At 46.1% G+C, this 72,089-nt stretch overlaps 1 protein-coding gene across 1 annotated transcript; it reads right to left on the minus strand.

The window, feature by feature from the left end:
• Nucleotides 1–7,574: 7,574 nt before the first annotated feature.
• On the minus strand, nt 7,575–33,584 carry TRIB2 (tribbles pseudokinase 2). Its single transcript, XM_001503489.5, has 3 exons — nt 31,892–33,584; nt 26,840–27,132; nt 7,575–9,978 (listed from the first exon to the last, which is right to left on the minus strand). Exons 1-3 carry the CDS (start codon nt 32,159–32,161, stop codon nt 9,510–9,512), a joined length of 1,032 nt encoding a protein of 343 aa, XP_001503539.1. The 5' UTR covers nt 32,162–33,584; the 3' UTR covers nt 7,575–9,509.
• Nucleotides 33,585–72,089: the final 38,505 nt, after the last annotated feature.

A 72,089-nucleotide genomic window follows, 5' to 3' on the forward strand; every position in this document is an offset into this window, starting at 1 on the left:
ATGGATCTCCACTTCCTTCCCAGAAGAGGAAAAGCTGGCCTAAGGATGTAACCCCATTGTTTCTCCTTCCTATGGGCTGGGTTGTTCCTGGGAGGATGTGTACTTCCCTTTGAAGTCTGAATTTATTTCTTTTTAACGAGGAATGATCATAGAACTGGGAATCCCATTGGCTCTGCAAATGTAACGCCTTAAACTTGTGTCTCTCCATCCAGCTAATAAGCTCCTTCAGACCATGAGCCATACCCACACCAGTCTCACACAGAAGAAGTGATCAGGACATTAAATTGAGAAACCAAGTATCCAGAGTGTAATTTACATTTCGTAAGAGTTATCTGCTTGCTCTACCCTACAAATGGCATGGGTCAAGGTGAGGACCCAGGGAGGTACTCAGATCCCCCTTCAGGAAAGGATTCCGAGAGTGTGATTAGTTGGCAGCTGACAGCTGTCAACTCTTTCAGATCCATCTCAGCTTTGGAGCTGAAGTTATGCTCTTCTCAGAGTGGCCCCGACAATGACTAAGTGAGATGATGGCACAAAGGCCTAGCCTCAAAGGGCAATAATTGGTGGCTGGTTGATGAACCTTGCTTCCTCCAATTTCCTTTCACAGGGATTTCTCCCCAATAGACCACCTGCACTTGTGATTCCAACTTAGCTTCTGTCTGCTTCGAGAAGACCCAACTCACACTGACACACTGATACCAGAAGTGGGGGGGGGGTCCAAGAAAGCAGGTGGTAAGACGGGGTTTGGGGCCTGGATCACTCACCCCAGCTGCAATGAGAACTCCATACCAGGGGGTATATGGAGCACACATCGTCTCTAGTACAAATTGGTGGCCCAATTACTAAAACCTTTACTAGTGGTAACTTCAGGAGACTGTTCCAGTGAAGAGATAAGCTCTGGCCAGTGTTCTGATACAAGCATTTGAAAAGTATGAGAGAACAATGCATAGAAGGACAATGGGATTGCATTGCAGTTCAGAGGGATGATGAGAAGTTGAGGACAGTTAACGAATAATTCTAAACTGAATGTGAAGACCAGAGGGCCTCTTTCGTAGTTTACAAACAAGCTCTTACCTGGTTTAGTGGGAGAACACAGAATGCTGAAGTTCAGACTCAAGATTTAATACTTGGTGTAAGCTTCAAAGACAGTTGAACGTGCACGTAAGGCAGGTCTGTTGTATAAAGATCAATGTCCTGGTTAGGAAAACCTGGATCCCTGATACATCTCGGTGGATTCCCCCAAAGATATTGGCTGCCCAGACCCTGAGGACTCCAAGTCTGAGGAAGTGCTCCTCCTCTCCTATTAAGAGCTAACTCCCCCTGTGTGGGAACACACTGCAAGACACAGAGTCCCCTTTTGGCTGCCAAGTCAATAACTTGTATTAAGTGGCTGCATAACCCAGCCACATAACCCATATAATACGTACTGTAATGACTTCCCAGATATTTCAAGGACTTTTGGTCACATGGTAGGATTGACAGAGAAACCCAAAGAGTCATCATGGCTCCACATAGCACCTGACAGGGGAAAAAAGGGACCACACTCCAAAATAGCTACAATAATTAACTAGCACATACTGGAAGGAACCAGAGGGTATTTGTGGTTCTGGATTTTAAAGAATCTTGACAAAGAGGACTAGAACATAACACTAGATAAGGGAGAGTTTGTTGACTTGGGGACAGTCTCCTGAGTATAGGACTCACAACCTATGACAGGCAGAATAGTGACCCCCCCCAAAGATGTTCAAGTACTAATCCCCAGAACTTGTGAGTATGTGAATATGTTAGTTTCCATGGCAAAGGGGAATTCAGGTGGCAGAAGGAATTAGCGTTGCTAATCAGCTGACCTTAAAACATGGAGATTATTCTGGATTATCCAAGTGGGCCGTACGTAACTATGGAAGCCCTTAACAGTAGAAGACGGAGGCAAAAGAAGGGTCAGGGCAAGAGGTGCGATGATGGAAGCAGAGTCAGAGAGCTGACGGGTTGCTGCAGGAGGGGAGCTACAGCTGAGGAAAGCAGTTGGCCTCTAAAAACTGAAATAGGCAAGAAAATGGATTCTCCCCCAGAGCCTCCAGAAAAGAAGGCAGCCCCGCTGACACCTTGATTTTAACTCAGTGAGGCTGGTGTTTGATTTCCAAGCTACAGTACTGTAAGAGAATAGACTGTATTATTTCAGACCACTAAGTTTATGACAATTTGTTACAGCAGTAATAGAAAATGATTACTCTACCCCAGCAAGGATCCTAGGAGATGGTGCAAACACGTGGTTTGGGTGGTTCCTAGAAATCTAGGCCAACACTGAGCCCAGTTAACATGGCTGAATTACCAGGGAAAACAGTAGAGGAAGGGATTAAAGCTGCAGGAAAGAGAAGATACTAGATGTATTATGTGAGGTCAGGAGGTCCACCAGAGGATTATGTCCCATGGTGGCTCAAAGGCCACGAAGGCCATTAGGAATGTACTGGTGATAGACATCACTAAGAATTTCAATGGTGGCTCTCTTCTAGAGGTCACAGCTAAAGAAGAGAGGCTGCATGGAGATGTTTACAGATAGCAATGGGGATGATGGCACCTTGAAGCAATAGAGGTAATGTGTTGACAACTAATTGCCAAAAATCAAAAAGTCACAAATACCATGATATCTGCAAGGTATTAAAAAGAAAGGAAGAATGATGATCAGGAGACGAGGACAACAAAATAACTCTAACAAAATGTCATATACTTTGTCCAGTTTCCAGACAAAGCAAAGAAACTGTAAGTAAGTTTTCAGACCCAGACCCAATGACATTAAAGGTAGCTGGATTCTCAAGAGGAAGGACCCTGTAACACCACAGGTTTGTACTATAATCATCCCTCGGTCCTTTCCCAAAGAGAACTACAGCCATTTATGGGAGGAGTGTTGCTGAGAATAAGGGAGTATCTAGACATTTCAAGGACCTTTGGACATGGGGTAGGATTGACACTGGTACCCAGAAACCAAACTTGTCATTATGGCTCCATGTTAGACTGGAGACATATGGGGGTGAAACAATAAATAGAGCTCTTGCCCACTTCGTATTGGGTCCGCTAGGTCTGCAGACATACCCGATCATCATTTTCCCCATTCTTCCATTATATATTTGGGTTTGACATACTTAGCATACAAACTCCCACACTGGGTCCTCTACCTATGGAATAACCAGTAGCATAGGGAAGAGGGCCAAATGAGTTCTCCGAAACTGGTTACCCGCTGCACCACTCCCAGTCAAGAAAGCAAATCAAAAATAACATTGCATCTTTGGGCGGATGGTGGTAATTAGTGCCATCCAAAAGCATCTAAAGAATGAAGGAGTGATGGTCCCTCTCACATTTCCATTTAATACAGAAATTTGCTTCCTACAGAAACCAGATGGATCCCGGAGAATGCCTCCAACTACCACAAGCTCAACCAACCGTTAGCCTCAATCAGATGTGCTATCATTGTAGAGCAGATGAAAATGGACTCAGATACATGCTATGTGGCCACTGATTTGATAAATGTATTCTTTTTTATCCAAATCATGAAAGAAGATGAAAAATCAACTTGCACTGACACGGAATGGACAACAATATGTATTCACCAGTTTTCCCAGAGCTGTGTTAATGCTACTGCTTTCTTTCACAGTGTGGTGTGAGGAGAGCTGGGCCATCTGGACATCCCACAGAGCATTGCATTAACCCATTACATTGACAACATTATGTTGATCAGGAAGGATGAGCAAGCGTTGGCTAGCCTCATTAAGATGCCTATAATTCAAGGGTGGGAGATAAACCTTATAAAGATTCAGAGCCCTGCTACTTCACCAAAGTTTTTGAAGATCCAAGGGTCAGGGACATCATCTTCAAAGTAAAATATAAACAGCTGCATCTGTCATCCCTTACTTCCAAGAAGAAACTACAATGTCTACCAGGCCTCCAGGTAGAGGTAAGGCGTTGACAGCTCATCACAGGATGAACGAAGAAGGCTGGGACGGTATCTTGAGGTTCTTGCAGGCACAGTCTGGGCTAAGGGTCTAGTGAGGTTAAGGTCAGAAACAATATCGCTGGGGAGCTCAGCCTGATGGCCCAGGTTCCCTTCTCTGGGGGCTCCCCCTCCATCTCTACCTGCTTCTCAGCCTCAGCTGAGGTCTCAGAGCCTGGGCTCTCGGATAAGGAGCTATGTGGGGTCCTTGGAGGAGTAGCCTCGCTGGTGTAGCCGGCGGCACCTTGGGGTGGGGATCCCAGAGGCCTTCCCCCACTGCTGCTGACTCACCTAGTCAAGTCCTATGCTACCTTCACCCTCGAATCCAATTTAAGATTTTAATTTTAGTACCTAAAAGATGTAATATTGCTCGAGCCATCTGTCCCTGTAAAAACAGTTGTAGACCACTTTACAGGCTGCCCAGCATGGAGACTTCCCGGAATCTAGTTATTCTCACAGTCACACTTTGTTTCCATTTCACAGATGAGAAAACTAAGACTCAACAGATCCCATAGTAAACAAGCTGCAGTATGGGCATATGAACCAGATCTTCTAGTTCTAAACCCTGTTGTCTTTTCATTACAACTAGATGCCTGTACTTTAAAAGCTTCAACAGTCTGGGTGAAGACAAGTTGTTTTCTTGGGAAGGAAGGAGACTCAGGTGTGCAAAGGCTTCTGTTCAAATTCAGTTCAGGGAAAAACGAAAACTTCATTTAGCCTCAATGATACTCTTGACTCCTCCCTAGCCCCTTGCCTCTGGGAGCTGCAGAAAACATTCCCAGTGGGTGGGAGAAGGGGGAGGGGGCCCTGGTCACGCTCCCAAGTATTTAGGTCTCTGTGCTGAGAGGCATCAGTATTTCCCTCTGGCAGCAATGAATGGCTTTGGGGATTGTGAAACCAGGTTCAAAGAGAGAGTTCAACGATAACTAGCCTTATGGCATCCTTCAATTAATTTAATCTCTCGGAGGCTCATTTTACTCCTTTGTAAAACTTGCTACCTAGGTTGAAAGGCTTATGAATGGATTAAATTGGAGATGTTGCTTCCTATTTCCTCCTTCCCTTCATCTCGTAGGCCAGGTGTTTATTTCAAAGTTTGGTTTCCTGCAGTAACAGCATGTATATACCCAGGGACTCAAGTGCACAGAAATGACACAGACCCAGCAGGGGTCATCTATGGGCTCAGCCAGGGACTCTGCCTCCAAAGTTGAGTTACCCGGCCCTTGTCTGCGGTTGTGACACTGGACGATTGTCCAACTTGTATAAATGGGAGCATCGCGATGGCACAGATGATGAATAACTTTGGTTTAGACATTTGATATGAATATATAATTTATAATTATTGCAGATTATCATCTGACACCCATCAAAGATTGGCCACTGAGCTAGTCACAAAAGAGAATGGACTGGGTCGGGGAAGACGGCCACCGTGGAAAACACCTAAGATCATAGTGAGAGGAGTTGGGCTAAAATGCGTACAGGGTCACCCATGTACACAGGTGTTGCACACCTTGGTCCTCCAGTTCAGAGTCCATTACCTACTCTCTGGGTGACTCAGGTAATACTTTGATTTCTTCAGACCTTGGTTGCCTTATCAAAGTTACTTTGTCACCTCTTTATCAAGAGTTGGACTTGATTGATAGTTTTCATACACATTTAGCCACAGAACCTTTGTTTTCCTCCCTATGCCTAAATTAGAACTACGCATACGAAACTGTCAAGTGGAGCTGCTTTGGTTGTGGCAGGGGAGGGCTCTCAGTGCATCCCTGTCACCTCTCCTTGATGGCACTTGATAAATTCTCAATTCCAGTACCATTCCCCAGTCAAAAGAACTCCACCCTATTATGCTCTTGGCTGATAATAGTGACAGTCACTACTCCAGCCTGGCACAGGGCTAAGTCCTTGACACGCCCTACTCCAGTTAATCCTCACAACACCCTTGATCCTTATAAAACTTAAGTGATTTGCCCAGTCACAGTTATTATGAGGGGAAGGATTCAGAGCCCAGGCCTCCTACCTCCTCCACCCCTGCCCTCTCTCCCAGTGGCCCAGGTCCCTTGCCCTGCCTGAGGTCTGGATTAAGTAGCAATGGGGTGAAGTACCTATCCCCAAAGGGATTACAGAATAAACGATTTCTGCTGGCTAAGCCTTGAGACATTAGAGGGAGGGAGCTTGCTGATTCTGGGTTCCCACCAAGGTGGAAGCTCATTATATAGAGGCTCGGAGTGTGTGTGCCAACAACTTCCTCCCCCCAGCAACCACACATGCGAAGGTTTGACAGAATGCAATTCAAACAGGCATTCATTAGGCAGCAGGCCCATTTCGGCTTAATCACAGGCAGTGAAAGAGCAAAGAAATTGGATCAGCATATCTGTGCCCCAGCAAAAGCCACTGGTGGGCTTCGATACTTCCAAAGGCTGTTTTCTAATGATGTGCCTCTTAGGAACCTGGGGTTGGAAGGAAATTTAGCAGCATATAGAGTTCCCTGGCACAAATTACACATCAATTAACAGTTGTTTACCGAACACCTCTCACGTGCGGTGACATCACTGGATGATAAGCACTTTGTGAATTTAGAAGACTGGTCCAATCGGCTAGTAAGCCGCCCCTTCAGCCAGTCTTCCCATATACCACAAACCTGTCTTTGCAAGGACTTTGATGAGCTCTACCCATAGCTAGGCACTAATAGCGTTCACTTGGGCAAGGCTCTAGATACTTCTCACACACGGTTCCCTCTGCTTAGAGTGCTACTGATGTTTCTCTTCCTTCATTACCCAAAGCCATTTCTTTCTAGACTCTGATTCAGCTTCCACCCTTCCAGGACACCTTCTGACAGACTTACGTGGGGTGCTCATTCTATGGGCTTCCATGAATCTGTGTGTTTACCCCACCAGCCCACTGCCTTAGTCTGTTTCCCCAGCCTGCACTGAAATGACAGAGGAGGAACTTACTAAACACTTCAGGATGAAATTGACCCTCTCCGGGCTGTAGTTATTTCTGTTAAATGAGGTGCATGGTGGATCGAATTGCCCATAGAGCGCTCTTAGCTCTGATACTCTGTGGATCTCGATTGAGAGAAAGGCTGCTGGGCGGACATCAGCGGCTGGGTTTCCAATCACATTTGTAGCAGGTGCTGCTTTTCCTGGAGAATCGTGCAGACGCCTGGATTAGCTGAGTCTCAGATAAGCCTGGCTCTTCCAGAGCTATTATCACATTCATCCTGAGAATCCCTGGGCTCTAACATCATAGGAAAAGTAAAAGCTTCCAGAGTCAACACACTTGGAGTCCATTCCTGACCCTATCACTTACAGGTGGTCTAACTTGGGACAAGTTATGCATCTTTCTTATCTCCTCATCTGTAACAAGGACAGAATTCACACATCTGAAGGTGGTGGTGACAATCCAGTGAGATATTCCATCTATACTGGCCAGCCTACGCCCAAACACAACGCAAGGTAGCTTTCGCTCTGCATGAAAAGTAGTAGCAGCTCACCCTACAAGAGCGAAGATCTGAGAGAACATGTGAGGTCCTGGCTGGTGTGCGGTGGCCTCAAACCACAGATGGCGGAAAATCATCATTTGCCAGACCCCAGAATTTTAGTTAAATACGCACAATTTTATTGATTGAAGAGATTAGGACAAAAACATTAAACCAAATACAGGACAAAGCACCAGAGGCCACAGATTCCCACCATGCATGTCATCCATCTTTCCTCCTACAGGGTACTTAAAAAATAGGGGAGAGGGAAGAAAAACGGGTCCTTCTTGACGCAGCACCGTCTTCAGAATGTAAAAAAACCTCTCTCCTTTCTATCTTCCGTTATCAAAATAGAATCAAGGGCACATCCGTGGCCGCCTTGTCTCCTGACTATGAACGGTCAGGCCGCCCTCCTGGGAAGGTGAAGGCCGTGCTCCTGCCGAGCAGGTGTAGAGCGTCCAAGGTCTGCACATACATGCCACAGACTAATGAAGCACAGATTCAAGTAACATTTACACACTAGCATCCACGCGTGACCTACCCAGAAACAGGACCATTTCACAAAACGTATACAGGCAGTAAATCCAAACAACTGAGGTACTGGAAACACAAATATTTATGCCAAAAGAGTTCTGTATCATACAGCAATAGAAAAGCCATAATAAAAAACACTTGCCACTCGAAATCAAATAAAGCTATCTAGAAAAGCCAAAGAAAAGGTTATTTCAGGGACAGAGATACTCAAACAAGAAAAAAATATATAAATGTTAACTACAGCATGTAACATGTCATCCCAAGTCAACCCGTAATTGAAGTACTGGCTTAATACATCACAATGTGACATTTTCCTTAATAAATAGAAGATTCTTGAAAATACAAAGGTGCGTATTGGGATAGAGAGCTGTTTTTATTTATATCATCCTAGCTTTCAGCTTATTTTCCTTCCCACTTGTCTCTACTGAGGGTTTTGTCCAAACCAGAGGGCCTTCCAAGTCAAAAGGACCATTCTTCGTAAAGAAAACGAAATAGCTGCCCTGTATGTTACACACGTGGGACAACCTGCTTTGTTTCACTAGTTTCCGATAAAACAAAGACAAAATGTTGAGTTGAGATCAGAGTGTTGCAAAGCTTCAGACTCCCAGAGCTTCCTGCTATCTCACACCATTGCTATCAGCTCTCTAAGAGCAACGTCAGGAACGTACCTTCACCATTCAAAAGAAAAAATCAAGGAGTTGAATTTCTCCTTTCCTTTCTTCTTCCTCTTTCTTTTTTCTTTAAACTACGATAGCAGTAACGCATCTGGAAGTCTGACTTCTAATAGCTTCCTGCCACAAACCAATTGACACAAAACAGAATAGCTTGTTAAAGGACAGATTTTTTTCCCCTTCAGGGAGCAAAGCATTAACATGTCATTTCCTGACCAGGAGATTAAAGAGTTTATTCAGAAGAAATGAGTTGAAGAGTGTGATTAAGAGACACAAACTGGACTTTTGTTTGCTTTTAGTTTAGCACCCAGGTTTCAGGTCAGTCTGTGTGCACCGAATTTTTTTAAGTGAATCCCATTAATTATCAGCTAGGTGGTTGGCTTGTTTAAAAAGAAGAAAAAAAAAAATCCTTGGCCAATTGTACCTTCCCTGAATCATGACAAGAAGTTAAATGCTAACAGTGCGATGCCAAGATGTGTGTTTGAGGCAGAGAGTTTTGATTCTGTCAGGATCTACGACTATTTTTTGAACAAAATGAAAAGTGGGGTAGGTGGAAGTGGCCCGACTGACAGGGGTGGTCCCCGGGGCCTTCGTCAGGGAAGAGAAGCTCCAGGGGGCTCCTGGTCATCTGACCTGACCCCAGAGCCCGACCCCCATCCCACATCTCTTGCCCCCATGCTACATGTTCAGTCAGCTCCTTGAAGGTTTTCCTTCTGTGAACCAAGAAACTTGTGAGTGTCAGTGTCTTTCTTGCTACCAAGTCAGGCGATACGTGTTCCCTGGAAGAAGTCCCTTGCGCTGCCCTCTCTCGCTCCTGGTACCTGCTAAGTCTCTGTGGGGCGTGAGCTCAGTTAAAGAAAGGGTCCAAGTTCTCTTCCATGTTGACATCCGGCACCAGCTGATCAGACACTTCCTTAGCACCATATCCTGAATTCGAGACGCTAAAATCTGTAGAAAACCAAGGATGGTCCAGAATTTCCTGCGAGGTCAGCCGCTCTGAGGGCTCCCGCCGCAGGATGCTTCGGATGAGGCACTTGGCCTTGGGTGACAGAGTCTCTGGAATGTTGAACTGGCCACGCCGGATCTTGCTGAAGAGGGAACTGGGCTCAATGTCATGGAAAGGGTACCGCCCTACCAACATGGTGTACAGCATCACTCCCAGGCTCCACACGTCGGCTGCTTTGCCTGAGTAGCTGCCACTGGTGTTCAAGATCTCCGGGCTCACGTACGCCGGGCAGCCGTGCTTGTCGGAGAGGGAGTCATCGTCTCCCCGCAGAATGTAGGCATCTTCCAGGCTTTCCAGCTTGACCCGAGTCCTGCAAGAAAGGGAGGAAGACATGAGCTCCCAAGGGTGCTCTGAGACATAGGAATCCCATCATTATATCACAGCGCCCGCTGTAACGTTTCCAATGACCCTTCATTCATTCATTCATTCATTCATCCTACCTACCCAACATTACTTACTGAGCACCGTCTAGGTTCCAAACACTGTTCCAGGGCTGGGGCCACAGGAGTAAACAAGACTGACGAGGACTTTGCATCAAGCTAACAATCCCCTGGGGGACTCAAACAAATCTACTGGGGGACTCAGCAACCAAACAAACCGTAAGTAACATAATTATTCATCCTGTCTTAGTGATAAGGGAACAAGAGATTAAGTAATTTTCTCAAAGTCACTTCTGAGTAATGATGGAGATTCACAGAATTTGAATTCACGTCCAACCAACTGGGAGGCTCACAGAAGCTCCGGCCACGACTTCCGGCTAACACGACAGAACACAGTGTGCAAAGACCTTTCACGTGACTCAACTGTATTCTGGCCACATGACAGTGTTTTTGTTAGACACGAAGGATTTTACTATCCCATTTTACAGATAAGAACATTGAGGCTGAGAGAGTCTGAGTAACTTGCCCAAAGCCTTTCAGCTGGGAAATAGAGAAGACTGACCCCCACATCTTCCTAAGTCAACCCTGTTGTTCCTTCCACTGTACCAAGCGGCCTCACCTTAGGACACGGGCAGAGCTGGGGAATGTTCGAGTGGAAGTGAACTTCCATCACCTAGTCCTTGCAAGGTCAACATCCTCATAGCAAGCCCACCTGCTTTCCAAGATCTCCTGTTGAAGCTGCCTCCTGTCCTGCCCATCACGCTCCCAGGGCCTGGCCCTTGACTTGCTCCTTATCTGACTTAGGTCACCTGTATCCTCTACCTGTGCCACCACCTCTGTGATTCTGATCTCTCACGTGTGTGTGTGTGTGTGTGTGTGTGTGTGTGCATGACTGTGTGTGTGAATAGCAGCACGAGCCCAAGATCCTTCTCCAACTCACTACCTTGTCCCCAGTCTTCCCTCTGCCATTTAAGGCCCATGGAGCTGTCTGACAGGAGTGTAGGACTCTCCTGGGTGTGCTGGGAAGAAGAGGCAGAGAAATTCCATGGTGAACTCTGAGTCCCTAGGACCCAGCACTTGCCTTTACAGGGCAGGGTGGATATCATCACTGGGTATAAAACAAAGTAAGTGCTCAGTAAATACTTTCGGAAATGAGTTGAATTCTTCTCATTAACTAATTTCCAATAAACAGAGCAGAGGACCAGGACATGAACTGACTTGTTCAAGATGTGCGGCTGTCCCCAACCCAGTGCCCCAGGCTCCCAGCTCAGCTTTCTCCCCTTAGCCCAGGGGCCTCCTGAGAATTCCTGTTTCCCTGCTCTGCCATTTCTTGAGCGGAAAGTTAGCAACGACTACCTTTCAGTGCTTAACACTGAAATCTTCCTCTTCCCCCAGCCAGAACACTCCCCCTGCAGACTTCCAGCAGTCCCCAGGCCCGTAACCTCAGTTAATCCCATTCCATCACATTGATTAAGGCTTGCCACGAAGGTGACACGAGGCAGGGAGCACGGGCTGGAGAGAGGGGTTAGGACCTCGCAGACGGCACCAACGAGGTCCGAATCACGCACATCAGTTGGTTCCTTCATCTCAAAAGTGCACATCAAAGCATCTAGCCCCCAGGTGTCAATGCTGGCCCCCGGGTGTCAATGAGCGGGGAAGAGGACAGGGCTGGGACAATCAGAGGAAGGCTTTAGTCCTAAGTCAGAGCTTGTGACTCAGGTCCTTCAGCGCTGTTTCTCGTCCTCCCTCGACCGCAGGTCCTACCCCTTTGGGGTGATCACCACAGCTACTCAGAGAGCTACAGAAGCGAGGCGAGGCTCCAGTTAATCAAAGGAGAATTGCTAGGGGCTCCTACAGCAAAGTCTGCTGAAACCCTCCGTGGATTCTACGATCTCCTATCTGGATGACAGGAGTTCCGAAGACCAAGAAGTGACTACTTCCTTGTACTCATTTCCCTCAATGAGCAACAAATGACTGTGGCCACTGGAAAAGGTGCTGGGCTGGGGGCTAGGAGAGCTGTTTCCAGGCCATACGACATCTCTCATCTGCTGTGTCGCTGTGGGGGAGTCACTCAACCTCTCTGTTTCTCAGACTTATAGAGGAGTGTTGAACAAGGCAGTCTTTCTTTTCTTTTTAATTTTTTGTGTGTGGTAAAATAGACCTAAGATCAAATTTACCATTTTAACCATTTTTAAGTGTACATTTGAGCAGCATTAAGTACATTCACACTGTTGTGCATCCATCTGGATAAGACAGTTTTAAAGTCTCTGCCAGTTTTAACATTTTGGCATTCTGTAACATATAGCAACACATCTTTTTTATTTATTCACCCATATTCTATTATAATCTATAGTATACATGCTCTTATCCTCCCCCTAGAGCGAACCAGCTATAAAAATAGCAAGGGTCTAGAAGTGCTAATCTGGAATTGAGCTGGTTAAAAACAAATCTCTTTCTTCCTTTTGCTTTCTCGAATCTAAGGTGGCAGGTGGGGCTGACCCCTGCCAGCCTCACTAGATGTTCCGAGACTGGAGGTGAGTCAGTGAAACCCCGGGGTGGAGGGGAGGGGAGTGCCAACCGCAGGCACAAGTGGGTTCTCTCAGCCGCTTCCTGTGCCACCTCCAGCAGCAGCAGCTCCAGCCTGGCCTCCGGAGCCAGCCAGACTCCTCACCTCCAAGTTCACCATCTTGGCAGCAGAGCAGCTATGGGAATAATTACAGCAGTGGAAATAGTAAAAATAAGGAGCCCTCCCACCTGGGTGACAGGGACAGTCCAGGGGAATGAGCACTATACTTGGAATCAGAGGATTCAGGTTTGGGGTTGGGTTCGTCTGCCAAACCCCCCAGTGGTGTCTTTGCTTATCGAAAAGGGGGTCAACGTCTTCACCATGGCTACAGCGGACCCCCATGGCCTCCCAGCCACATCTGCAGCCACACTCTGTGTCTCTATTCCAATCTCTTCACTGTTCCTCAAATGCACTGACTGGTCCTTCCTGGGGCCTTTGCACATGGTCCCCCCAGATCCGTGCAGAGCTCACTGTTCTCGGGTCTCTGCTCAAATGAACTACAGTAGACAGGCCTGGCCTGAGCATCCCGTATAAAGCAGCACCTCCCCCCGCAGGACTCCCAAGCCCCCTTGTCACCTCCTGGAACACCAGCATGTATACTTCTGCAGTTCTGCATTTTTACTCTACGTATGACTCCAGCGGTCATTTCAGGGTGATCACCTCATTCTCACCTCCGGGAGCTCATGGGCAGGTGGCGGAGCTCACTTCATAGGTAGAGAACCCCACCTGCATTTCCTGCCATACTTCCAGCTCCTAGACCACTACCTGGCACGGAGCAGACACTCAACCCAAGAGCAAAAGGGCAGCCACACTTTTAATCCCTCAGAGCTTCAGAATGCTCACCTCCAAAGGAACAAGGGCCCTGCTCTGCCTTCCTGGCCAGGAGTAAGTGGGGGTGAGCGAAGGATCTACGGAGGACAGGCTGGTAAATGGCAGTGCCTCAGGCACCTGTCTGTCGGGCGGGTGAGGGCGGGAGGTGGACGGGATTCAGCCTTTTCAGGGGGCAGACTTCACCACCTCCAGCTCTTTACGCTAGGCCAAATCTAAAGCCATTTTTCCTTCTTACCCGCTTCCAGGTCACAACCCTAGATTCTGACTCTCTCCTTCTCCTAGTACCTCCCACGCCTTCAACTCTAGGTGGTACTGACCCCACTTGCAACCTAACGCCTCTTCCTGGAAGCCTTCTCCAGACCATGAAAAGGGCCTTAGGGAATGGTTAAGGGCTCTGTCTTGTCATTTAGCCCCCCACTGGAGTTCGCCTCTCCCCTCCCCCACCTCAGGATGAGGACTCAGCAGCTGTGCAAATACCTCATGAATCGGACACTGAAATAAAAAAGACCACTCCACGTGCTGCAGTTCGGCTACCCGAGAGCTCACCATCTGCCACTTCATCCTCCTTTTAGAGGCTGGGATTCCAGTGGAGGGGTCTGAACCTGCTGGTCACTTAAGGTTCAGTGTGTGCCGTGACAGGGCAGAGACACAGAAACCGGGCCAGTTCAGAGCCTTGAAATCAGAGACCTGGGTTCAAATTCTGGCTCCGAAAATTGCTAAGCACCAAATATCAACATCATCTGTGGACCTAAACGTGTGCTGGCTGTTTACACATATTTTCTCTTTAAAGTTCACAGAATCAACTTCCAAGGCAAGAAGGACCATTCCTTTGTGCAGACCCTGGGCCTAAAGCTCTGCGAGGGTAAGTAAGCTCAGCAGTTAGTAAGGCCAGCTGGGGGCTGAATGCCCACCTTTGTCTGGCCTTTCCCTCAGGCCTGCCCCCACCCACCTGAGCACCTGACAGAGGAAACCACACCCAGGATGGTTCAGGGAACAAGGCTCTGTCAAAGCGGGCAGCACCCGTGCACCTGGGGTCCAGGAGAGCCAGCCCTCAGGGCAGGAGCCTGCTGCTTCTACACGGGAGCACAAGCATCTCGGGCAAGGAGGGGCGAAGGGACAGAGAAGCCCAGAAAGAGATGGGGAGGAAACACAGTGTGCGCAGGCACGCTTCTGACCTCGCCTGCTTCTTGGAACATCCTGAACTTGTTTACATCACTCGTAGGCAAGGGTCGAGGCAAGTGGTCTGGATTACGTCTTTAAACGAGGACCTTGCAGGGCGCACACATGTCGGGGACCCGAGGCCGGGCTGGAGTCCCAGCTCCAGTCCCCATGGACTTGCTATGCAACTGCAGGGACCCTCAGCAGGTCTCCGGGCCTGGCTTCCCCCCTGGGAATGGGGGCCACTGGCCTGTCCTCTCGAGAGTTGCATGTGGGAATGCCTGGGACAGCACCCCGACGTGTCAGAACAGGAGGGCAGAAAGGAACAGTCTTCCAACTTCTGACGTCCCCTCAACAGTCCAGGGATTATGAAGTTCTAGGCAAAGGAATCGAATTTTCATAAAAATCAACAGGAGCATCGGTGGTCCTAGTTATTCAAATGTCCTGCTAATCATTTGAGCACTTAAACCTGGCACTGGAGACGCAGACATGACAAGTAACACCCACCTTCCCAGTTTTGTGAGGATTAAATGAAAGAACGCAAGTACAGTATGCATGGAAGAATCTAGCATAGTAAACGTGCAAAAAATGACGGCAACTCTAATTGATCTTACGATTAAGATCAGGCCCCACCCTCAACCCTGGAGCCTAGGGGAGAAGACAGGTGAAGGAGCAAAGGTAGCATCCAGACCAAAGCAGATGTGAATTCTGTGCCCACATTCCTTCCTGGGCCCTTTGTCTTTGTCTTCTACTCCCCCCACCACCCCCAGCCTGGAATGTTCTTCCCCCCCAAATATGTGCCCACCTTACTCCTGCTCACTTTATTCAATCCTGACTAAGGTAATCAGGATGGGCTTCGTGGAGGTGGTGGGTCTAGAGGTGGTCCATGAAGAACAGAGATTCCCAAAAGTGACAGGGCAGTGGTGGAGATCTTGTGACCGAAAAGCTATAAAGGACCATGATTATCACCCACAGCTTCTCAGGGGAAAGAGCCACGAGCCCAGGCAGGATTAATTTGGCGGAGAAGCTGCATCCCTGCATGCATTTTGCAACCTGTGCCTGGCAGAGGCAGGGAACAGCCTGCTTTGCTTTCGCCCTGTGAATGAACAAGGCTACACGGGGGCAGCCTGTGTCTTCGGTGCTGGCCCAGCCCCGTGCCAGGCCTGTGTCATCAGATCGCGAGCCAGGTGAGGAAGCCAAAGCCAGCAGGATGCGGTTCCACTCCCTGCCTCCGCTGAGCAGTGCGTTGGCCTTGAAAACCCCGATGCCCCACCCACTCTCGGCTCGAGTGGCTCCCTAGGAGCTACTCAGTTGAACAGGCAGTGTGACCACAGGCTTTTTCAGCCTCGGTTTTCCTTCTGTAAAATGAGAACAAATGGCTACCTGGCCTGAAAAGGGCTCTTCTAGCTTCAAACTTCCTGATTTTAAGTTTTCTTTAATTCTTAAGCTATAGGGATTGCAACAGTTCCGAGATGACATCCTCATAACCATGATAATAATAATTATAGTAACAACAACAATACCAACCATGAATCGGCTAGATGCTGGGATTTTCACAGTCCGCATCTCTATTTCTCATAACAAAACAGAAAGCCAAGTATTATGAGACATGCATACTTCCTCACAAATAAAGAAACTGAGACACAGAGGATTAAATGTCCTAGGTCATATACAGGGTAACTACAAAAATTGAGCTGGAATCCACATCAGGAGGATTCTGACACTAGCACCCCCTTGAAAAACATCCTGGCACCAACATCACAGACTTACTGAAAGAGAAACTTTTAAAGGGAGACCGTGGGTTTATGTACACAAACATGGCCCCAGGTTTATTCAGCACCAGATCACATACCAAACCATCACATACGAGATCTAATTGCTGTGGCTCATGAGGTGGAGAGAGATGGCTGGACCTGCCCATTTACTAGATGAAGAAACTGAGGTACATGAGTGGATGTGACCTGTCCAAAGCCACCTAGCAAGCGAATGGCAGAGCTGGGATTCGAACCCAGATTTCCAAACTCCAAATTTAATGCTTTATCCAAAATCTCAAAAATGGCCTACTCAAGCAAATCAAGCTTTGCTTTTAAACCTTTAAACACCGCCCTGGGCTTTCGGCAGGAAGAGATCAGGACAGGGTGGGCCAGGGTGAGGCCAGGCTGGGAGTTCAGCCAGACGGAGTGGGCCTGGCCAGGACGGGAAGTCCGGTGGCCTGAGGTCAGTGGAACCCAGAAAAGTCACTGAAGGCCATTTTGTGGGGTGGGTCCAAGCAGGCAAAGGGTCAAGTGAGAAAGGACAGATGCAGCCAGGTCTGGCCTTCCTCTGCTCTACTGCAAAGCTACCCTTGGCTGCCAGTCCGGCTGTGCAAGCAAGGGTCCCACCTGGGACCCCTGACCTGGCAGCCACCTCTGGGATGCCACAGACCACTGAACTCTACCAAATAAATCATCACTCCCTTAATTCTCTGTTTCCTATGTGCATAGATTTTTCCAGCAGTCACCTCTGAGAGCCACCGTTGCACCAGGTCCTGTAGATTCAGTGAACAGACACGACACCTAAGTCAAGCTGCTCACAGATGAGCAGTGAGTAAACCAGTAAGGGAAAGGTTTCCAGGCAGGGTAAGTAGTGTCTATAGGGAGGGGGCCACAGGGGAGGGGCTGGTTAGTTCAACGAGGTGGTACATCTTCTCACTACCTTACATACTACCTGGTCTGGGAGGCAGGGGTTCCCACACCGTTTTGATGTACAAGAAAATTGCAGCTTAGAAAGATGAAGTAACTTGCTAGGAAAAGCTACTGTGGAAAAGCACAATGGAAAAGCCTGCACTGCCTGCATACATTCGTGCCCTGACTCATCGTGGCCACCGGGAGGACGGGGGAAGCCATTCCACCCCCAACTCGCCTTCCCACTGCAGGAAGACACCACGCAGTACCGCCTGCCGTCTCCATAGGAACAGACAGGGAAACCCCAGAAAGACGATGCAGCTCAGACTCCTCGTCAATAACTCCATTCACCTCTTGCTCCCCAGCATTTAGACCTGTCTCCCGAAGGATCCCCCGACCCCGTATCAATCATCCATCGATTCGGCCTCTCAGAAAGGCTTCTGCAGGCAATCTACTGCTCAATGCTGGATCCAGCCCTGATTCTCCCAGCACCCCAAGGTGCTGCTCCTGCCTCGCTGCTTAGGCTGATTCAGGGTCCAGAACATTCTTATAGATGCCCCATTGGAGGGGTGGGAGCAGGGCTCAGGTCAGTCTCTCTGACCTCACCAACCCAGGCAGCACTGGGAGCAGTCAGTCCACACATTGGGCCAGACAGGGATGCTCCACTTGGCAGAATCAAAACTGGGGATCCTCTAAGATGGCCCAGACACCTACTGAACAACGATCGGGAGTCAGAAAACCTGGCTCTGCTCTCAACAGTGCCATTAACACAGTGCAGGATGATGGGGAAAGATCTCCCCTTCTGATTTCCTTATCTGTAAAGATAAAAGGGATTGGTTTAGGTCCCCCTCTGACCCACCCCCCCAAATCCCACTGCCTCATTCCTGGTTCAGCCTCAGCATCCTGAAGTCGATGCCCATCCTCAGTCCCTCCTTCACACACACTTCCAGAGTGATATCTGGCCCAGCCCCTGCCCTGCCTACAGGAACCCTTCAATGCCTCCTCCTGGACTTCAGGTCAAGTTCAAGGTCACGGTCACGGGCATGTACCCAAGACCCTAGACCCCTGCTTTCCTCTTTAGCCTTGTCTCTGTCCCCCGAGAGTGCCCTCCTGCAGCACATCCCTCCCTACGCACAGCTCATTCAGGCCTCCTGGCCTTTGCTCACACTTTCTGGACCCCCTCCCCATCCCTCTACATCACTCAGACCAAGCCCCAAAGGAGCCCATCTCTGCCCTCACATAATCCCTCTCTATACCTCACCCACTCTTCCCACCCCCAGATAGCTCTCTAAGGCACACCTTTCCTCTGTCACATGGTGTTAAAAACAATCATTACACTGTGTCTTCCATTAGGCAGACTCTCCGGTACTAATTCTTGCACCCCTGGTAGCTAGCACTGTGCACAGTGCATAATAGGTGCTTAATAAATGTTTGCAAGAGAATGTGACTCCCATGTTTAAGACGCCCCCAGCTCCAACACGCTTCTAGAGTTCAGGGCATCTAGGCGTGATTTGATTCTGCTTAAGAACTGCAATGTCTACAGTCCAAAGAATTTCACATGGGCTGGACTCTATTCCATGGTTTAGAGAAACTCCCAAGAGGGCTGGGTAAAGGACATTTAAAATGTGTTTCCATCCACTGCCTTCTACCATAAATATATCTAGGGGACTTTTCTTATAACATTTATGCCTCTAGGACACAAAGGGCTAGTCACACACCCATTTAGTCAATTGTCACACATTCGCTAAGAACGTCCAATGCTGAGCCCTGTGCTAGACATGGGGGGTAGAAAAATAAATGCACCCCATCTCACAGTTCTGCAGAGGAAGCAAAACCTACATCATAAAATGGAACAACAGGGAGCTGGCCCTGTGGCCTAGTGGTTGAGCTTGGCATGCTCCACTTTGGTGGCCCAGGATTGGTTCCTGGGCACGGACCTACGCCACTAGTCAGCAGCCATGCTGTAGCAGCAACCCACAAACAAAATGAAGGAACACTGGCACAGATGTTAGCTCAGGGCGAATCTTTCTCAGGAAAAAAATAAAAAAAGGAACAACAGACATACTAGGACTGCTCGTGGGGTTGGTTAACTGGTGGCCCCACCTACAAGGCCATGCTGCTCAGAGAAAACCCAGTACTGAGCTTCACTTGGACACTGACTGGTCTGGTCCTCGTGGTGCACACTAGTTGCCATATTGCATGAGAAAATTCTTTCTATGGGTGGGAACAAGGGGTGGTATTTTACCTCGCATCTATTTCCTGGAGCCAACATCGTATCTAAAAGCCTAGGCTCAGGAGCCAGGCACACCAGGCACAAACCCCAGGTCTGCCACTGATGAGCTCCAAGACCCTGAGCCTCAACTGCCTCACCCATAAAATGGTGATAACTAACCTTACTTATTGGGTTTAAATTGCTAAATTTAAATATAGTAGTTAATCAGAATTAAATTAGTTAATTTAAGTATTGTAGTTAGAACAGGGCCAGGTACATGATTTGGACTCACTAAGTGTAAGTGCCATGAGGGCAGAGTTGGAGTCTCATCTGGCATTGCAGTAACTCCAGCACCTAGAATAGTACCCAGCACATGCTAAGTGCTCAATAAATATGTGTTGATTGATTAACTGAATCTCCAGGTGTTGGATTATGAGGCTCAAAGCCACAGATGATGACCAAGGGCAGTCACAACAGCTGTCTTTTTAAGTCCCTGCAGTGCACCAGGCCCTGTGCTGGAGATTTAAGTTCATTATCTCCAACCCACGAGAAGGCCGGCCAAGGTCAAATGATCACACAGAGGAATCAAAAATTTTACCGCTGAGCCCTCTGCTCCGTTTGTCAGGACCCCCAGTCCAGCCCATCAGCTAATTTATTAAATGCAAACAGTAAACATCCCAGCCAGGAATCCTGCAGAAGGATACCTACTACTGAGTCTATTTCTAAGCCCAGAACCCGGAGGAAGCTCTCCTCTCTCACTGGGATTAGAGAAGCTTTTCATAAATGAGATCACACCCCACCATCGGCACTGATAACAGTGTCTTAAATAATTGTAATTTTTGCATAAATCATCAAATCGAAATGGGAACGAGGGTTACTTTCCCACTTGATGTGGATTTTGCAAAGGCGTCTTCCAGGGAGATTCATAAGTTTCAGTCTTTCTGGCTCCCATTCTGGGCAATAGCTAGACACTGCTGATCTGCACTTATGCCCACCTCTCTCATTCTGTCATTAGAATGCAATCTGAGCTGCTCTCATTCAATAAAAGAGATTTTCCTTCATTTGATGCCCACCATGTTCCAGGAACAGAGCACATGAGACAGACTCTGTCCCCAAGAAGCTCCCAGTCCAGCAGGAGACGAGGTCAGCCTGGAGACGCAGGCAGGGACAACTAGAATAGAAGGGAGACACACTGTGACAGAGGCACGTGTGGGGGCTACAGGAAGAGGATCACTTACCCATCCCGGGGAGAAAGGGAGGCTGAGTCTCACCCAAAGGTTGGCAGTGCCTGCAGCATATCAGAGTGGTCAACATAAATAAGGGGATTCCAGGAGCTCTGTCTCCTTCAAAGCAAAAAGGTGTTTTCCTAAAAATACAATGAGCCTACAACTTAAAATAATACAAATCGCTATTAATGAAAGAAAGCAGAGTCGGGTCCCCAGGGCTCCAATGCCTGCCCTCCAGACTTTGTTAGATGTTGAAGCTTCAACAGAGGCAGGAACAACATGAGGATCTAAAGGAACAGACCAAACAGATGCTAATACCTAAGGAGAGTGCTGACTTTGGCCGGTGTGGGAAGGAGAAGACGTCCAACCCGCAGGAGCACAGGTCTGGTGCCTGGGCAGATGGCATGTGTTACCCTGAAAGCCCCAAGGCCTCTGGCTTCCTACAAGGGGTCCCAGCTTCCCTCCTGCAGAAGCAGGCACAGCTCAGCTTCCACAAAGCAGAGGAAATGAAACCTGTGACGTCAAGAGATAAAGATCTTCTAACCAAAGAAGAAACATGTACAGAGGCATGTTTCTCCGTTCACATGGGGTATTTCTGTGCAATGAAATGTCAATACTGAACTGCGACTGGGGGTGGAGAGTGGGGAGTGGCAAGAAGCCTTGTCCCCAGGGCAAAGGGAAATCAGGCTGGCAAAACAGGGATGCTGTAGGAACAATGGCCCGCCCACTTTCTGTAGGCATCCAGGACTGCAGCCCAAGGTTGCACCCGCTTAAAAGGCTCTTCACATTCTGAGTCAGCAAGCCAACCCCGTGTCACCCAGAGCACCAGACACTAAGTGCAGAGGAGGCGAAGGACAGCATGTGCCAAGCATTGGGTTCGCTTGCATTAATTCATTTAATTCCATGAAGGAAGTCTTCTTGTTATCGCCACTTTATAGATGTAATCTAGAGAGAAGAGGTTAGGTAACTTGTCAAGGTTAAGTTTACTATGAAGTGCAGGAGCAGGGATTGGAATCCAGACATCGACTCTGACTCTACATCGGAATAACTGGCCTTCTCCCAAGAGCTGCCTTTCCCTTAGAGGCTCAGATTGAAGCACTGGCCTCAGAGAACGGGCTGACCGGGCAGATAACTATAATACCACAGCGGGGCGAGGGAGGATGGAGGACACGGGCACACCCTTTGGGGATTTGGGCACTGTCTACTAACAGATTCAGGGCCCCAACACAGAGGGGGCCCCTCCTAATCGCACAGTGCATCTTAGATCTTACTACAGGAACTGTGGATGCAAAGGGTGTGTCCAGGGTGAGTTCAATCAGGGTAGCCGTTTAACTTCCTCAAAATGCAAACAAAAGAACTGAGGCCCTGCCCTACAAAAACAGCCACAGGAATGGAGGAGAAGCAGCAGCCCAGGGGCAGAAACACTGCGGGTGATCCAGGCTCGGGGGTGGGATCCTTCGCTCCCTGTATGTGCCTTGTGTCCACCTTCCCTTGTGTACATCTTGTCAACTTTCTGACCTTTCTGAGCTGCAGGTTCCACAACATGTGTACTTGACCTGTCAGTTGCCCTCCTAACGCTGATTTGGTGATTATAACTAAACAGAAGAGAGAAGAGGATGTGGCTCAAATCTGAACCCTTACATCACAAGGGCTCCACTCTCCACTCCACTTTGGAAATAGCTGCCAAAGAGATGGACCACATTCTCCATGAACCCAGAGCCCTGGGAAATGCTCACTCGTAATGGTACCAGTTTATCAATGACTTGGGCCAGATGTTGATTTAGGAGTGCCTGCCCTGCCCCATGAGTCACAGAACCATCTCATTTAACTTTCACAACCACCCTACAGGATCTAATAATTATTTCTGCTTTGAGGAAACTGCCGCTCAGAAGCATTAAGTGACTTATCCAAGATCAGGTAGTTAATAAGTGGTAGAGCCAGAATTTGAATCTAGAACCCAATTCAAAATAAAAGAGAAGAAAGAGAAGCGGAAGAATCTGAGGTGCTGCTAATCCAACAGCGGCAGAAGGCACACTAGTGCTGGGTCTAACATTAGGTTGGGTGTCATCTGTGTATACTGTCTGCAAAGCTACTTGTGGGAAGTGACTTATGGCGCTGACAATTCCACTAAGGATGTTTTCATGGATGGCCATGGATTTGGAGTTACAGAGTGTCCAGAACTGAAAATCTATGCATAAGAACTCTGTCCATAGGCAGGTCTTGTTCTGAACCAGGTGGGGCTCGGCCAATTTCTCTGCGTAATACTTTCACTTTCAAGCACTTTCAAGATCATCAAGGAACTAAGAAGCACATCCCTGAGACAGAGAAGAGTGATGTGCAAACAGGTGATCTGAAGCTTAATAAAGCAGCACTACTTCCAAAAGTCTCCTCTATGTTTTCGCCCACAGGACCAACGCATAAAGGGTCAGAAAACAGACATGGACGCCAAGGTTTAACTTTCAAAAGCCTTTCAAATTCCATCCATTGTTTCCTCACACTGTCAATGATGTCAGGAGACAAGGAAGCTTTAGTCCTACTGAAACGCCTATTGATTAGGTCCCATTGATTAAGATCAAGGCGAGGGCTGCCAGCAGCACAGCCCCAATGAGATCCCAGGGCCCGTTGACTCCTGTTCCCCTCAGGAAACACGGGCAAGCTGCAGGCCACTGTGCAGATCAACAGAGAGAGTCTGCCTACGACTCAGTGGCTGCTGGACACACAGAGGGAGAAAGATGTTGAGTGACAAAACCAGTCTCACACTCAGAAATCAAGAGGTTAAAAGTCAAAAATCACCCACAACTTGAAGGATCTGCAACTAAGATATACAACTGTGTACGGGGGGGCGTTTGGGGAGATAAAGCAGAAAAAAAAAAAAAGATTGTTAGCCCAGGTGCCAATCTTTAAAAAAAAAAACCAAAAATCAAGAAGAAAAAAGGCTACTAGGCATTATTCCCCTTTTACAAAAAGTTGACAGTTGGGTGAAAAAACAAGTTCCTATCAGCTACTGATGAGAACATTTAGAACGTCCTTGAAAACGGAAGCGACCTTCTCAGAGCTGCCCAGACAGAGACACTTGTCATGTTCCGAACAGCAAGTCCACTGGGACGTCAGCGTGGTGTGGGGCAAAGAAAGAGCTCTGGAGTGACATGACAGGATTTCCAGGCCAGCGCCACTGGCAGACTGGCTGGGTGACCTTGAGCAAGGTCACTTAACTCCTGTGCAGCCGTCACCGCCCCAGTCAGATGGGGGAGGTTCTCCTGCTCCCTCCTGGTCTCTTGGGACAGCAGGGAGGCAGGGACTCAGGTGCTCCCAGACCTGCCGGGACACAGGATGCCCAGTTCCCTGCCACTTATGTTTTCTTTCCAGAAGGAAAGTGCTCCTTAAAATGAAAAAGGATTTAGCTTTGATATCTTTGCTCCAGTGAACTGTTCTGGTTTCACACTCACATGGGATACTTCTTTCTAGTTCTTTCTAGAAAGCGTCATACTCTTTTGCAAAATTCAACCTAAGTCCAGACTGAATTCCAGAGACCCGCAGTCCTCATTCTGGAAGCTCCTTACATCTTGGCATTTTTCCCCAGGCCCTGGGACAACAAGTATTTTGGCTTTTCCACGATGTGCTCACGGGCACTCGTGCCCATCTTCTCGTGAAGGACCAGCCCGGCCTGGGGGAAAAGCCCTCTGCCAGCAAACGTGAGGCTCACTCAACCCCTGATTTGCTTCCAGCCAGCGTGGGCACTGGGCGAGTAGCCTCACCTCTGGGATTCTGCTTCCTGGCAGCAAAATGAGAGGACTGAAGCAAGGACCCTCCAGAGTCCACTCCTGCTCCCATGTTCTGTGACCTGGGGATGTCCACCCTACTCTGACTCACTTCACAGTTACGTATTTACCATGGGTGTGCTATTGCCGGACACGCCAACAATATACTTGCTGAAGCCTGAAATTCCTCCCCAGAGAGACACAGTCAAGGACAGTGCTGTAAAACTCAGATCCCCGTGAGAGCGGGCATTCGTTGTCCTGACTCCCTGTCAGGCACACAGATTTCTTGAGAGCTAACTTAACAGCGACCTTGTCCTGACTTCCTCTCTTTCCTGTCTGTAACTTTGAGACTTCTTGCAGTATTTCTGAGCCCTCATCTATAAATGGACATGATAACACTCACCTCTCCAATTTGCAGAGAGAAGTAAGTTAAACGGTAATCTCACAGCAGGATCTCGTGGAGGTCACCAAATATTACCTCTAATTTTTTCCAGTTCCAGTTACCAGATCTCCACAAAAGGTGGAACAGACAGAGGAACAACAAGGGACCTTTGTCAGTACTCCGTTGGGGGTCCGATATGTATTTATCTTCCAAACAAGAATATTCAAAAAAGTAGATCCCTAAAAAATGTTATAACTCAGAGACCTTAGAGCCAGGACAATACAAGGAAGAGGAACTTGAGGCTGGGGAAGGGACCAATCTAAGGTCACAGAGGGTACTGCAGGCACAACCAGGATAAGGACCTGGTCTCCGGGCTCCAAGGGCAGAAGCATCTTAGCCGAAGAAGAGAGAAGGCAAGCGCGGCCCCACACTCTCAATCTTGGAATAGCCCCCTTCTTCAGTTTTTAATAAAGGTAAAAGCCATCCACGATCAAAGACCAGGATACTAGCTGCCCCAGATGCCTATGATCCCCCTCTATGAGAAAAAATATGGAGTAATAACCAACCCCTGTGGGTCTAAGAAACCCGGTGGTCCTCTGCACTTCGCATACTCAGCTGGATTATAAATGCTCCTGCAACTGTTCCATCTGGGCCCTTCACCTTTGCTAATCCCAAAATGCTTCCCAGATATTTACTTCCAATTAGCTCAAACCACAAAGATGAAAAAAACAAAGCACACACCACCAGATCGCTCTCATTGGGATGCCATCAGAATTCTATAAGCAGCAGCCTAAAAATATCATGGGCCACTGGGATAGACGCAAACTCACTGGCAGGCAGAAAGGTTTGAGAGCGAGATCTGTGCCAGACACATAAAAGGTGCTCCAGAATTGCTCTCTGAGTGAGTAAATGAATGATGTGCGCTAGACTTCTCATTAGATGGTCCTTAACAGCTTTGTGACAATGGACCCCCCACTTCCCTAACCGCTCTCTTAGTAGGGGATGAGGATGCCCAAAGCAGTCATGAGAATCCCATGACATCACGTATGCAGAAACTCCAGAGCAATTCTGGGAATAGTCAGCAATGAATATAAATCAGTTGCCTCCACCTGTCTAAAAAACCAGATTCTTAAAAAGAACAAAGTGGCTTGAAAGAGTTTTTACAATCACAGTCAGCTGGAGGAGAAAGCAGCACCCCAGTGGGGTCTGCTAAACAGAAGGTAATGAGTTAATGGAAGAACCAGGAATAGAACCCAGATGCCCAGCATCTTGTCCAGCTGTCTCCAAAAATAACCGACACCTTCACATTGCCAGGCATTTGCATTGGCAGTTTCCTCACCTGGAACGCCAGTCCTTCCCACATCGCCTGTAACACGTTCATCTTTCGAGTCTTGGCTCCAAAATCACTTCTCCTATAAAAACGTTCTTGACTCTCCAAGCCTAGTTAGAACTGACTTCCCAGCCCCCAGTGCCCACCTGACCCAGCACATACCTTCATTTGGAGCCTGTAACACTCCTTTATAGGTCAGCTGACTAGCTAATGCATCTTGATATTCACAGTACTGAGAATTGTGATTAACACATAGTGTATACTTAGGAAATATCTACTGAACGAATGAATGCATGAATGAATTAGAAATAACTGATGCCAGGCACTGAGTGTTCTGAAGGCAGGATTTTCAAAATCCTGCCTTATTCACATTGAAAATGCCACGCAGTCCTGCACCTTCAGAGTTCACAAGACTAAAACAGAAACAATTATGGGGTCACAGAATATCCTGGCACCTGTCCTTTGAACATTTGATAGCACCTTTAGAGTAGTGGCGATTTGTTTTCCAAGGCCCCTAAAACACTGCAATAATTGCCTCCCTTTGTCCTTCCACGCTTCCTTCCCCTCCCCTGGACAAGAGCAGCAAACAGTCCCTGCGAACCTTTCAAGCAACCACCCTGAGCAGCCTGTTAGAGTCCACGGGTCTGGACAGGAATGCGACTCACCTTTCCTCGTCCTTAAAGATGAACTTCCGCAGCTTGAGGTCCCGCAGCACCAGCCCCCCGTCGTGGCAGTGGGCCACTGCCGAGGCGATCTGGTAGAACAGTCTGGCTGCCTCCTCCTCCCTCAGCTTCTTGCAGGTGCGGACGAAGGAATGCATGTCCCCATAGCTTCGCTCAAAGAACACATAGGCTTTGGTCTCCCCCAGGATAATTTCGGTGATTTGGTTGATGTTGCTGTGGGCAGACAGGCAGAAGCACGGGGCCAGGGACTCCTGGTAGCAGCTGATATCAAACACCTGGGGCGGGATTGACAGGAAGACCAGGAGTCAGAGATGCCTCTATACAACCAAATCCCAGAATGCAGACACCTCCCACGGACACGCGCTCTTGAGACGGCAGAAAGTGTGGTGAACCTGGACTCAGACCACACTGGCCCTGCCTCCTACCAGCTGTGTGGCACTCAGTAAGTCACTTGACCTCTCCAAGCCTCCAAATCCTCAAGTGTAAAATGGGCAAATGATACTTGGCTCACAGTGTTAGGAGGATTACATGAGAAAATAAAGGTAATAGTGCTTTGCAGGATGGAATACAGTATGTAAATGGTAAGTTTTATCATTTTTTCTCTTTATCCCAGTCATCTCTGCTTACAGGACTAAAGCAAAATCAGAGGGAAAGTGACCCACCCCCAGACACACAGACAACATCTTATTTACTTTCAAAAAAAAAAAGATCAAAAATGTACATCAACACTATACAACTATACCAATTGCACACAACACATTTTGAGTTGCACGATTGTGTTGTACAGCATTGTACAGCATCTTGGCAATTAACAGATTAAATATCTAGGCTCTGCCTAACGGGTATCTAATTCAACATCTTCATTTTACAGATGTGGAAATTGAGGCTCAGAGAACAAGTCAAATCAAGCCCCCAGTGGCAGAGCTGGGAATAGGACACAGGCCTTCCTATTAGGAAAGCCGACTGCTTCTTTCTCTCTTCCCTCCACAGAGATCTGGCTCAATGAATCCGTTATGCAATGATTTTCTATGAATCAAAATTAGCCTGTGAAATGCCACCTCATTGTGGGGTTGTTTCAAAAGAAAATCCACTCTCAATACCTTTTTGAAACAGACCTAACGAGAATTAACACTACAGAGAATTTTTAAGGTTAAAAGAAAAAGCTTTCATTCATTTCCAGACCTCCACAAAATCAGGAATACAAATCCCTGGGTTTGGAATGTGGTTTTACTATCTGCCTGGGGATGTGGGCGCGATGACTCTATTCTGGGCCTGCAGGAGCCAGGGGCAGGCGTGGGGCGCTTCGCTGGAAAGCATCTAAGGCCAGGAATGCTCTAACAACAATACAATTCACGTTATCAGTTCACCATCATTTCGTTTCTTAAATCTCTTTTTCATTAGTTAGAACATAGGCTTCTGGGTCATCATTTTGCAGTGTGGTGGGGAAAATGCTGGCCTACAAATCCCCAAACGAGGCTCTAATCCCGGCTTGGCAACCGATAATCTGGATGAGGTGGAGAGAACACTTAGGTGCCCCCCCCACCCCATAAACTGAAGACCTGGATTTAGAACACTGTTAACCTTTTTGGGTGCGGATCCCACAGGAGAATCTGATAAAAGCGCTGTCCCCTCTTAACTGACCATGCCCATCCTCAAATGCACACACAATATCAGATTAGCTTTAAAGGGATTCACAGGCCTTCCAAACCCCATCCAGGAACACAGGCTGCCCTTTAAGAACGCACGAGTTAAGTCACTCTTAGCTGCAAAAAACAAAAAACCTGTGAGTCAAACAGGGATAGTAAGAACCTCAGGAGGGCTGGCACTAATTCTGGGCGAGGAAGCAAAGGAACGTTCTGAATGAACCATAATGAGGCATCTCAGGAAAGCGGCACAGCTGCTGCCACTATAACCTAGAATTTAAGAATGAACGCTTCAACATCTCCAGAGACCACAAATCACACCCCGATACTGTCAAATGACGACCTACCAGCAGTGACCTCAGAGGTCTGTTCAATTAGGAATCTGAAATGCCTGAGTCAACTTTAACACCCAGGCTGCAGGCAGCAGAAACCGGGAAAGCCTCAAAAATTTCACAGAAAGTCATAAACGCTCTGCAGTGGCCAGTGGCTAATGTAAACACGCCGTGTTATGTAACAGGGATGATGTGTTCTGAAGCTCTGTTGCCAGTGCTCACGGAGTGATGATAATTTATCATACACTTCCTGTTTTGAGTTGCATTTGTAAAAAACAAAAGGTGATTTTTGCTTAGCAGCTTTAGTCTATTATCCTGCCCCACTGCTGAAGAACTGAATGGACAGAGAAATTCAAGAAAAAAAAAATCAAACATATTCATGGCAGCTTCAAAATGTAGCCATACCCTTTGTAGAAGAGACCAGATTCCAAGATGGTGGACAGAGGATGAAAAATAAAGCAAGTACTTATGTTTTCCCAAATGGGTAGGAACCAAACTTTTATTAGTAGCTGTAACAGGCATTTATGGGCCTGGATTGGCATTTAAACCACCACCTTCAAGTGCAAAATCAAACCATAAGCCTGGTTGCCAGCTTCTTTTAAATGTTTAATTTGGAGCCTTAGTTATATAATGTGACAGTTCAGATAAGGCAGTAAGATTAGGCCAGCATTAATAGCATTTGCAAAAAAAAAAAGTGCCCATTCTGCCAAGATAGTAAGTATGTCCATCTGCACAGTAGCTACCAGCATTTCCATGAAATGCTAAGCTACCGACCCCCCGGAAGCTCCCTTCCTTCATCTACCTAGCTTAAAGTAGGCACATGGAGACAATAAACAGGCTTGATTATTTCGGTTAAATGACCCTCGGATCTCCCTCCCCCCACCACCCAAATAGTGTCCAATAGAATTCTCTACACAGTCCTCTATAAGTGGCATCTTTACATTTGATCTGTTTTTGCAAAGACTTTTTCCTTGGGTCAATGCAGAGCTGGGAGACACGAACTCTATCCTCTAAGACCTCAGAAGGAACTTGATTCAATGTGTCGATTTCACTGAACCTTGCAGTAAGCTGAAAGTCCACAATATATATCTGGTGGTGCATAGAAGCAGCCTTTAAAACCCACTTGGAGCTTCCTAGGATATAAACAACAATGCTTGCATAAGTCACTCACATCACCTCTGGTGAAGAGGCAGGAAAACAGAAGCTTCTGTGTCTTGCAGGGATGACCTCTGTCAAGCAGAACAATGATACTGCACTTAAATCCACTTGCAGCCACACAGTAATTGGTGAGGGGCTGATTCAATCTTTGCAATAACTAAACCAGCAGATTAAGTACAGTTTCAGGCCAGAGAGCAAGTCTACGAATGACACGGTAAGGTCAGCCCAAAGTGAAATGTCTTAAAGAATCTGAAGGAAGAAAGAAAGAATAGGGGCCAGAGTCACCTCTGCCTTTAAACAAAGAAATCACAGCAAGATGTTCCTGCAGAATTTGGCGGCAGAGTCCCTTTACTTAGGAGCGTCTCCAGCCTCTGAAAAATATTAAAATGCTGGACTAAAGTTGAGCAAAAGGAGTGAAAACACTCACTGCTGGGTGATTGTGCATATTTCATAGAAGAGTGGCAGCTCTGTGGAATTCATTCATTTCAAAGGATGACTACCCTATTGTGCAACGTTGTAGGTCTTCTGAGAATTCAATCCGGCTCTGAATAGCCTACCGAATTTTGGTTAACCGGGCACAGTTGCTCTGGGTCGCAATAACTTGGAGAAGATGCAAAATACCGAATGCTTAGTACAAGCAGAGAGCAGTACTTAGAGTCCCTGATTTTCCCCTAAGGTCTGAACTGAACAATTGCAAAACTGACTGGAGACCTCCACAAAACCTATTTTTTACAATGAAATAAAGTAAGTCCACAAAGTAGTCTGTGGTTAATGGTAAAAGTGTGAAGCGTTATTGGCAGCACAGCTGTGCAGGGCGCCCATTTCAAAGACAGCAGGGGTCCTCACCCCTGCTCCCCCTTACCCCCCCCCCAAAAAAAACCCAACGCTGAGCAAATCTAAAATTAAGTGACAATGAATTCTCGATCTCTGTCCGATTCCTGGGTAGCGGTATGCTCTACTGTATTCATGGTTTTTTTGCTGCTCTTCCCCCGCTCATCTCCTTGTCTGGGTCCCTGTGGGTGCACACAAAGACACACAGACATACTCACACATACACAAACCAGTCACCGCTCAGGGTCAAACACAAAAAAGAGACTTAAGTGCTCATCTGTATTAGCACGGCGATCCCCCTGGGGCTCCAAATGCTGGCCTCTTAACCCAGGAGGCAAAAGTGGGGGTGGGGGCGGTGTCCAAGCACGGAAGTCTGGAGATGAGAAGAACCGGAGACAAGAGAAAAAGACCCAAAGGATTCACTATTTCCTACACCCAAAGGTGCGCCGGCGGCTTTGATTTCCACCCCCAAGCCTCCTTTCAAGGCTCCAGGCAAAAGAAAGCTCCGTGTAAACTCCATCCCCGCGCTGGGCCCCCGGGCTCAGCCAGAGGGGACACCTTTGTGTGTCTCTTTGAAAGGGCACCTTCTTCGGAACAAAGGTTTAACACCTGCACGCTGCTAAGAACAATGGCTGCGAAAGCAACCAAGTCATCAGTGCCTTAAAATTAGCGGGGGATTCCCTACTCAGGGTTGGAAGGGGAGGGGGCTAGACACAGGCAGAGATCCTGTGGGGACCCGGCGTCGCGCAGAGGAGCTCCACGAGCCTTTGGGAGCACGCGTGTCCGCGGCCCCCGCGCAGTCCCGCCGCCCTCCCCACCCCGGGCTCTCCCCAAAACGCCCCCGCCGCAGCCCGCCCCATTGTCTGCAACGCTCTAAAAACTTCGCAACTAGTCGAACAGACACAAATAAATAAATAAACCCACTTAACGAGGCCATAAATAATTATCCCGCGAATCTCCCTCCCCCAGACTCCAGGGCTTGGCGACCTCCCGCCCCCTCCAGCCCCCTCCAAACGGCCGGGGAATCTTTTTAAAAGACAAAAAGCAAAACCAAATCCCGGGCTCTTTACCTTGCACACCAGCTCCTCTCCACTGTGCAGATGCACGGCACGAAAAACGTGGTCTCCCTCCAGAGGTTCCAACAATAAGTATTTCCCGATGCAAGAAACGCAATGCGACAAGTTCGGAGTCTCGGGCGGGCTCGGAGAGCCGAGGTTCGGGCTGAAACTCTGGCTGGGCTCGGCAGACCTTATAGACGACAACTCTTCGAAATCCTGGGTTTTGTTCCGCGATCTCCCATATCTTGCTATTGTGATGGGGGTAGACCTGTGTATGTTCATGAGTGTGGGGGTCGCACTCGACAAACAAAAAACCCGGTGGAGAGATGAGTCGCTGGCGAGTGCGGCTGCAGGCGCCTCCGTGCCACGGATTTTAAAAGGGAACGAGAGGGGAGGGGACGGGAAAGGGGCTACGTGGAAAGAGTTAGAAGCCCCCAAATGGGCGCCGCCGGGCACCTTGTCTGCTCCGAGCCCGGTTCCCGGGGGTACTCGGTCGGCAGCAGCTCAGGTCCTTTTGTTACCCCAAAGCCGCCAGCGATTTGCAGAATCTCCGCACTTTTAGTTTCTCTCTCTCTCTCTCTTTTTCCAATCTGGATCTAGACGAGTAACCGGATTGCTAAGGTGGGGAGCTGCAGCGCCCGGTCTCCTGAAGCGATCCCCACGCAGGCTGCCGAATCGCAGACGGGGCGGTGGAGCCCTGCTGTAGTTTGTGCAATCTTCGGGGAGCGCACGGCGGCGGCTTGGTCTCAGCGCGTTAGAAACCAAACAAAAAGAAAAAGGAAATAAGCACGGGTCTACCGGCTCGCGCCGCACGGCAGACAGAATCCGCGCTGCACCCCCTTTTTTGGTGGAAAGGGTGGGGGGCGTGGAAGGGGGGGGGTGCCGAAAAGGGTAGTTACCTACGTTTTAACTGTAGATGGCGTCTGAGGCTTTTCCAAGATCTCAAGAGCTCTCCAAAATTTAAACAAACAGACAAAAAAAATAGCAAGGGAGCATTTAACTTAGAGCGGTCAGCGCTGCCAACAAAAGATTGCAAAAGCTAGGCACAGAGTTGCGGCGCGGGCAGGGCGCAGGTACCGCGACAAAGCCCAGGGCTTGGCCCGCCAGGCGGAGGTCAGCACAGGCTCATGCTGTCGCCGCTCGCTCGCACTCCAGATCGTCCTCCGAATAAAGCGAGAAGCGCGGGCAGGGACGAGGGCAGATCAGTGGTCTCCGATTTCCCTGGCACAAGCTTCCGGGGGTCCTCCGGGCGCTGGAAGGAGATGCGCCCCGAGCCCAGCCAACCCGCGGCGTTTCTTCCCAGCTGGATAACTGGATCTTGCCTTGGAATATTTGCAACCACTCCGTCTCTCCCTACCCTAAACCCAAATTGCCTGGCGGGGTTTGTTTTGGAGAAAATTGACGGCTTTTCTTCTTCTTCTTTTATTTTTTTCTTCCCCTCCCTCCAGAGGTAAGAGGAATGTGTATTTAAAATTGAAGGGGATGGCCGACGGTGCCCGAGGCCAATCCCCGAGCTCAGCACGCCCGCATCTCCCGGCGAGGCGGTATTAATAGTTACTTACGTGGCCGGGGATCTCGGAGCGAGCGGGGCCGTGTGTGCGCGTGTGTGCGCGCGCGCGCGCGCCTCGCTCGCGCTCGGTCTCCCCATTCAATGTCACCGACACATTTCCACGGAGCCTCCGCCCCCCCCCGCGGCACCGCGACTGGCTCAGCCCAGAGCCGGCCCCGCCCCGCCCCCGCCCGGGCCCCCCTCATTGAGCCGGACGCCCATCAATCAGCCTCGCCGCTGCCAGTCCTCGGGCGGCTCCTGGCGCCCGCGGGCCGGGGCCGCTGCCACTGCCGTTGCAGCTCCCGGCCCGGGGTTGCGGGCGCTGGCCTGGCCGCTCGCTGGCTCAGCCCCAGCGAGGTAAACAAAGTGCAATATCCTTCCGCGGCCCGGGGTTGGGGAGGGAGCGCACCCACCGCGGGGAGCGAGGGTTGGGGCGCCGCCGCAGGCATGGGACTGCGCGCCGCGCTGCAAGCGGTTGGGGCAGGAGTCGCCGGGCCGCAGCTACCCACCCGTCTCCCCGAAGCAGCTTCAGCAGTGCCTAGTGTACTTCGTTCCTAGTTCCTCTCCCTGGCACTTTTCCCCAGAAAGACAGGCATCCCCTGAGCATCAGGACACCGCTGCTCAGCTGGTGCACTGAGCGAGGAGCTCTTCTGTGTTTGTGAAGAATGTCCTTGCGTCAGTGGTGCTGCATGGAGTTGCAAAATTAGTTTCATTCTCTTTTTCCAACACCCTTCTCTCCATTTAAAAAGAAATCAGTTGCTAGCTTTTAGTAGGTGCCACCCTCCTCCCGGCAACCGCCTCCCCCCAGGCTTTGAGTATTTTCAGCAGAAGACCAGCTGAACGCACCTTTTGACTCAGACCAAATTGAATCACTAATTCTTTCCCTCCCAGGGCAGTGCCCAGAGGGCCTTGGTGGCCAAGTGAAACGCCCCTGCACCCACGCCTCGTGCAAGCTCTCCTGGCTCCCAGCCACAGTGCTTGGCTGCCGGGGGCGTGGTGGGGGGCGTTTGCTCCTCCTCCTAGCGCCCCCTCCCCAGTTATTCTCAACTTCCTGGGGAGGTTCCAGTCGTCTGGCTCAAGCAGAAACACACCAGGAAGGGGGCTTGAACTCGGGCAGAGCCTTAGACCTCCAGGCCTTAACCTAAAGTATCCTGGCAAATCAAAAGCCACCTAGTAGGGGGACAAACAAACAAAAAAAAACCAAGGGAGTGGAAAAGGGGGTTTTAAAAGACTCTTGGAGCCCTCTGAGCTTTTATACGCAGGGAAAGGGGACCATATAACTTATGGCCCACAGTAGGATACTTTTGAATAAAAAGGAGAGCTATTTATAATTATGCCCCCACGGGCATATTTATAATTTATAATTATCCACAACCGAGTTACTCTAGTGACAAGGAGTTTCTGGGAAGCTGGCCAGAGAGGGCACTGACTGTACAGCAGGCCAGGGCAGGGCCACAGAGTTTGAAAAGGTCAAGAAGTGGCCCCATGCCTCCTGGCACATGTCGCCATCCTACTCCTCACAGACCTGCCTAGGACTTGATCCCTGGCCCTAGGGGAATTCACCTGTTTCCCCAGGCTATCGCCATGACTATAGAGCAGAGTGGCTTAATTCAGTCTTGCCCCATGAAGACACTCCGGTGCTCCTAGCTGTCTCTGCTGCTAAGTCAGAAAGGAAGGCAGCGGTCCTCTCTGTTCAGTGCCCACCAACAGTGCTTGTAACTAGGGGTTGGGAGACCTTGTTCCAGCCTTGTCTGGGCCTCTGATTTCAAATGAAAATTGAATCAAGATATTTCTATTTTTCCTCCCCGGGTCCCCGTTTCTTCAACTGTAAAATGAGAAGCATAACCCGGCTCAGCTCAGCTCACGTGATTGCTTTAGAATTATATTTTCAATTCCAGGAAATCTATGAAGGCTTACCATAAGCCGGGCTCTGTGCTGGGTGTTAAGGACCCAAGAATGAGTAAGATTTGGTCCCTGCCACCCAGGAGCTCAGAGTCTAGCTCCAGAAAAAGTCGTGGAGATACATAATTTCATTGTGCAACAGTGTGGCAATTAGAACACTAAGGCATGAAGGGAGCATGCAGGAAGAAACAACTTTTCCTGGACTTCAGAGAGTTTTCCCAGAAAATGTGATTTTTTTACCTTGAATTAATCCAGAGTGAATACCTACTGAAACCTACTATGTGCCAGACACTGGGTATGGAGATACAATGATCTAAAAAATATATTTCCTGTCTTCGTGGACCTTGAAAAGATTCTGTGAGTCATAAAATAACATGAATAAGAGATTGTTGTTGGCATTTCAGGCAGAGAGAAAGAATGTGCAAAAGCAAACGAGTGGGATGTTTTGAAATTTCTAGAAACTCACCATGTCTCCAGCATTAGCAGCTTGGAAGCAGTGGCCAGGCGTGTGGCTGGCAAAACGGATTAGGATTAGAATGGCAAGAGGCTGAGAGACCAGCTGGAGACCGTGGTCTTCACAGCAGAGATGTAGAGTCAAGGCTGACCTTAAATCGGGAAGTGACATGGTTGTATTGGGGCTTTAAGACAAATCACACTGGAGGTCATATGGAGGAAATAGCGGTGGATTTCCAAGGAACTAGAGAGCACTGTAGCCTGGAGAGACCAAGATAATTATAAATTTACAGTGATGTGTAGCTGCTGCTGTTCATGATTGGCAGTGTATTTGTGACTACTGATGAAATTATACAGTGGCCGCTGTCCTGCCCATTCTTAAAGGCCAGATTCATGACCTTTGGAAGCTACTGTGGTGCAGGATGAATTAGATAATTTATATCAAGTACCTTAAACATTTTTCTGTGTATTGAAAGTAATTCTGCTCAGATTGAGAAAAACGTGCAGTAGGAAGATCTGGGTGGGAATCTTCATTCATTCACTTTTGAGCCATATGACCTTAGAAGAATTTAGAATATCTTACTTGTAAAGTAGAATTATAAACCACATTTTACCTAAGACATGAAAATTATGGAAGATCTACATAAAGCAGCTAGGACATTGTCTTGCATATAATAGGAATATTTATTACTAATATTATTATTATTATTGGAATGCATCCACAGATAGCAATGCAACATGCAATAAAATAATAATACTGTAGACAAAATGCTTACAGTATCGATAAGATGTATAGAAGTAAAACATACAGTGGTAGGAATGATTAAATATAATATGTAGCTGTGATAAAATATGTGGCAATTAAAATAAGGGTTCTATAATTATGGGGAGACACATTTTAACTAGTCTACTCTGTAGGACAGTCAAATCTAGTTGCCTTAGGTCACTAGCCTACTGTGGTTGCTTTCCAGAACATTCTCTACCTTGAAATGTATTTAACTCCTCTTTCATTCACTTCATTGCTTATTAGTTCATTCATTTAGCAAACATACAGTAGGTACCTGGTAAGTGTGAAGCTCTAAGCTGAGTGCTGTGTTTGTTGATCAACTAAATGGTTTTTGAGAAGAACTCCAAAGATGACTATATCATTTTAAGGCAGATATCGACCACAGATGATGACATTCATCTTTCTTGAATAACTCTCAGAGCAAGCCATACTAGGCTCAAAAATCTGTAACAAACTTCCAGGACAAATTGTAGAGAATGCCACCTCGTGCTGATGTTCAGGCCGTGGACTGCCCAACTCTAGAACCTACCCTTCCCATTGAGGTCTCTGTGAATGGCATCCTTGGAGTTGTGCAAAAGACAGTCTTCTTGGCCGCATATGGAACCTTGAGCATAAACTCATCGGGCTGAAATTCAGGGACTTCCAAACAACTTCGTCTCCCGCGCTTCTCAGTTAGGTGCCCACCAGCTCCTAACTACTCTGTGGACTCCAGGCTCCCACCTCTGTGCCTCTGACTCTGGGCATACCCTCCTCCATGTTTGATGCCTCCATGTTTCCCAGGAATTACTTCTTTCCAAGACGTTCCCTCCGCCTTGCTCAACTCTTACCGCTCAAGTTCGTGTTCCCCACTTCTCTTATTTGCCTTTGTGGATTCCTTAGGTTTTAAATGGCATGTTCAAAATTAAGGAGGCATGCATGTGCTTGGCCAATAATGAGGTTTATGGTATTAATGCATGAGTTGCAATCTAGATACTCCAAATGAGAGAATCTGTAGATTGCTTAGCATCAGTGTTAGTAAAAGTAACCAAGAGAAGTGCCCCTAATACTCCTCCATGCAAGATTTAACTAACTGATGGATGGGACACCCAATCAGGGTACCACTGTAGCATCCCTCTCTGTAATGGTTCTGGGAGGTCCCTTGCCCTAAACTGGGTTCTTCACTCTTGCTCTAGTTCCACCATTAGTGTTTCATTATTTTGTGTTCAACTTCACATGCCCTGGTTGCCTTCCTTGAACCCTCTGCCAACTCTAGAAAGGGCTTCTGTCATCCTTTGTGTCAGGAGGAAGGAGGAGGGTGACACCTTCACTGCTGCAGTCATTGGAGATGCCTCTGGCCAGGTTCACTATGACTTGGGGGTTACATATAGTCATGATGGGAGACACATTTCGAGTGGTGCTGGGGCCTGTGGTTGGCTTCCAGGCTTCGTGTCGTAAAGTACCCCATTACTTTGAGAATCTTCTCTGTTAATAACTTTAATAATAGTTATACTTTAATTATGCCTGTGAGTGTAGACCAATCACTTTCTTTCTCTCTGGTTCTTATACAACCCTTTAAAATGGGTGTTATTACCCCCACTTTATAGATGAAGGAACAAGGACCTAGAGAAACTAATTAATTTTTTCCATGGTTGCCCAGTACTCAGTGGCTGTGCAGGTCATGTGTGAGTGTGTGTGTGTGTGTGTGTGTGTTTTGGGGAGGACAGGGACAAGGGAATGAGTTTCTTCTGAACCTATATGGTGTTTTAATACACTGCCTGTCATCAGGCTTTCTAGAGATGTCTAAACCTTGGGCTTGAATGGCCTGCTTAAAATCCTCCCATAACATAGATTTCTTTCTGCAAAATTTTTTTTTAAAAAGCTTATTTTTAGGGGCCAGCCTGGTGGTGCAGTTAAGTTCGCATGTTCCGCTTTGGCAGCCCGGGGTTCACCAGTTCGGATCCCAGGTGCAGACATGGCACCACTTGGCAAGCCATGCTGTGGAGGCGTCCCACATATAAAGTAGAGGAAGATGGGCACAGATGTTAGCTCAGGGCCAGTCTTCCTCAGCAAAAAGAGGAGGATTGGCAGGAGTTAGCTCAGGGCTAATCTTCCTCAAAAAAACCCAAAAAACAAAAAACAACTTATTTTCAGAAAACAGTTGTTTATTTACAAGCTGACTCTTAGTAGTGCCTATTAAAAAGTGACTGTTTGTTTGTTTGTTTTACCTTGGCTAGGTAGAGGACATGTTTTCCTCTTTGGATAAATGGTCCCTTGGGAAAAGTCCAGTGACTAGAAGAAATTGCCAGGTTGGAACCATTTTTTCCCATGCCCTGGTTTTGTAACTCTTCTCATACAAGAAAATAGTTGTTGAGTGTTTACAAGTGAAATGAGTGCAGGAGAATTTTTGTTGTCGTTCTTAAATTAGAGGAGGGTGGGAACCCAGCGTATGGGAATTTTCTGAGTATTGCAAATTGTCTGCTGTCCTGTTGAGTATGACTGAACAACTAATAGAGAAAAGTGAAAACCAGTAAAACGAACCGGCTAGTCCAGGAAGTGCTACAAATTTACATATTATCTAGAGTGCTAGGTTACTGTAAATAGATTCAGTCTGAACGGTGTTCTGGTAAATCTAGTGTGTGTTTCCATACCTGACATGCAGACAGACCTCGAGGGAGAAGCCCCCACTCCTCTGTTTCACAAGCTTTGGGGCCCTGAATGGCGCTTAACTTCCCTGACCCTCGTGGAGTGGAGATAATAATACCTTTCTTACAAAGGGAATGCGCTAAATCGAATGCTCACTTACGTCTCCCCTCGGCTTTTAAAATCCAACCTTCGGTATGGGAAAAACGGGCATGTCACCAGTAGACCAATGTCTGAACAATAACGCATTGAATTTTCATCCCATTTCAGTCCCACTTCAGCCAATTAACAACATGGCCTTGGACAGCCCTGATTCCTCAGATTAAGGTTCATAAGAATTAATTTGTGCTCCCGGATTGCCAGTTTACAAAGCACTCTTATGTATTTCGTCCCATTTAATCTTCACAACAGCTCCATGAAGGAGGTTTCATTCTTAGTCTCAGTAGAAGAAACTGAGTCTCATTCCCAACCCATGCGCACAAACCCAAGACTTCTGATAGCAAATTCTGAGTTCATTTCCTGATACAGCTCTCCTTCCTACCACCGCTCTCCCCTCCCCCTTGTCCTTGCTCCTTTTGTCCCTTTTCCTCCTCCCTCCATTTCCTTCTGTGCCCAAATAGCATTCTAAAATGTAGAACAATTCGGGGGTCATGCGATGGGGTTCCTTGTATAGCATTTCACTTGATAACGACAATGAAATGCAGACAAGGAAAGAGTGTCTAAACAAACAGGCGGTATCTATAGAATAGTAGTTTCCAACTTGCAAGCCTGGCTTCCCAGGTGGGCTTGGAACAGAGAATGTCTGGCGTGGCGACTCAGCTCCATGTGGGGCAATCTACTCAGTGGACTACAGATGGAATAAGTCATGTCTCAGCCATATCTGTGCAATTCGCTTTCAAATATGCATACCTGCTTTTGTAGGTAATAAAATACAAAAATGTAAACAAATAACTGATTTTATCATATTTTTTTCCCACGTAGGCAATTAAGAGAATATATCTAAGTGTAATTGCTATCGTTTGGGACAACATGAACTCTTCTATCACTCAGATTGGATCCCCAGACTCAGAAAGGTTGAGGCTTGTTCTTCACTAAATGGGTAGTGCCTAGCAATTAACCAAACACTTTAGAAAATGGGTCCATCTGTGGGCATGGGTCTGGGGGATGGTGTCTGGTCCTGGGTGTGTAAACTGGAGGACAGCTTGATGTAATCAAGTCCGTTGTTCTGTTGTGAGGTATGATTCAGAGCCCAGGCTTCATTCTCTTCATTTGCATAATAAAAGAGTCTACTAACAAATATGACTTTTAGGGGATTTTGCCACAGGGAAGTAAGCCGCTTTCTAAATGGCATCGTTGCTCAGTGAACACAGGGCTTGATCCCTGACAGACTCAGGAAACTGCATCTACAAAAGTCAGCCAACCGTCATTCCGACCAGTCAAGGAAACATTTATTGCGCATTTAACTCTGAAGTTCAGCAACTCTGTGACCTTAGGTCAATTACGGAATATCCCTAAACCTTAAGTTTCTGCTTCTTTAAAATGGCGCGATCATAGTACAGAGCTCCTGGCATGGTGTGAGGATTAAGTGACACGTGGCTGAAACTCTGAGTTAGTGCCTGGGGGCTCTTAGGGTCTGCCCTTACCACCACCACCTCCGCTACTCTTGGCGCTACCAGCAGGAAAGCATGAATTTCTCCCCCTCCTTCCCCTCCTCCACCCCACGCTTCTCTCCCTGGCTCTTTGTCTTCTTTGTCCTTCTCACAGACCCTGTGCTGGGCAATCAAGTTGAAGATACGCTGAGGTCCATGCCGCTCCTCTGGCTGCCATCCCCCCGAGGGGGAGAGACTGGAGCCTCAAGCACAGGTGTATGAGACAGAAGGCACTGCTGGCCAGAAATTCCAGATCCATCGGGAGCTTGCAATGCTTCACCAGGTCAGACCCAGGAGCTCTCACACATTCCTTCTCTCAAAGTTCATGAAATTCCTCAGGGAAACACAGGTAAAATGGCCAAAAGCTTGTATTTTGAAAATCCTTGACTTAGCACCTCATATCCCCTCCTGCCACAGCCCCTTGCTGGATCGTCTCAGGAAAACAATTTTACCCTGATGCCTATAAGAAGCCCCAGGTCCCCAAATGCCCAGAGAATCAGCCCTTATTGCAGACCTCAGTGTTCTACACACGGCCTGCCAGAGTCTGGGGCGCAGGGCCATTTCAGAGATGGCGACATTCACAAAGAATCTTGATGGGGTTTCTACTCATGCCAAAGATGAGTTCTGTCACCAGGGCCCAAACTAAGAAAGAAGAGTGAAGCACTTGCCTCAGGCACAAAATTTAAAGGGGCACCAAAAACTTCAGTAATCAAGAGAAATAATATTTTAAAAAACAAATATTATAGCCAAAAATAAAATCCATGATGAAAAATAAATCCAGATTTTAAATAAAGAGTAGATCCTTTTGTCTCAGGTTCCATGTGGCTGGTTGGCCCTGTGACTGATCCTGTCTTTCCCCAGGGGAGGGGAGAAAAGAAAGAAGGAAACAAATCATATTTTTTCTCTGCATTTAGTTCTTGACAAGCACTTTGCAAACCCTCACGTCTTCCTCATGATCGCAGTGAAATATAGGCATGATCAACGCCATTTACCGGCAAGGAAAACCAAGGTGCACCCAGGGTGAGTCGCTTCTGTTAGCTAACGCAGACTAGGGAGAGAATTCAAACTCCAATGAGCCTGAGCCCACTGCCTCGGACTTTCTCACACCACTGTGGAATCTACTCAGTCTACCGTGGTGCTTGGCTGAGCTCTTGACAAAAGACAGCATGTTAGTCTACTTGGGGGGCCATAACAAAATACCACTGACTGGGTAGCTTTAAGAACAGAAACATATTTTCTCACAGTCTTGGAGACCGGAAGTCTGAAATCAAGGTGTCAGCAGGGTTCATTTCTCCTGAGGCATCTCTCCTCGCCCTGCAGATGGCTACCTTCCCCGTGTGTCCTCCCATGGCCTTTTCTCAGGGTGTGCCAACTCCTGGTGTGTCTTTCTCTTCTTATAAGGGCACCAGTCCTATTGGATCAGGGCTCCACCCTTATGATCCCATTTAGCCTCAATCACCTCCTTAAAGGCCCTGTCTCCAAATCAGTCAAATGGAGGTTAAGGCTTCAACATATGAATCTGAGGAGGGGCACGCAATTCAGCCCATGACAGATAATACTGTGCGCTGGGATTTTGTCACTACCAACATCACAGAGAATACTAAGATCCTATCTCTGTCCTCAGAATTTATAGTTGAGTTGAGGCACACGAGATTTACATAAAGTAATCCTACCGTGAAGTCAGCTGTAGAAACTGCAACTATAAAATATAAACTAAATAAAGGCAGAGGATTTTGTTTGCTACTTCATCCTTTAGAGTAGTCCTTGGCACAAAGTAGGGGAGATATATATATATGTATCAAAGTAAAGCCTAAAATATATTTGGAAGATCTGGAGAAGAAAAAGAATCCTTTCCAGCTAGAAGATGAAGCAAGGAAAGCATTTGAGCTGGCCTTGAAGTTGGAGCAGAATATCAGCAGGTCAAGGTGGAAGATGTGTCTAAGAGAAAATACTGTGCCAAGGCCCGGGTGTAGGTTACATGGAGAGGAGACAACGTCGCTGTCCGATCATGGAGGAATGCAAATGCTGAGCTAAAATGCTAGGACTTCATTTCACTGGCTAGATGTCTCCTGGCCTCTGGATAAAAGATCCTTATCATCCATAAATCACATGGTATAGTAGAAAGTGCACTAGACTAGGAGCTGAGCTAGTTGTATTTTCTTCTTCTTTTCTATACTTGTATCAGTTATCTAGGGCTGCATAACAAATTACCCTCTGAAGCTTCTGCCTCCAAGGTCACTCATATGGCTATTGGTAGGACTCAAGTCCTTGAATGTTGTTGGACTGAGAGTCTCATTTCCTCCCTGGATGTTGACTTCCAAGCCACATGGGCCTCTTGATAGGGCAGCTCGTAACATGGCAGTTTGCTTTATGAGAGCGAACACACGAGAAGAGCCAGAGAGAGAGGACAAGCCAGACAGAAGTCGATGTCTTTTATAGCATAATCTTGGAAGTGGCATCCCATATCACTTTGCCATATTGTATTCACTAAAAGCAGGCCACCAGGCCATCCCCAACACAGCAGGAGAGCATTACACAGCCTATGAATACCATAGGGTGGGGATCACTGGGAGCCACTTCAAAAGTTGCCTGCCTTGCCATTCTCTAGAGTGGCAAATCAGAACCTTGGGATGGAGACTATTGTGTTTAACTGGAAGTGGTGGGTTGCTAAAAGCTGTTGACATACATTGAGAGAGTTGGTATCCCTCTGATATTCTTTGAGGATTCTTCCCTCTGGCATGGTGGCTCCATGGCTGGGCAATGGGCTATCTCAGCCACTCTGCTCCCAACCTTCTTAATCTACCTCAAGGCACCAAAAAATTTCCCTGGACTCTAAGAATGGGCAGAAAATGCCCTAATCTGGAGACACGGAGGCCCCTGAGACCTAGAGCGGTGTTTTTTTTCCCTCTATACCCACAGAGCTAGGACAGTGATGGACACATGGTAGTTGTTTTCATTGTTTTCTGGATAAATCAATCTATGAGTGGCATTCTCTTGGAAGATTGGTGTTTTGGAAAGAGCCTGAACTTTGCAGTGGGGCAGAGAGACCAAATCTGCCTGTGCTTCTTTTTTTTTTTTTTTTTTTTAAAGATTGGCACCTGAGCTAGCAACTGTTGCCAATCTTCTTTTTTTTTTTCTCTGCTTTATCTTCCCAAACCCCCTGTGCATAGTTGTATATCTTAGTTGCAGGTCCTTCTAAGTTGTGGGATGTGGGACGCTGCCTCAACGTGGCCTGATGAGCGGTGCCATGTCCACACCCAAGATCCTAACCCTGGGCCGCCGCAGCAGAGTGCGCAAACTTCACCACTCGGCCACGGAGCCAGCCCCCTGCCTGTGCTTCTGTACTCTGTGCCCACCCAGGACGCTCAATCTGTTCCTGAGTGAAAGGGGCTGCCTCTTCTCATCTAGTCTTCCAATGCTTCTTGAAAGTTTCTAAATGATTACTTTTTAAGTACACATTTCACAACAAAATGATTCCATTGTGTTCTGAAAATCTCCTTAATTGAATGTTCTCTTTGTCAGCCCAATAAACTGCTAGTTTTGCAATAAGATTCCCCTGGCACCTTTCCTGGGAGGTTGGTGTGAGAAATTCACTCACAAAACGAGAAATATAGTAACAAATGCCTGTCAATTAGCTCAGTTATGTTGATGGATGACCTTCCATGCATCAAGCACGGTGCTAGGCCCTGGGCAGAGCACAGTGGATCATATGGGAACTCACAGTATAATGACAGAAGCCTCTCACACACTCTGATATTTTCTTTTTTTTCCTATCACATTTTCACTTGGGCCATAAGTTACCAAGATTTTCTTACACATGTGAAGTGACCACAGTGGAGAGATAAATGTGCCAGGGTAAGGATGGCCACAAATTTTTGACGCTTCTCCTGTTAAGAGGTGAGGTCCATTCCCTTCCCCTTGGATATGGACTGGTCTGAGACTGCCTGGACCAATAGAGAATGGCAGATAATGAAGCATGGCCAGGTCCAAGTCTTGGCTTTGAGAAGACTGGAAGCTTCTTCCTAGTCTCTTGGAGCTCTGAGCTGGCATTTACTAAGTTCAATCAAGTGCCCTGCTGGAGAAACCACATGGAAAGGCCCAAGGGCTACGTGAAGAGGGAGAGGGGCCTGGTGAAGCTGAACCTTTCCAACAAACCTTGAAAAAGCTCCAGGCATGAGAATGAAGCCATCCTGATCCCTCCAGACTGGACCAGCAGCCAACAGAACACCACTGAGAGACCCGAGTTATGCCATCTGCCCCAATTCCTGCCCCACAAAATGATGATATAACAAAGTGGTGGTTGTTCTATACCATTATGCATCTAGTTAGTTTTTCACTCAGTAAGAGAAAATTGGAACAATGTAGTATGGTCATCTTACGCTGTCTGCAAGGCAGTTTCTCTCAGAAGTCTTACTCAGAGGAGTAAAAAATTCCCATAGTAAGATGGTATTTAATAAACGTAAGTTGAATGAATCTCAAGCCCTCCCTCTCCTGACAAATCTGGCTAAAGGAATGTATGCTTTCCTCATGTGCACAGCATCATTTGACAACGATTTCATAATGAATTCTGATTAATCTGTCATATTTGTGTGAGGTGAACATTACTTTCTCAATGTGTCAGGAGTTTTCTGAGGACCACGTCATCTTCTCTCTTCTCTGTTCCACACTTGTCACTGTGTTGGCTACATATGCATACAAGACTGCAAATTCATTAAGAAAGCAACGATTGCTTTTGTCTTTTCCAAAGAGAAGTGAACACTGAACTGAGTAAAGCAAGTGTCATATTTTTTTTTTTTTGCTGGGAAATATTTGCTCTGAGCTAACATCTATTGCCAATCTTCCTCTCTCTCTTTTTTTTTCTCTCCGAAGCCCCAGTACATGGTTGTATATTTTAGCTGTAAGTCCTTCTAGCTCCTCTGTGTGAGCTGACACCACAGCGTGGCTCCTGACAGACAAGTGGTGTGGTTCCATGCCCAGGAACTGGACTCGCCAAAGTGGAGCCTATCAAACATTAACTGCTAGGCCATCGGGCCTGGCTCAAACAATGACTGCTTTTGACCCAGAGGTTTTAGAATTCATCCAGTCCTTGGAATAGCCTTGACTGTCATTCAGTGCACCTCATATCTGCTCTTGCTCTGCCACTAATTTACCAGGTGCCTGTGATCCAGTTGATTTCTTTCACTAGAACTCAATCGACTCATCTGTAAAATTAGAATGTTAGATTAAATAATATTCAAGTCCTTTCCATTTCTGACGGTCAGTATTCCAAGGAGGTGTTTGTTTACTTATTTATTTTTAAAACATTGGTGGTCCAGCTGCCATAGAAAACTTCACTAGATCATGGAAAGCAACACATGTTTTCCCAAGAATGAAGATAGCGGGTTCCTTTCTTTAGGGATTTACATGCTAAGGAGTATGTGGATAAAGTAAGAAGGCACCTTTCTCCTAGTTCTAATAAGTTCAGCATTTTACAGCAAACAATGGCCCCTGGACATGTGTACAGTCATTGCCACAGGGGTGGGGAGAGGTGAGTTGCTACTGTCACAGCATGAGGACTCTCCCAGAAATCCCTTTCTTGATTTTCAGAAAGACTGATTCATGTGGTAATAATAAGTAATATTTCTTAATAGCTATAAATATAGCCTTATTTCCTGCCACTCTGTGCAATGCATTATATTCTCCAGTAACTAATGCTCATGCTCTTGACTGTCTGGAATACCCTTCTCACCTCCATAAATCTTCCCAAGATTCATCTTGGGCACCAGCTCTTTCAGGAACTCTCAGGTTGAGCTAAGAGTCTGTTCCCTTTGCAGAGCTCTATCTTCTCTCAGCCAAGCCATCTTTTATTGAAATGATTTCTGCATATTCCTATTTTCAACTTGTTAGTTCATAGAAAGTACGGTTTGCATCTTACTCAAGGTTGCATATGTAAGACTTGAACAGTGTCTGCACATCATGTGACTGAATGAGCACTTGCATATGGTATTATAGTTTAGAAAAGATGTTCATTATTATCCTGTTGAACAACTGAACTGTGACTTAGAGAGGAAAGTGACTTTCTTAAGATCACCTAGCCGCAGGGGCCCCCACACAGAGGCTTGCTAATATTCTTCTCCACATCCTGAGAATTTGGGACTTCTCTCTGGTGGGAGGGAGAGAGCTCAAGCCCCGTCCTCCCCATGGATACATGTCTTTTGTTTTCAGCGTCTGGGAAATGCCCCAGGATTCCCTGCTGCGTTACCCCGGGAGACTATTGCGCAATTCCAGCAGCTGTTCTGGAGGACAAGAAAAAGCAGACATTCTGAATGTATCATACATACAATGTAATATTGAATTGAAGATCCCTAATGAACGAGGCCTCTTTCGTTGTGCAGTCTACTTCCAGTGAGGTCTAGTTCTTAATTTTCAGTGGGCGTAGCAGGAAGTGCTAGTGTAAAAAATAAAACATATATATTACTAATACTGTTGCTATATAAAACAATATTTGGCCAAGATGGTTAAGATATGATTCAGTCTTTGTTCATCAGGTTGCTAAATATTATTCAGTGAATGGAGTCACCATATGGCATAACTGAGTTTCCTTGGGAGGCTGGGTAAAATATCGGGTTGGATATAGAATTTGGAATTTTGCATGTCTCTGGTGGATAGAGTCTGGATCAAGCTGCAGACTGCTAATTCCATTAAGCCCTCATGTGAAGATGAAAATGCACACGGCAAATGGAAAAGGCAAAACCCTGCATGTATCTCTCTACGAGGTTGGTTTCTCCCAGAAACTGATGAAGAGTGGGCAGAGCCACACATCTAGACACAGATGCAATCTTTAAAGAAAAATGTGTGTGGGCAAGTACAGTACCAGCTGGGAGAGTCTAAATGACTGAAACCTATGACTCAGAAATCTTAAATTGCCTTAAAATTAATGAAGCTCTGTGGGGATGACTCAGTTCATTCATGTCCTTAGCTTGCAGGCTTAAAATCTTGCAGAAGGGGCCATTGTCTGCAGTTTGGAAGATCAGAGCCCACAGGGAAAACTTGTGTCGCACCAGAAGGTACTCTGGGGTGCACGTCCGTCTCCGGAACACGGCCTGCAGAGGCAGGGGAGCTGGTGCGCGTTCTTCCCACAGGCTGAGGGACCTCAGCAAGTGAAGCCCTCTCTAGACCTGATTTCTGTCCCCGTAAAATGAGAAGGAGAGATCAGATGATTTCCAAATTTTCGTCAGCTTTGATATTCTGATGAGCCAGGGTCCCAGTAAGAAACAGAATTTGCCCCAGGTGGTTCAAGTGAAGAGATTTTAATATGGGGACTGCTTCTAAATGTGTGTGCCAGGTTAAAAGGACAAATAAAGGAGGGTAGGGCACCCAGAGACTATGAAAGACAGGAAGCCATTAGCATGCTTATGGCCAGAAGAACGAAAGGAAAACAATGCTACTGGAGCCCAATGAGAATTGAAACTCTGGAGGACACCCACCCAGAACTCTGGAGGAGGCCACCCAGTGAGAGCCATAGTCCTGGGGGGATGCAGCCCCTCCCAGGCGCAAAGCACTGATGCAAGGAGGGAGCAGAGAAGAAGTAACCTAAACTTTACCTTACCCCCTCCCCCTCCAGTTTCCCACAAGTACCTCTCATTGGTCAAACCCAACAGGAAGCCATCAGACAAGGGAGCCCAGATGAAGCAGGCCACCCAGATTGGCCTCATGTGGCACAGACCAGCGTGAAGAAAGGCAAAGAATGTATCTGAAATGGGCAAAAACAGAAATACCGACACATCTCTGATTTTATAAATCTTATTATGCTTCTACATTAGGGAAAAGAGCAGAACACATTTTTTTCTGGAGTAATTGAGGAATGATTCTCAATTAGCAGAGTTCCTGAGGGCAGGGATGAGGTTTTGCTTATTTCTTTAACCTATCAGAATCTAGCGCAATGTCTGGCACAGAGTAGATAATCAGGAAATATTTGTTGAATTAAAGCTGATCACAAATCAACATTTATAAACATCTACAAGAGGACAGAGCATGATGCACGGTGGATGCTCTGTTAATATCTGTTGAATGAATAATGAATGTGTAGGTTCAAAACAAATTGCGTAATGTTTCAGACGAAAGGTTCTGCAAACATCAGGCAAACTCTCAGTATTTGTGTTCACATAGTTGTTTCAGATATGATTTATGGTTGTCATTGCACAATCTGCGTGAATTTCCTGGGCGATGGAAATGGGCCCTACAGTGTGAGGCCCAATGGATGTAAGAAATTAATAAGCAAGCGAGGGCTTCAAAGAGACGTCTTCTGCCTGTCCTCAGTGCTGAGTTTTACCAGCAGAAATGATAACAAATGTAGAATGTTTGGCATATTCAAATATTGCTGAAATCACCTCCTGACATGAAGATGTCCTAACAGAGGGATGCTCTTTAGAGTCAGACAAGCCAAGGATAGACACCCAGCTACACCGTGCCTTAGTTCCCTGACTTGAGACAAGCCCATAAAATCCCAAAAGGAGGGGGTTCAGAGAGCTTCCAGGTTGGGGAACCAGAAAGCAACTGTGTACCAGGAGGGTGGTGCACCCTGATCTCCATAAGGACAGAAGCTTCTGTACTCAGGACCCTTCTTGACCTGCCAAATCTCTCTCTTCATCTGGCATTTCATTCGTATCCTTTAATATTCTTTATGATAAACTGGTAATCCAGTAAGTAAAACTGGTTTCCTGAGTTCTGGGAGCTGCTCTAGCAAATTGATCGAACCTTAGGAGGGGGTTGTGGGAACCTCCGATTTATAGCCTATAGCTCAGAAGCACAGATAACAATCTGAACTTGCGATTGACATCTAAAGTGTGTGGGGGGCAGTCTTGTGGGACTGAGCCCTTAACCTGTGGAATCTGACACTATCTCCAAGTAGAAAATCCACACGTCTTGTGTCAGAAGTGAAGTAGTATGAGAGTAAAGGAAACACACGGGAGTGTTGTTTTTCTCTTTACACAAGAGAACTGGAGAGAAGTTGCCCAAAGGCCTGCTGTAATTGAGCTGTGAAATGACCAAACTATCTGGAGAACTCACATGCTTAGAGATTCACTTGCAAACACTTGTTGTTTATGCCATGTTTTAGTCATTTATTCTGTTACATGCAGCCAAAAGCATTCTAACGGAGAAGTTTTCTTCAAATTTGTTCTGGGGGAATAATTGAGTTCCTGTGTTTTTCTCTTTTCTCCATTGGGTAATTAAAATCCTAGAGGTGAGAAATCACTTTAGACATTTTTGATTCCTTCATCCACACAATCATTCATTATTTTATTCAATCAATCCAATATGTCCTTATGCAATATGTACCTAATTTTTATTACATTGGTTGACTTCTGCTGGCCTTCAGAACCCTGCTCCAGCATCATGACCTTGAAGAAGTCTCCCTGGGATTCCCACATTCAGCTGAAAGTCCTTGCTCTGTGCATCCTTAGCAGTCAGCCATTATATTCTTTTCGGCATCTACTATATTATATTGAAATAATTGGTTTGTCTGTATATCTTTCCAACTAGCATATTCTTTTCCTAAATGCATGGACTAATCAGTAGTCTCCTTCCTTTCTTCCTTCCTTCCTTCCTTCTCTCCTCCTCCTCTTCCTCTTGCTTCTCTTCCTCCTCTTCCTCTTCGTTTGCTTCTTCTGTTTGCTCATGGTCTAGCAAAGTTCTTGAACATCAATGAATATTCAAAACTCTTTGTAGACCAGAATTGAACTGGGTCTATAGAATCGAACTATAGCAATACAGAGGAGTGACAGAGTTGGTAATTAAAGGCAGTGGCTGTGCATTTTAACTTTGCAATCCTAGTGCATGACCCAGAGAACGTGCTTAGTAAATGTTTGATGATTGAAAAAAGTTGAACTCAAGGAGAATCAGTTTAAATAGCATTAGGCAGAGAAGGGATCTAATTTTATGCTTACTTTCCCATTAGGTTGTTTTCAGGATCAAATGAAGTAATGTTAAAAAAAAAGGGATATGCGGCTCTTTTTTATTTTTCCATATAAATATAGGAAGAATCGTAGCATTAGTCTATCCTCCTCACAGGTGACTGTGTAAATCCAGTGAAATGACAGATGTAGTGGTGTCATCTAAATTGAAGAGGGTCACAGCCATGTGACAACTGTGACTGACTGCTCACATGTGCCGAAGGTGTGTCTAGAAGGTCATGTCCCGAGGATTGCAGGAATGATTGCTATGGATGTTTGATCTTCAAATTGTCTTCATTTTAGCTGCAAAGTTCTTGGGAGTATCTATGACCTTTGGAACATGTGTGTTTTATAACTACAAAACATATCCTAGGATCCAAAGACCCATCCATGACGACTCATGCATTGTCACATTAAACTGGCCTCAGCATTCTTGTCTGAGCTATGTTTAAAAGGTATTAACCCATGTGTATTAACGGTTAAACCTCCAATAAAGATAGAAATGACTAATGGAAGTATGTGGTAGGGAACTACACTCTTGTACCATATGTGGTTCACGGTTTATGGAAAACACTTTGTAGATTGTGTTTGCTGTGATGGCTCAGGTTCACTTTGAAGGATGAGGAAACACTGAAAGCCCTTGGTCTTAGTGCCAGAAGCTAATCATAATATTCTCTAAAACTCTTTGCGACCATTTCACTCCGACATTGTCTAGTTACATGCTGTAGCAAAGACCTTGAAACATGTCACTTTTCCCCTAGACCAGTGTAATATAATAAGAACAGGCATGACACAGAGTTCTTGTTTTAAAGAACTGGTAGCTGTAGCTACCAGGTAGCTTCCAGTAGCTGGGAGCTAGCTTATAGGTAATGATATGGCCTTAAAGTAAAGATTTTTTTAGGGGCCAGCCCCGTGGCTGAGTGGTTAAGTTCGTGCGCTCCACTGCAGCGGCCCAGGCTTCCAATCCTGGGCGCGGACATGGCACTGCTCGTCAGGCCACATTGAGGCGGCGTCCCACATGCCACAACTAGAAGGATCCACAACTAAGATATACAACTATGTACGGGGGGGTTTGGGGAGATAAAGCAGAAAAAAAGAAAAAGATTGGCAATGGTTGTTAGCTCAGGTACCAATCTTTAAAAAAAAAGAAAAGATTTTTTTAAAGCTTCAGTGCATGGTTGTGTGTCCTAGTTGTTAGTTTTCAGTTCTCTCTGTGAGCCACTGCCACAGTATGACAACTGACCGACGGGAAACGAACCTGGACCACGGCAGTGAGAGCACTGACTCTTAACCATTACTACACCAGGGCTGGCTCCTTCAAGTAAACTTTTTAAAACTCTTTTTGCTTTGTGACAACAAAAGACCACCTCGTTTTTAACTAGAACATTGACGTTTCTCGCTACTGAATAGAAAAATGTTAAGTAAACGTGAACAGTGATTTTTAAGGACATTTAAAAGAACATAAGCAGTACCTAAGAAGAACGTGAAAACCCTGCACCATCACAATTTGCCATTAAAAATATTTACCCAAAGTTTTCTTGACCCAAATCCTGGACTTTTTTTTTTTAAAGATTGGCACCTGAGCTAACAACTGTTGCCAATCTTCTTTTTGTTTTTCTGCTCCCCCCCCCCCCCAATTCCCGCAGTACATAGTTGCATGTTTTTAGTTGTGGGTCGTTCTAGTTGTGCTATGTGGGAGACCACCTCAGCATGGCCTGATGAGCGATGCCATGTCCGCGCCCAGGATCCGAACCAGCAAAACCCTGGACCGCTGAAGCAGAGCACACGAACTCAACAACTTGGCCATGGGGCCGGTCCCCAAATCCTGGGCTTTTAAGAGTCAAAGATTAGGGCAAGTTGCAGGGAGAGGGGGAAGAAAGGGGACAAAAAGGGCACAAAACTAGAAGAGAAATTAGAAGCTGTCCAACAGAACTCTTCTTCCTCATCCAGAAGCATCTGTCGTTTGGAGTTACTGAACCCAGTAGGGCTGGACACCAAAACATTGCTCTGTAATCTTTAGTCCTAGACCATTTAAACGGGAATTTAGAAGCACTCATTGATTGCTATTGCTTAGAATGAAACAACAAACAATATTGCACTGGAAGGCACCTTAAAATAGAGTGATTTTCCAATTCATTGTTCAAGCCAGGATGTATGTTGAGTCTGAAATAATTGAAATTAGATATTTTTAAAAAATTTATTTATTGACAAATTAATTTTATAATATTGATGACATATAATTCTATTTAAAATTATTTTCAAAAACAAATTTTTTTAAATAAAAATATCATACCCATGAAAAGCAGCTATGTATATCCATGGACATTATCAAAACTTCTTTATACTGATTATCTGAAACAAAAAATAGTCTAAGCTGAATAAATAGTGTTAGGGTATATTTACACATTTTAAACCATTCATGTCTCAAAATTGTGTAAATGTTTTCCTGAAAATTTTTTTTCAATAGTCTTAGAATTTTTAATTTTAGTAAAATTGTCCCTAATTCTCTTCCAAGTTTCACTTTAAAATTTAAAAATTTGAAATTTGACTCTTTCAAATGATTCATTTCTCTAGACCATATTTTTAATTGTAGAAACGCTCTCCACGGATGCAGAAGTGTTGGTAGGACCAGAGCAAACTCCGCTTATGGAGGTTCTTCTTCAAAACTTCCTTCACACTTAAAAGGCTGAGTATTTCACTCCAAATGTTGTCCCAGGTCCTATCTTTGCCTCATTCTGAGTCAGAGTACCTTTCTTCTTCTAACGTATCATTAGACAAAATTCTTCCAGTAAGTTATTTCAAAATATTCTTCAGAATGTTTTGTCAAACATATTAAAGAATTTCAGAATTCAAACTCGTACATCATTTCCACTTTCATCATCGTTCAGTTCTTCCCTTGCGTTTGTAGGGATGAAATTTAATGTCTTCTCTCTTGCAAACTTTGTTTTGATAATTGCATCTTGTTAGGAGACTCCAAAGCTACAGGGTTATTTTGGTGTTTATTTTTTTGAGATGTACGTTCTCTTTGTTGAATAGTTTGATTAAAGATTTCTAGCCAGTTTTGAACAAAATATAATCCAAATTTAGAGGCCTGTTTACAAAAAGTTTAAGGCGTTATAGGCCACTTAGGTTGATTTACAGAGTAGTTCTTCAAAAATCAAACATTTCTAACATTTGATTAAAGGACGGGAACAAAGAATGTAGACATATGTACGCTGATTTTTTTTTTTACTCGTCAACATTAGCCCTGTCAACAATTTTGTAGTTTAGTTACTTGGGATGCTTTTTCGTGTGCGTGTGTATGTACATGTGTGTGTATTTATCTGTACATTTTGACAACTACAGCTTTTATTCTGATTGTTCGGGTACTGCAGCTTATCTGAATGGCATTGTTAATTACGTTTGCCTCACAACCAATCCCAGCACACTCCTGTCCCAACAGATTTTTACTTTTGTATTTACATTACGTTATGAAAGCAAATAATTTGATCTCCAATGTTAAACTTTTAAACCGAAATTGCAATAAAATTTAAATAGCTTTACTTTGATTTCATGAATGAAAAAAAAAGACTCATTATTGAAACTAGCCTGACTTTCTATTTCAAGTATCTTTTCGTATAAAACTGCAATCATTTCACTCTTTGTGAACTTCTTCTGCTAAAAGAGCCAACGCATTAACACTCATAGTTTCACATTTGGTACGTGAACAAGAAAACTCAGAATAGAAAATGAGTCAACTTAATCTGAACAGTGATTTGATCTAAATTCAAAGTCATGCTCCAAAGAGTGGTTATAAACACGCCTTCTGTCACTTTGTGTGTTAAACCAAAGTTGTCAGGCACTGTCTTAAAATAATTTTGAAACGGATACTGTTAATTCTTCAGTACAGCTAATGTTTCAGTTTTCATGAAGTTAATGATTTCACAACAGCTTCCACAGTGGAAGATAAATGTTGACAAGCATTTTGTGACACATCATCAACTTACTTGAGAAACAGAAATTTATACTTCATATTTTATTAATTATGAATTTGAATATTTTTAGTCCTTTGATGCCAATATAATTAATAGCAACAGAAAAAATTATCAAATAAAGTCTTTAAAAATAGTTGTAGGGGCCAGCTGGGTGGCACAGCAGTTAAGTTTGCACATTCTGCTTCAGCAGCCCAGTGTTCGCCGGTTCAGATCCTGGGTGTGGACCTACGTGTGGCTTGTCAAGCCATGCTGTGGCAGATGTCCCATATATAAAAAGTAGAGGAAGATGGGCATGGATCTTAGCTCTGGGCTAGTCTTCCTCAAAAAGAAAAAAGTTGTAGATTTGTATAAAGTAATAAAGGACATCTTCTTCTCTCTAACACTCTAAGGTAGGATTCTCAGACTGGTTCCAGCATACATTTCATAGACATCTAACATATATTTTACTTGTTTCCTATTCGCCCCTCTGACTGGTGGCCTAGGAGCTTTGTGAAGCTTGCAAGCTTCGCTATGGCCCTGGCTCAACTGAGAGGTATACCAGGTGACTGATAGTGGAAGCTTCGGATATTTCTCCTGCTGCCACATAAGAATGGAAGGAGTTAGCTGTCCCTAGCTGCTGGTGCCTGAGCACATTTCAATTTATTTGCAAGTTCCCTGCTTGTTGTCATTGAAAAAGAGAGGTGTTAGTTATATTCTGTCTGGAAAAAGGCAAGAAAAGAGAGACATGTTGTTTCTAGTCATCTTTCACATTGAATCATATGTTAACGTGGGTCTCTCTTGAGTGCCTTCGTTTCAACTCCAGTAGACAGATCGTGGCTGAAGCGTCAAGTGCAATACGAGGGTCTTCCAAACTCATCTTAGCTCATTTCAGTGCAACAGATAATTATAATGCTTTGGTAAAAAAGAAAGGAAAATCTAGAAAAATGTGGAACAGGTGAGACAATGAAACAACAGGAGTAAACCAAGCCTGTACCAGGTAAACTGAGGTATATGATCATCCTACATAGAGAGGGAATAAGTTAATGTCAAAAATTACTGCTTAACAACTCACTCTAAAACTGAGTGGCTTCGAAGAACAATTATTTATTCTCATGAGTCTGGGGGTCAGCCGAGGGTCTGATTTCTGTTGGGCATATCCATGCTTCTAAGAGTCAGCTGGGATTAGCTCACTGTGGCTGCCCTCTGACCCGTGTTTCTCTCGTCTTCGCCCTGGGAACAGCAGGCTAGACCTGGTGAGTTTTGCTCAAGGCAAAAACAAAAGCAGAGAAGGCAAGACCAACCCTGCAACTACCACTCAAACCTTATGTCACATCAACTAATACCTCATTGGCCAAAGCACGTCACATGGCCAATTCCAGAGTCAACGAGTGGAGAGGTAGTCAGTTCTTGGAAGTAAGGAGACAGAAGTTAATATTTTTGGACACTAACCTAATCTCCCACCTTTGGAATCTCCAGAGAGTCCCAGTTAAAAGTTTTCATCTTTCATTTTGTGGATATTTCTTAGGCACCATATTTTTGTGATATACTTTATAATCTATCCTTTAAAAAATAAAATTCAACTGAGTAAACTTGAAGATCTAATTGGCTTATGAAATGATTCGTGAATCAAGCAGTATTCCGTCTAGCAAACAGAAGGGCACTCCGAAGAGTGTACAAAATGGAAGGTTTTTATAAGCAGAGGGGGGCGTGGTGAGGAAGTTATTAGCAAAATAAAAGAAAGGATTGTTTCAGGCCAGGTCTTCTTCTTTGGGGGCAGGGGAAAGGCAGGGGATTTATCAAGCAGATTACCTCACTGGTGCTAATCAGGAAATTTCAGATTGACTGTTAAAAAGGTCACATTCTTGGGATAGGTTGAAGCTGTAATTGTCTTGGTTTGCTGTCCTGGGGACAAATGACTCCATTTTGGGCCTGTTTTTCTTTTTTAACAATGTAAAAATATCTCATTCAGTCATCACAATTATATGAGATGGGTATCTCATTATCTCTAATTTGCGAATAAGAAAAATGAGGCTTCGAGGACTTAACCCTTGGCTAGTGGATGACAGAGACAAAGTTCCTCAGATCTGAGTGAACTCACAGCCTCTCCTCTTCACTCTTTTGCTAAAATGCTCTACCTAATTATTTGGCACCAGGAAATTGCTTTCCTGACTGTTGTAGAGGTCCTGCTAGCAGCTTGGAACACATAATCATCCGCATCTGAGCAGAATATAATTATTGATATAATTTTGAGCTGCTGTAATTTCATTCTACTAAAAAATCACAGCATGAATCTGAAATATTAGGAAGACTTTGGGGCTAAAGAAAACAAAACGTCTGGAAAAAAGCTGCCATATGTACAGGATTCAGTGGCATCTGTGTGCGCTCATTACACCCCATCTCTCTGTGTCTGTTCAATTTGTTCACCAGGTAACGCAACAGCTCGTGGGGTTGGAACTACTGTGTGCCGAAGGCCCACTGTTTGCTTCTGCTGATGCCTAGCAAAGTGGTTTATTATTTTGTTTTGTATCATTCAAGAAGACAGTATTTCTCCTCTTAGCTAACTGAATAAATACCTTCCTAAGATATATTTTCTTTCTACTGACAGGAGCATGTTTCTCATAACACACATCAAGTCTCCCCACCCCATGCCTCTGGGATCAATGGTGTCAGCTTACAAGTGGGCTTAGAGGACTGAGTGGGCTCAAGGATGGGAATCTGAGCAGGATTGGCAGTGAAAGAGATTACTGATGGCCAGGGAGAGTCCTGAAGGAGGTAACCTAGAATCTATATATTGTAAATTACAGAATTTGGAGTTTGCTGGGACCTTAGAGTCTGCTCCAAACTTTCCTTTTTATGGTTGAGGAAATAAAAGGCTATGTGAATTGGCAATGATTCCAAGTGAGTTAACAGCAGAGGCAAAATTTAACCACCTTCCTAGCCCTATGTAATAGTTAATTTCATGTGCCAACTTGATTAGGCTATGGTGCCAGCTGTTTGATCAAAAGCTAGTCTAGATGCTGCTGTGAATGTCTTTTGTAGACGTGATTAACCTCTACGATCATTTAACTTTAAGTAAAGGAGATTACCCTCAATAATGTCAGTGGGCCTCATCCAAACATCTGAAGACCTTAAGAGCAAAAAGCTGAGGTTTCCTGGAGAAAAAGAAATTCTACCTCAAGACGGCAGCATAGAAATCCTGCCTGAGTTTCCAACCTGCCAGCTTGTGCTACAAATTTCAGGTTTGGCCATCTCCCAATTGAACGAACTGATTTCCTTAAATAATTATCTATCTACACACATACACACACACACACGCACATCCTTTTGGTTCTGTTTCTCTTGAGAATCCTGGCACAAATTGTGGGATCAAGAGTGGGGTGCCCTGTAACAAACACCTAAAAATGTGAAAGTAGCTTTGGAATTGGGTAATGAGTACGAGCAGGAAGAATTTTGAGGTGCATGCTAGAAAAAGCCTGGATTGCCTTGAAGAGACTCTTGGTGGAGATATGGTGTTAAAGGCAGTTCTGGTGAGGGCTCAGAGGCAAACACAGAGAGAACGCTATGTCGTAACAAAGGCAGAGAGGGGATCGAGGCTGACACAAATCAAGGAACTCCTGGGGCTACCAGAAGCTGGAAGAGATGAGGAAAAATCTGCCCTCAGAGGCTTTGGAGAGAGCATGGCCCAGCCAGCACCTTGATCTTGGACTTCCAGCCTCCAGAACTGCGAGGGAATAAACTTCTGTTGTTTCAAGCTGCCCGGTTTGTGGTGCTTTGTTACCGCAGCCCTAGGAAACTAACACACCTGGGATTCTGCTATGATTCTGGGGCAGTGCTAGACTCTAGGGCTACAAAGAAGAAAAAGACAGGGTCCTGCCTCTCAAAAAACTTATTTTTTGGTAACTATAGGATTTAAAGGTAGGATAGCCATGGACTGGTCTACCATGACTGTGGAATAATGGAGGGTGGCGCAAACGCTCTGAATATCACCCTGCTGCCATTCTCGGCTATCAGGTACCAGTACCTTTCTCTAACCTTATAAATGGGTGGTTTTAACAACACGGGCTATGAATTAGAAGTGCTGGGTCTGTGTGGCCTGGAAAGGGTAGGGAAGTTTCCTGGAGGAATGATGGCCTTAGTCTGGTCTGGAAAGATGGATGGGAGTTAGATGGACAGCGAGTAGAAAAGAATGCATTCCAGAAGAGCAAATTCTACAGGCATAGACGTGGAGGTGGGGATGAATGAACCACTATTAAGCTCCTACTGTGTGCTGAGAACTGTAGGTTTTGTCTCACTTACCTCTCAAGCATCCTAGCAGGGTGGGTATTATTTTTCCTGTTTCAAATATGAGGATGTTGAAATTCAAAGGCTTGCCTAAACTCCTGTGGCTGGGAAGAGGCGGAGCCTCTCCAACCCAGAGTCATGGCACCTTCCTGGCATAGTGAGGAGACCAGTCGGGCAGAATGAAGGTTCCTCTTGACAGCGACTGAGAAAGTTGTTTCTCTTCCTTACATTGGCACCATTTCCTCCTTTGGGAGGTTAAGTTAACATGGTAGATTATCTGAACATAGACTGAAAAAATAAAATAACCAATTCTAGGCTACTAGCACAGCATTTTAATAGTTTGGTGACTATGTCTGAAATATATGTAGCTAATCCTGGGGCAAGCAGGAGCATTTTCACCATCTATGTTGATCGATTACCGTGACTGGTGGGATATAACGGGGCCCGACCTGCCGTGTGGCTTTTCTCTGTCACGGAATCAGTGATTCTCTAGCACTGAGCCGAGTTGTGTGTCCCAGTTTATGTTGCTTTTTTGAAATAAATTTGTCCTGTGCTAGTCACTGTTATCTAATCCGGAAAGAGGTTTCAGGCGGCAGTTCCTTCAGGACCACCCTGTGCAGGTTGAAGCTGAGGGCGTCCGGACAGCTTGGATTTTGTGCTCTAAATATCTCGGTGGCCAGTACTCCACATTCTACTGCTTCATCACGTGGGGGAAAGAACTCCGTGCTGGGAGCCTGGAAATTGCCCAGGTGTGGCTGAGATTTATTTAGCTTAGCTGAATGCCGTGTATTGCTTTGAAGGCTTTATGTGGAAGCTCTCCCTCTAAAGCTCTGCTGGCCCCACTTCCTGGAGAGGAAACTCCATCTTGGATTACAGAGCTCGCTGCAGTGACTTAGCGGGACACGGTGGAGCAGGTAGTCGCATTCAGGGCCATCTCAATCCCGAGTCCATTCTCTCAACCACTTTGCGCCACTGTCCTTTTGGGTACATAGTGGGTATGCAGTAAACAGACGGGTTGTCGAATGAGCATGTTATCATTGACACACATTCACTCATGACGCTGGGGTGAGTTTTTTCTCCGGTTTTATATTCTTATCTTTAAAATGCAAATGGTAGGTTAGGAGACCTCTAAATCCCCTTTCACAGTGTCCATCTGTGATTCTAGGATACACTGAAATGTTTGGTTATCTGATTAATTTCAAGAGCAGGCCATCTCCCAAGTTAATTTTCCTCTCAGAAACCTCACAGAGAACATAAAACTTGCTTCATATTATGGATAGTCTCTGTTTTGGTGAATCTAATAATTTCATTTAATTTATTCACTCATTTTCATCCCTTCTTCCTAAGGATTTGAGAATTTAAAAATTACAGGGAAGCAAAAAAGAACAGAGGAAGCCATAAAAGTAAAATGAGGTCAGGGTAAAGTCAGTAATCCAGACACGTGAAGGCTCAGCACCATTGCCAAGGGGGGGTTACATCTCTGGCGGTGAGCTTCGGAGCGATCAGCTTTTCTAACAGACAAAAGAAGGGCGCCGGGAGCTGCCTGGTTCCATAAACATGGTTACCGTTTACTACAAAGGTATGGCTGCAGTGAGGCAGTGAGCCTGGACTTGATGCTACCTGGTGGGCTCACAACTCAGAGTGAGACCCGTCTCCCTGCCAGGCAGAGGCCTGGTGGGGCTGGGATAAACTAGACAAGCCCCGGGGCTCAGCGGAGTTTGGGCAGCCTCTACTGTGGTTTCAGCCTGTGAACCATGAGGCAGAGACCGGCAGACAAGCCCTTGGGTGTGCTGGAGGCAGAGGCGGGAGGCAGGGTCAGTGGGGGTCGAGGGTGGGGTGGTGCTACTGAGGCTGAGACTGCTAATCTGAAATCAAGCTGTTGATCCATGGGAGTTGACGAAGAATTAGAGCCAAAAGGAGACGAAGCCAAAAGGGGGGCTGTGAAACCTGGAAAGAAAGAGAATAGAAGGAGGAGTGAAGCAAAAACTAGACGGTGGATGGCCTGGAACAATTCCAGAGTCAGAATGTGGGTGACAGCGGTATTTTTTATGCTGTCACCACATAGGCTCGGGGGCCCATGCTGGGTGTATTTAAGAAGCGGGTGGACAGTAGACAGGCCTGGAGAAGCGCCTCCACTCTCTAGTCCGTTAGTCTCTCTGAGGCCCAGAAAGGAGGTCCTGCCTCGAAGCCAGCACCTGTGTGACCCTAATCTCCTGTCCCTTACCTCTTCCAAATGGTTTCACCAGAAGCGTTGGCAATGAGCTGAGCACTCAAGATGGACACTGAGAAATCCCTGAGAGCTCTGGGCCTGAACACACCGGAAGAAAACCTCCGTTTGCTTTCAGGATGTGGGCTATTTGGGAGAGGAGCCTATGCTGACAGATGGAAACACCGCTACCTGTCACTTTGCAGGGCCACAGGCACACCTGTTAATTGTGCTGACCTTTCCTGGTGGAGGCAGCGTTCAGAGTTCTTGCTTGGAGTATGGAGGGGCCGGGGGTCGTGGTGTCAATCAAGTTGCCATGGGATGAAGCTAGCTCCCCTCTGCATGAGCACGTGAACTGGCCCTCTTCTGTCCAAGACCAAAAGCAACGCGCTCCTCTAACAGCTGTATTTCCATTGCAGGCCCTTGGAGAGCAGTAACTCGTTTAAAATTGAGTCAGGGTTGGCAGGAACCCTGGGTGGAACGGCGGCTAGATCCGCATGATCTTTCTTTCCCTTTTACTCATACTATTTGCCATGTGAAACACTTTGTAAACAGTAAGGCATTAGTAAATATCAATTAATATGATCTTATCATTCATTCAACAAATATTTGCTGGGCCTCTAAGACGGACCAGATGCTAGGCTAAGTTCTGGCCATATAGTTATGAATAAGACACAGTCACTGTTCTCAGGACTACAAGAAGTGGGGGAGATAATGCAACTACATAATCACAAACAACATCGTCCTCAAGCAAACCGGGAGTACTCACGGCAGCCCCGAGGCTGAACCCGGGCTGAGGGTCGGGCGGGGGATGGAGAGTCGTAAAGGAGGAGGGTTCAGGGAAGAAGATTCCTGAACTAAGTGCTGAAAAAGTGATTCCAAAGTGGTTTGTGTGGCAGGAGACATTCCAGGCAGAGAAAACAGCAGCAGCAAAGGCCTGAGGCAGGAGAAAGCCCATGGTGGGCAAGAAGCTTTGAAGGTCAGCACCGCTCAGCAGTTTGCAGAAGGAAGCAGGAAAAGAACACGGATGTGTGCTAGTTAGGACAGCAAGAGCCATGATGAGTTCCAAAAGGAGTCTGGACTTTTTTTTTTTTTTTTTTTTTTATTAATGTTATGATAGATTACAACCTTGTGAGATTTCAGTTGTACATTTTTGTTAGTCATGTTGTGGGTACACCACTTCCCCCTCTGTACCCTCCCCCCACCCCCCCTTTTCCCTGGTAACCACCGATCAGATCTCCTTATCAATATGCTAATTTCCACCTATGAGTGGAGTCATATAGAGTTCGTCTTTCTCTGACTGACTTATTTCGCTTAACATAATGCCCTCGAGGTCCATCCACATTGTTGTGAATGGGCCAATTTCGTCTTTTTTTATGGCTGAGTAGTATTCCATTGTGTATATATACCACATCTTCTTTATCCAATCATCAGTTTCTGGGCATGTAGGCTGGTTCCACGTCTTGGCTATTGTAAATAATGCTGCGATGAACATAGGGGTGCAACGGACTCTTGAGATATCTGATATCAGGTTCTTAGGATAGATACCCAGTAATGGGATGGCTGGGTCATAGGGTATTTCTATTTTTAACTTTTTGAGAAATCTCCATACTGTTTTCCATAGTGGCTGTACCAGTTTGCATTCCCACCAACAGTGTATGAGGGTTCCTCTTTCTCCACAACCTCTCCAACATTTGTCGTTCTTGGTTTTGGATGTTTTTGCCAATCTAACGGGGGTAAGGTGATATCTTAGTGTAGTTTTGATTTGCATTTCCCTGATGATTAGCGATGATGAACATCTTTTCATGTGTCTATTGGCCATATTCATATCTTCTTTTGAGAAATGTCTGTTCATGTCCTCTGCCCATTTTTTGATCGGGTTGTTTGTTTTTTTGTTGTTAAGCAGTGTGAGTTCTTTGTATATTATGGAGATTAACCCTTTGTCGGATAAGTGGCTTGTAAATATTTTTTCCCAATTAGTGAGCTGTTTTTTTGTTTCAATCCTGTTTTCCCTTGCCTTGAAGAAGCTCTTTAGTCTGATGAAGTCCCATTTGTTTATTCTTTCTATTGTTTCCCTCAACTGAGGAGTTACAGTGTCCGAAAAGATTCTTTTGAAACTGATGTCAAAGAGTGTACTGCCTATATTCTCTTCCAAAAGACTTATTGTCTCAGGCCTAATCTTTAGGTCTTTGATCCATTTTGAGTTTATTTTGGTGTGTGGTGAAAAAGAATGGTCAATTTTCAATCTTTTGCATGTGGCTGTCCAGTTTTCCCAGCACCATTTGTTGAAGAGACTTTCTTTTCTCCATTGTAGGCCCTCTGCTCCTTTGTCGAAGATTAGCTGTCCATAGATGTGTGGTTTTATCTCTGGGCTTTCAATTCTGTTCCATTGATCTGTGGACCTGTTTTTGTACCAGTACCATGCTGTTTTGATCACTGTAGCTTTGTAGTATGTTTTGAAATCGGGGATTGTGATTCCGCCGGCTTTGTTTTTCTTGCTCAGGATTGCTTTAGCAATTCGCGGTCTTTTGTTGCCCCATATGAATTTTAGGATTGTTTGTTCAATTTCTGTGAAGAATGTTCTTGGGATTCTGATTGGGATAGCATTGAACCTGTATATTGCTTTAGGTAGTATGGACATTTTAACTATGTTTATTCTTCCAATCCATGTGCAAGGAATGTTTTTCCATCTCTTTATGCCATCGCCTATTTCTTTCAAGAAAGTCTTGTAGTTTTCATTGTATAGATCCTTCACTTCCTTGGTTAAGTTTATCCCAAGGTATTTTATTCTTTTCGTTGCGATTGTGAATGGGATAGAGTTCTTGAGTTCTTTTTCTGTTAGTTTATTGTTAGTGTATAGAAATGCTACTGATTTATGCACGTTAATTTTATACCCTGCTACTTTGCTGTAGTTGTTGATTATTTCTAATAGTTTTTCTGTGGATTCTTTGGGGTTTTCTATGTATAAGATCATGTCGTCTGCAAACATCGAGAGTTTTACTTCTTCGTTACCTATTTGGATTCCTTTTATTTCTTTTTCCTGCCGAATTGCTCTGGCCAGCACCTCCAGAACTATGTTGAATAGGAGTGGTGAAAGTGGGCACCCTTGTCTTGTTCCTGTCCTCAGAGGGATGGCTTTCAGCTTTTGTCCATTGAGTATGATGTTGGCTGTGGGTCTATCATATATGGCCTTTATTATGTTGAGGTACTTTCCTTCTATACCCATTTTACTGAGGGTTTTTATCATAAATGGGTGTTGGATCTTGTCGAATGCTTTCTCTGCATCTATTGAGATGATCATGTGGTTTTTGGTTTTCATTTTGTTGATGTAGTGTATCACGTTGATTGACTTGCGGATGTTGAACCATCCCTGTGTCCCTGGTATAAATCCCACTTGATCATGGTGTATAATCTTTTTGATGTATTGCTGTAATCGGTTAGCCAAAATTTTGTTGAGGATTTTTGCATCTATGTTCATCAGTGATATCGGCCTGTAGTTCTCCTTCTTTGTGTTGTCCTTGTCAGGTTTGGGGATCAGAGTGATGTTGGCTTCATAGAATGTGTTAGGGAGTTCTCCATCTTTCTCAATTTTCTGGAACAGTTTGAGGAGAATAGGTATTAAGTCTTCTTTGAATGTTTGGTAGAATTCTCCAGAGAAGCCGTCTGGTCCTGGACTCTTATTTTTGGGGAGGTTTTTGATTACCGTTTCTATTTCCTTACTTGTGATTGGTCTATTCAGATTCTCCATTTCTTCCTGATTCAGTTTGGGGAGATTGTAGGAGTCTAGGAATTTGTCCATTTCTTCCAGGTTGTTCAATTTGTTGGCATATAGTTTTTCATAGTATTCTCTTATGATCTCTTGTATTTCATTGGTATCTGTTGTGATTTCTCCTCTGTCATTCCTGATTTTATTAATTTGCGATTTCTCTCTTCTTTTCTTGGTGAGTCTGGCTAGGGGTTTGTCAATTTTGTTAATTCTTTCGAAGAACCAACTCTTTGTTTCATTGATCCTTTCTATTGTCTTTTTTGTTTCAATATCGTTTATTTCTGCTCTTATTTTTATTATTTCCCTCCTTCTACTGACTCTGGGCCTTGTTTGTTCTTCTTTTTCTAGTTCTGTTAGGTGTCGTTTGAGGTTGCTTACGTGAGCTTTTTCTTGTTTAGTGAGGTGAGCCTGTATTGCGATGAATTTCCCTCTTAGGACTGCTTTTGCTGCATCCCAAATGATTTGGTATGTCGTGTTCTCATTTTCATTTGTCTCCAGATAATATTTGATTTCTTCTTTAATTTCTTCAATGATCCATTGTTTGTTGAGAAGCGTGTTGTTTAGTCTCCACATTTTTGCACCTTTCTCTGCTTTTTTCTTGTAGTTGATTTCTAGTTTAATAGTGTTATGATCAGAAAAGATGCTTGATATTATTTCAACTCTCTTGTATTTATTGATGTTTGCTTTGGTTCCCAAAATATGGTCAATCCTTGAGAATGTTCCATGTGCACTTGAGAAGAATGTGTAACCTGCTGTTTTTGGATGAAGTGTTCTATATATATCTATTAAGTCCATCTGGTCTAATTTTTCATTTAATTCTATTATTTCCTTGTTGATTTTCTGTCTGGATGTTCTGTCCATTGGTGTTAATGGTGTGTTGAGGTCCCCTACTATTATTGTATTGTTGTTGATGTCTTCTTTTAGTTCTATTAAGAGTTGCTTTACAAATTTTGGTGCTCCTGTGTTGGGAGCGTATATATTTATAAGTGTTATGTCTTCTTGGTGGAGAGTCCCTTTTATCATTATATACTGTCCCTCTTTGTCTTTCTTTATCTGTTTTGCTTTGAAATCTACCTTGTCTGATATTAGTATAGCGACACCTGCTTTCTTTTGTTCATTATTAGCTTGGAGTATTGTTCTCCATCCCTTCACTCTGAGTCTGTGTTTGTCTTTGGGGCTGAGGTGTGTTTCCTGGAGGCAGCATATTGTTGGATCTTGTTCTTTGATCCATCCTGCCACTCTGTGTCTTTTGATTGGGGAGTTCAATCCATTTACATTTAGAGTGATTATTGAGACGTGGGGACCTACCACTACCATTTTGTGTCTTGTTTTCCGGTTTTCTTCAGTTTCCTTTGTTTCTCGTCCCATGGTTTAATCTGTTCTGATGTAGAGCTGCTACTCTCTGTTGTTGTCCTTCTACTTATCTCCTCTGCTCTTGGTTTTGTAGCCCCTTTCCTTTTTTGGATTTTTCAGGAATGAGGGTTTTCCTGAGGATTTCCTGAAGAGGAGGTTTTGTGGCAATGAACTCCCTTAATTTTTGTTTATCTGGGAAAGTTTTTATTTCTCCATCGTATTTGAAGGATATTTTCGCTGGGTAGAGAATTCTCGGCTGTAGGTTTTTGTCCTTCAGATTTTTGAATATTTCATTCCACTCTCTTCTAGCCTGTAAAGTTTCTGCTGATAAATCTGCTGATAGCCTGATGGGGGTTCCTTTGTAGGTTAGTTTCTTTTGCCTGGCTGTCCTTAATATTTTCTCCTTGTCGTTGACTTTTGCTAGCTTCACTACTATATGCCGTGGAGTTGGTCTTCTTGCATTGATAAAGTTTGGAGATCTATTGGCTTCTGTCACCTGAAGATCCATCTCCCTCACCAGATTTGGGAAGTTCTCAGCCATTATTTCTTTGAATAGGTTTTCTGCCCCTTTCTCCTTCTCTTCTCCCTCTGGTATACCTATAATCCTTACGTTGCATCTCCTAATTGTGTCTGATAATTCTCGGAGAGTTTCTTCATTTCTTTTAAGTCTTGCTTCTCTCTCCTCCTCTGCCTGCAACAATTCTATATTGCCATCTTCCAAATTGCTAATTCTTTCCTCCATATTATCGGCCCTACTGTTCAGAGCATCTAGATTTTTCTTAATCTCCTCTATTGTGTTCTTCATTTCCAATATTTCTGTTTGGTTCTTCTTTATCGTATCAAACTCTTTTGTGACATAGCTCCTGAACTCGTTGAGTTGTCGGTCAGAATTCTCTCTTAACTCAGTGAGTATTTTAATGATGGCTGTTTTGAAGTCATCATCATTTAGGTTATATATCTCATTTTCTTTGGGATTGTTTTCTGTGTATTTGTTACTTTCTTTCTGTTCTGGAGATTTAATGTATTTTTTCATATTGCTTGATGATGTTGATTTGTGCCTCCGCATGGAGATAGAGTTTAGTTGCTCCTTTCACTTGTTTCAGCTGCTGCGGTGGGGGGAGCAGCTGTTTATACTTCACCAACCAGGAACCCTGTCCGTAGTTGCTAACTGGGCCTGGGCCCCTCTTCGTAGCCACAGTGGCCCTTTGGATTCCCTCCTCTGCCGTGGGGGCCGTCACGGGGGGCTTCAGGCTGCAGGGGCCTACTGTTGTTGCCCACCTAGATGCGCTCTCTCCTTGGGGTCTGCAACGGTGTTATGGGCTTTTCCAGCGGCCAGGGGTGGGATCACTTATATTTGTCGCTCCGTTGCTGTCGGCACCCACCAAATCTCACTTGTCCTCTATGGGTCGCAGGAGAGCTATTGGCATCTTCTACGGTCTGTGGTTAGTACACCTAGCTATGCTGCTTTTGCCCTGGGGTCTTCCAGCCTTGTGGCTGGCGGCTGGGTGCCTTCTACTGGTGCTGTGCAGAGGCTTTCCCTAAGGCTTCTGTGAGCCTGTAGGGTTTCCCCCTAGGCTACTAAGCTGGGTCTCTGGAACTCTCTCCAGCCCCAGTCCTCTCCGAGATCTCCGGCAATCCCTAGCCTCACCGGGTGGGCAACGGCAGCTGGGGGTCGCCCCGTCCTCTGGGCTTCTCTCCGGGCCTCTGCCGGGAGCTCTGAATGCTCAGCGTGGCCCCTCTGCTACCGGCAGACAGAGAGTTTTGTCTGCTGCCTGGCGGAGCTCCGGCGCTTCCCCTCCGGGTCGCCAGACCTGCCTTTGAAAGCTCCCCCGCCCCGGTCCTCTCCGAGATCTCCGGCAATCCCTAGTCCCACGGGGCGGGCAACGGCAGCTGGGGGTCGCCCCGCCCTCTGGGCTTCTGTCCGAGCCTCTGCCGGGAGCCCTGAATGCTGGGCGTGGCCCCTCTGCTAATGGCAGACAGAGAGTTTTGTCTGCTGCCTGGCGGAGCTCCGGCGCTTCCCCTCCGGGTCGCCGGACCCGCCTTTGAAAGTTCCCCCGCCCCGGTCCTCTCCGAGATCTCCGGCAATCCCTAGTCCCGCGGGGCGGGCAACGGCAGCTGGGGGTCGCCCCGCCCTCTGGGCTTCTCTCCGGGCCTCTGCCGGGAGCCCTGAGTGCTCAGCGTGGCCCCTCTGCTACCGGCAGACAGAGGGTTTTGTCTGCTGCCTGGCGGAGCTCCGGCGCTTCCCCACCGGGTCGCCGGATGCGCCTTTGAAAGTTCCCCCGCCCCGGTCCTCTCCGAGATCTCCGGCAATCCCTAGTCCCCTGGGGCGGGCGTCTCTCTGGGACCCTCCGGGCGCCCCGAGCACCAGGCTGGGTCTCCCCGCCAATGGCGGGGAGAGACTCTCCCCGCGGGCTCAGGTGTGCAACTCCAAAGTTTCCCTCTGCGTTTAGGAGTAATTGCAGGGGGTTTAAGTAGGGTTCTGGTCACCTGTTTCCACCGTCGCTCCTCTGTTGTGTTCTCGCTCCTGCCCTAGATGTGTGTGGATCCTCTGGGGGCGTCCGTTGGAAGAAAGCCGCTTGCGGGTACTAGGCTGCCCGTCGGGGTCGGAGAGTTTTCACCTATTTCCACATCCTCCCGGAGGAAAGTCCGTCCGCCTTCCGATGTATAGTCGCATGGGTGTCTCAGACGTCCTGAGATGCTGTGTGGATATCCTTTGTCAAGCGATAAGTGTCCAAATAATTGTAGACTCGAAGGGCGAGAGACAAAGAGGACTACTCACGGCGCCATCTTGGAATCAACCCTAAAGTACCATTTTCAATAACGTAAACATGGATTTTCTTAATAAATGGAGAGAGATACTGGTTCATGGATCGGAAGACTCAGTTGTCATTTTTCCTCAAATTGACCCGTTTGCCGACGGAATCGCTCCTGCTGGCCCCTCTGACTGACTCCTCCGGCTCGTCGTCTTCCGGAGATGAAACCGGAAGTCCCACCCCTCCCCAAGAGGAAAACGGAAAGCCGAAGGAGTCAATCTAGCGTTCTTCTGAAGTTCACAATAAAAAACAGAATGAATGAACATTAATAAAATGGTTCACTTTTGGAGCCGTCCCAGTGGTGTAATGGTTAGTTCATACACTCTGCTCCACCAGCCAGGGGTTCGCAGGTTCCAATCCTGGGCACGGATCTAGCACCACTTGTCAAGCCACACTTTCGCAGTATCCCGTTTGCCGACGGAATCGCTCCTGCTCAGGAGTCTGGACTTTTTGAAATAGGTGATGGAGAGATACTCAATTGTTTTTAAGAGGGACAGGTTTTTTCTTTTGTGACTTGACTGTTTTATTATTAATTATTATTATTTCAGAAAGAACACTCTTGTCACACAGAGAGTTCTCACTTCCGGATGGGTATGAGAATGAACTGTGGAATTTTTTAAACAATGCACCTGGCTGGATACCACTCGAGGTGTGCTAAGTCAGAACCCCATGGTGCAGAACTGAGTGATTTCTCATCCGAGCAAGGAACGAGGCCCCTGGAGCTGCGCAGATGTGAGGGGAGTGAGAGGAGACCGCAGGTGAGCAGTTAGGCAGCTTCTGTAATGGTCTGAGTTCACGTGACTGATAAACGGTACAAGACGGTCTGAGCATTGCTGTTGTGTATTGGTCTGTTACCTGGGGCTCAATTCACTAATCCCCCACCCAGTGGAGCACCCACTGGATGGCACGTGGCAAGGCAGCCAGGGCCCTGCCCTAAGAAGTGTGTGGTCTAATGCAGTGGTCCACTCCTGGGCTGCACAGAAGAATCATCTGGAGAGCTTTTAAACAATGCAATGACTGGTCTCCACCCTATACCAATGAAATCAGAATCTCTTGCGGAAAGGATATGTAATGCCTAACCGAAGTACAGGGTAGGAGATGGGAATGTGCCAAAGGTTATTAGGGAAAATGGGGTGACAGGCTCTGAGTGTGCAGAGGAAGGGACCTTGGGAGGGACTGCTGGAGGAGGCACGCCTGAGGGTGTGGACAGAAGCTGTGGAAGCCGGCGCATTGCCCATAGACTGAAAGACGTGCTCTCAAACACCTCGTGCCTGAACCCTGCAACTTGGTTCTGGCTCTCCCTCTCCTGGCTGTGCTGTCGCCTTAGGCATTTGTCTAACATCTCTGTTCTCACAATTGTCAAAGGTAATCCACCAGACTAGGGGGCTTAGACAACAGAAATTTATTCCCTCACGGTCCTGGGGCTGGAAGTCCAAGATCTGGGTGTCTGCAGGGCTGGTTCTGAGGACCGTCAGAGGGAATCTGTTCCACTTCTCTCTTGGAGCTTCTGCTGATTTGCTGGCATCTTTGGCATTCCTTGGCTTCCAGAAGCTTCACCCTGGTCTCTGCCTTCATCTTCACATGGTGTTCTGCCTGTGTACGTGTCTGTGTTCAAATGTTCCATCTTTATAAGGATACCACTTACACTGGATTAGGGCCCACCTTAGCAACCTCATTTTAATCTGATTACCTCTGTAAAAACCCTGTCTCCCAATAAGGTCACATTCAGGAGTTAGAACTTCAACATGTGAATTTTGGGAGGATACAATTCTACTTATAACAGCTTGGAATACAAATATCATTATTATAATATCATTTCTACACATCTTTGAACATTAGGTGCCAGACTCTGCATAACATTATCTTATTAATCCTCACCGAAACACTGGCAATAGAAAGGTATTGACTTTATTTGGGAAATGAAGAGGCCGCCGAGCTGCAAAGAGCTGTAGTAGCTGCCTGGGGTCACGAACGGGAGGCCAATGGCCAAGCTTTCCTAACCCAGCTCTGACCGTGTGTTATTCATTACATTCCCAGAAAGGATGGGGTAAGCCTGACTAAGCTCTTAAAGCCCTTTCAGGTTTCTGAGAGCTGTGTTTTTCTGTCGGGGAAGAGTGAAAGGCTTATTTGGCTTTGCCATTCTCAGGAAAATGCAACTCTGCAGGACTCACGGGAAAGGTATGCACGTATTGAATTAGTAACAGGATCCTGAAGTACCAGCTGTCTTTCTTTATTCATAGCTTTTCAGAGCTGGAGGTACAGTACAGAGCAGGAGGAGGAGGTAAGAGGAGGACAGGAGGTTGTGTAATTCCTACAGGAAGAAAGCCAAAAAGAAAAGGAAAAATGCAAGCAGCATAGGCACAGGCGACTTTACAGAAACAAGATGACTGTTTAACTGCGTCCTGAAATGGTCACGGAGCGCAGGCAGGGCTGGAGGAACGGTTGCCTTTTGCTGTTTTGCCCGAGGCATGATCTAGACTTCATAAATTATCAGCTCCCCTGCTCAGCTCAGTTCAGCTGCGTTCAAGAAACACGTACTGAGCAGCTATGTAGGCTGCAGGCACACATACAGAGACAGGCCATGATCTGCAATGGCTCAGAGTCTGTAGGGGCTGCAGACCCACAAAGAGATCACCGTGGAACTATGTGCAGTAGAAAGCAGAGGAGATGTGGGAAAGCCCAGGGGAGGCTCCTGAGCAAGCCTGGGGCAGGGGGAGGAGGAGATGATGGCTGAATCTTCAGAGATGAGTATGGAGTAGGAGGGTAAAGTAAGAAAGGCAACAGCATGAGCAAAGACACACACGTGCAGAACAACATCCGTGGTAACACACACACATGGTGACCAGCACGCATGAGTATTTTAATTTGGGCTACATGTGCCTTTTCTGATGAGGTGAATAGTGCCAAGCTTTTCTTCAAGAGTTAAGGCAGCACACTTTCCTAGGCT

The sequence above is a fragment of the Equus caballus genome, chromosome 15 (assembly GCF_041296265.1).
Source record: "Equus caballus isolate H_3958 breed thoroughbred chromosome 15, TB-T2T, whole genome shotgun sequence".
Lineage (NCBI taxonomy): Eukaryota > Metazoa > Chordata > Mammalia > Perissodactyla > Equidae > Equus > Equus caballus.

Bases quoted from the DNA above. Each gene is read 5' to 3' on its own strand.
- TRIB2 (XM_001503489.5), bottom strand. From the start codon at position 32,161: ATGAACATACACAGGTCTACCCCCATCACAATAGCAAGATATGGGAGA. The intron at 27,133-31,891 runs GTAAAGAGCCCG...ATCCCGCCCCAG, and splicing joins GAGAGGAGCTGGTGTGCAAG to GTGTTTGATATCAGCTGCTA. The intron at 9,979-26,839 runs GTGAGTCGCATT...CCTTTCTTGCAG, and splicing joins ATCTTTAAGGACGAGGAAAG to GACTCGGGTCAAGCTGGAAA.